Source organism: Phocoena sinus, chromosome 17, assembly GCF_008692025.1.
Source record: "Phocoena sinus isolate mPhoSin1 chromosome 17, mPhoSin1.pri, whole genome shotgun sequence".
NCBI classification, from domain to species: domain Eukaryota; kingdom Metazoa; phylum Chordata; class Mammalia; order Artiodactyla; family Phocoenidae; genus Phocoena; species Phocoena sinus.
Window position 1 is genome coordinate 61879157 of NC_045779.1, and position 72089 is coordinate 61951245.

A 72089-nucleotide genomic window follows, 5' to 3' on the forward strand; every position below is an offset into this window, starting at 1 on the left:
CTGACCCCCAAATATAAGACTAAACATTACAGAAGCAACTGCCTGGTTTTTTTGGGTATTTTTTTCATAATAGTTTAAACAGAATTTGAAGTCAGGTCTGTTTGACTACAGTGTTCAAGTTCAGTACAGTAGACACTGATTCTAAAAGCTGATTCATTTTCTTAAAAAAGTAGAAACAGAAAATTTTCTGCCCCATTTATACTACCAGATGCACAAAAGAAAAAAGACACATTCCTAGCCCTCAAATATACAAACATCCGTATATAAAATAACGACACAACTTGTGTGGTAAATTTTAGAGTAGAGATAAGGTAAAAGATTACATTTTTTAATACAAGTATTAAACCACCCATTCCCATAGTACAGTAAACTCTTTGTACAGTACACTCTAAAGAAATGGGTATTTGGGATAAACAAGAGTTGCAGTACATTAGGTGTGGTCTGATTCATGCCCAGACAGCAGGAGTATCACTCCCCTTGGTCTGGTCACTACAGTCCTGTTAATTCAGGCCCAGATCAAATTATCCTCTTGGCAGCCTCGACACACTGGTGACTCACGTTGGGCTGGCAGCCGACTCAAATCACTAATCCCTCTCACACGTGCAGCTGTTTAGTTACATCTCCCCCCATCCTGGCTTGGTGCTTCTCAGAGGCTGAATGCTGTGTTTTCATATTCCCTAAAATCGTCTCATTTAGAAGTATGGAAATTTCACCCACTGCATGATCAGCATGACATAGGGATGAAGCAAGCTGAAACTGTTATTAATTTGCTTTTTAAGGTGAAAGCACTAATTAGAAAGAGATGCAAAAAAAAATCAGGAATAATGTCAGTTTCCCCCAGCTTCTCATGTCTAATAAAATAACAGTTTTCTTCCGTCCTCCTCCATGAATGAAAGGATTATGTAAATTTTCTGCATCCATATTTTCTCTGTAAAGCTTCCAGCTATGGAACCTTGAGGAATTCACAAACACAAGGCAGAGAGGTACTCTACTTCCTCTAGATTGGTCACCTACTCCACCTCAAATATAATTTTAGATGCTCTCTTCTCCCCAAAAGACTGAGCTACACTAAGGGGGAACTAACACTTTCTGAGTATCTGCTCAATTTATTTAGGTTTAGGCACTTTATTTATATATGATATTTATATCATTGTCATGACAACCTTGTAAGATACACATGATTCTGTTTTATGGTGACACAATTAGAGGCACAAGGAGAATAAGGATATTGTCCTAAGTTACACAGAATATAAATGAAGGAGGCAGGATTTGACCATCAAATTATCTGGATTTAAGGCTTAGTTTATTCAACAAACCGTGGAGATATTCCCAGGCAATGCAAAGAAAGCAGCCAAGTCTAGGAGAAAAGCTCTAGGGTGAAAAAAGTGAAAGGACATTTACTCTGAAGGAAAGATTAATGAGGTAGTGTGCTTACTTTGGTCTTAGTTTCTAAACCAATGCCAAACTCATAATACATCCTCAGTAAATAATAGAAATTATAAATTAGCCGGGAAATGGTCAGGTATTTTTAATTTTGCTTGTCAATCCAGTCACTTTCAATTAATTAGCAGAAATGTATAAAGTTCTTACTTTATATTCAATACCTCCTGGGATATCATGGGGCATGGGGTAAAATAAGACAATATGATTTTAGTGAAACCCAATACGTGTGACCAATATTCTCCAATTTAATCAAGTAGCAAAATGTATAATACTGATTGTTGATGCTATGGATATTTAGAGTTAGAGCACTTGAAGGATTTTGGGGGGGAAGGTATCATGGAACACATAGTGCTCACATGGTGTGAGTTTTTGAAGGTTAGTGCATTTCATAAAAGGAAAACATCATGAGGAAGGAAGGCATAGGTGCAGAATGTCTTGGGAAAAGGAGAAGCAGAGACATAGGAGTGATAGGAAATGATTATAAGTTAGGGTAATGTTAACTGCTATAACAAACAAATGTATAATGCATGGAGGCTCTTACTGGAAGCTTTTTAGAACCAGACACATAAGTAGTGTTTAACATATTTCCCTTCACATTCCATTGACCAGAACTCAAATATGTGATCACACGTAACAGCAACGGATTTTGGGGAATGTTGTCTATCTGTATACACAAAAGTGTTCCGGTTAATAGCTAGCTAATCTCTGCGGCAGAAATGAACTAATGAGCTAAATGAACTAATTTTAAACACACACACACACACACACACACACACACACACACACACACACACATTGAGACCTGATCTCTGCTTCAGTTTTTTTAATTGTACCACGGAGCTAAAACTCTTGATAGCATGCTTATAGGCTTGATTTTAGGAGGAGCAAATGAGAGAATTAATATAAAATTGCTTTGAAAACTCCAATAATTTCTAAAAATTTTTCTGGTTTGGGGGTTGCTGTTTTCTCAGATGCCAGCAAATTGTTATGCTGTAGCCATATTTCTTTGTAGCTACAAGAAGAAGATGGAGGTCATAGCAGTAAATTCAAGAATCAATTGTATCAAGAATTTTGCACTGGGAAAAGTAGGGAATTATCCTTTTAAGACTACTTCCCATAGATCCAGGAATTTGCCAGCCATATGTTGGGTACTAGTTAAATATTTGTTGAATATATGAATACTGCCTTATTCTCTTAGAACCCAGAAAACCTATATCAATGTCATATGTATAGGAGAGAATTCTGTGAAGATGTAAGACAAAAGGAAGGAAGGGTGAGGAGAGGGAATTTTGTAAGACAAAAGACAAAAGAAAGGAAGGGTGAGAGAGAAAAATAGAAAGGAAATGTAAAAGGATTGGAGAATGCTGCCTTGCTTTACCTCTGTAATTTTTGTATATATCATAGTATTTTACCTTGATTATTTTTTTTAAAAAAATGTTGTACTGAGAACAGACTTTCAATGTAGAGATGAATAGAAAAATATTTATGACTCTCCAAAAGCCATCATCTAGATTTAACATCATGATATGAGAAAGAAAAGTAGGGCAATAGGGCAATTGTCTAAACTAAAAATGACTTAAAAGACTGAACAATCAAATGCAATGAATGGAAACTTATTGGATCATAGTGTGAATAAAATATCCATGAAACACATTCTGAGACAACAAGGAAAAGGTAAATATGAACTAGGATGTTGTTAGATGATATTGATAAAACTATAGTAAGTTTTAATGGGTGAGATAATAATCTCATTTAGGAAGAAAATGTCCTTTTTCTAAATAAATACTAGGGTGTTTAATGGTAAAATATCATGGTGTCTAATATTCCTTTTAAAAAATTCAGCAAAAAATAATGAATTAAATATGAAAAAATATTACCAGTTGTTAATTGGCTTGCTGAAGGGGCTGGGGCAGTTGTCCTGAACATCTTGGTCTTCACAGCATGGAAAAAGGGATAAAAACCAGGTAAATTACAAAGCAGAGCTTGGGACAAACTTTACCGGAGAAAGTGAAAATGATAAAGTGAAAAAAGGTAGCAGTGAAAGTTCGACTAGTTCAATGTAATCTAATGGATATTTATTGACCAGTAAAGCATTTATTTTATACAAAGCACTGTTAATCATTCTGGAGAATTCAAGGGTTAGTGAAGAAGTCCCTTCTATCAAGAAGACAAATGATGTCCTGAAAAAGTTACGAAGTGGGAGTTCCCTGGCAGTCCAGTGGTTAGGACTCAGATCCCGCAAGCCTCGCAGTGGGGAAAAAAAAATTTTTGGAGAAAATATTTGCAAGTCGCTTACCAGACAAAGGATTTATATCCAACTCTCAAAACTCAAAATTAAGAAAACACACCCCCCATCCCCAGAAAAAAAAAAGTTACGAAGTGCAGTAGGAAGGATCAGGAAAGGTCTTCTAGGACAGGGGAGTGGAGGGCGAGGAAGGGCATAGAGGTGGAGAGTTCACCTTAAGTAAACGTGTTCACTCATTCATTCATTCATTCACTGAATACTTGTTTAGCCCTGGGAATGCGAGATAAATAAATCAGGCCAATTAAAAAGACTCATAAGGTGTCATATAATCTGTAACCCAGGGCAGATTTTTCTTCTATCTGAAGTTGAGTCAAGTTTTATTCTCAGAATGATCTCTGTATTCATATTACGCTAAGGCTGCTGTAACAAGGTAGCAAAAGCTGAGTGGCTTAAAACAACAGAAATGTATTCTCTCTCAGTTTTGGAGGCTAGAAGTCTGAAATCAAAGTCTTGGTAAGACCATGCTTTCTCTAATGCCTCTGGGGGAGAATGCTTCATCTCTCTTTCTAGCGTCTCAGCTGGCTGTCCATTCTCAGGATTCTCAACTTATAGATTTCAGTCTCTGCCTCTGCTCTCACATGGTCACCTCTCCCTGGGTCCCTCTCCTCTTCTTATGAGGACACCAGTTACATTGGATAAAGGACTCGGCTCCAGAATGAACTCATTTTAATTACATTGGCAACGATCCTATTTCCAAATAAGGTCGCATTCTGAGGGTGAGGACTTCAATATATCTTTTGGGGAACAAAATTCGACCCATAAACACCTGTAATCCTAAAATCAATTACTTCTATAGAAGGTGTGCATTGGGTTTCACTCACTTAGAAGTACAACAATTACTCCTCAGAAACAATTTTCTCAACCTATGATGAACTACAAGTCTCTGGAGGGACTTGTCAGGCCATGACCCTGAGATGAGGTACACAGGAGCTGTATGTAGTCCCTGACTTTTTGTGGTCAGTGTGTTCTTCTCTTAATTTATATTATTTAAATGTAAGAATACATTTTAGGATGTGATGATGGGCCCAACTTATATAGTACCATACCTGAGTTGATGCTTTAAAGAACCATCCTTTAGAGCTTCATTTAACAACAAATTTGTGCATCTGTTTCATGAGAACTTATCACCACTCCAAGGTTTCTTGGCAACTGAGCTATTTTTACCTGCAGAGAACTAAAGAGGAGCTGAAGGGTATTTAAAAAAAAAATTCCCAACTGTTTGGAAATTTGAGTCTGTGTCCTTGTGTAATATCTTCCTGGACAGCTGCCTCTGTTCTAACAGCTCTGGAACCCTGCCTTCAACTGACCAGACCCTTTCTGAAGCCTGCTGTGCAGGGTCTGTGGAAGTCATCAGGCAACTCAGGCCTCGTATCTACAAGATGCTCATTATATGTTTGTCAGTGAGTGATGCTGCGAAGAGACAGGGATGCTTCTTACCTTGGGGACTCTCTGCAGTTTATTTCAATTATTTTTCACACACAGTTACTGATTACTGCCACAGTTGCATTGCACTATGGGCCTGGATTAAACTCTAGCTCAGGGATTCTCTGCTTGCAGTACTCAAAAGGTTTCTTAGTGTCTTTAATGCTCAAATGTCTTCATTGGTAAAATTGTAAAATGATACCCATCCAGCAAATTTGCTGGGGGAATCACCTGGTATAGGGCCTGAGTATAAGTCAAATCTGGGGAAGGGGAATAGAAAAGTTCTTGCTTTGACTCTTCTCCTTTTTCTCTCCTTCCCTTTCTTGTCACTGTCACTCAGTGACTGTAGTGCCACAAGTAGGGTTTTATTTTTAAAGAGGTGGGAGCTTTCTTCCATTTCCATCAGTTCAAGACGATGATAAGCTCCACTGTCGTGCACACCTGTGCTCAAGAAGCTGACCTAGGCTTGGGAAGGATAGATGTATATTTTCTCAAACTGCATCATTATTGCCATCATCACATTCCCATAACCCCCATATTGTCATCACCCTCATCAATAATTACAGCTAGCACTTATCAAGTGTTTTTACTATGGTCCAGGCCCTGTCCTAAAGCCTGCATCGTTTATGTAGAGCTCACTTAAAGATCACCATACCCTTTTGAGTTAAGCACTATTCATTTCTACCAAAGTTGGAAAAGGAGTACAGCATAGTAATTGGGCCATTAGTCACTCGAGTTTTAAAGTACAGGCTGTATGCTGATAACTTCCAAATTTATGTTCCCAGCTTTGACTTGTTTTCCAAATGCCAGGTGCCTGGAAGTACCTCTACTTGGATGCCTAATAGAAACCTCAAAATCAACATGCTTGATCTTCTCTCCAAAGTCAAACCTACCCTCAGTCTTCCCCATCTCCACTGATAACATTGCCAGCCTTCTAGTTACTCATAATCTCAGATGATCCTCGATTCCTCTCTTTCTCTCACAATCCTCATCCAGGATGCCTCATCCAGGATGTTGATTCTAACTTCAAAGTGTATTCAAAATCTTGTTTCCATGACTCCTATACAAACATCCCAGTCTGACATACATCACTTGTTAGGTGGATTCCTGCAACACTCTCCAAACTTGTTATCCTGCTTCCCTACTTGCACTTCTGTGGTCTCTTCTCTAGAAAACAACCAGAGTGGTTCCCAGGGCTTAGGGAATTGGTGTGTGTGTGTATGAGATAGAAGAGTGTGGTTACAAAAGGTCAACACAAGGATTCTCGTCACAATGGAACCGTTCTGTATCTTGACTGGGCTGGTGGACACATGAACTCACACATGTGGTAGAATTCCATAGAACTAGATACACACAACACACACACACATAAGTACAAGAAAAACTGGGGACATGTGAATAAGATAAATGGGTTGTACCAATGTCAGTTTCCTTATTGTGTTGTACTATAGTTTTGCAAGTTGTTACCATTAGGAGATGAGGAAAACTGCATAAAGTGTATAGGATTTCTCTGTATTGTTTATTTTTTCTTTTTTAATTGAGAGAACATGACTAGGCAAGTTGTTTTTTCTTCCAGTTTTATTGAGATATAATTGGCGTACAGCACTGTATATGTTTGAGGTGTACAGCATAATGATTTGACTTACATACATCATTAAATGATTACCAAAGTAAGTTTAGTGAGCATCCATCATCTCATGTAGATACAAAAGAAGAGAAAAAAATTCCTTCTGATGAGAACACTTAAGACTCACTTTCTTAACGACTTTCAAGTATAACATGCAGCAATGTTAGTTATACTAATCATGTTCTACATTACAACACTAGTACTTATTAATCTTATAACTGGGAGTTTGTATCTTTTGACCACCTTCATCTAATTCCCTCTCCTCACTATGACAACCACAAATCTGATCTCTTCTTCCATGAATTTGTTTGTTTGTGAAGTATAATTGACTTACAACATTATGTTAGTTCCTGATACACAACATAGTGATTTGATATTTTTAAACGTTACAAAATGATCACCGTGAATAGTCTAGTTACCATCTGTCATACACAAAGATATTACACTGTTATTGACTATATTCCCCATGCTGTACATTTCATCCGCATGACTCATACTTGTGACTTTGTAACTGGAAGTGTGTACCTCTTCATTTCTCTCAACTATTTCACTCATCCCCTTCTCCTCTCTGGCTACCACTTAATTGTTCTCTGTACCTATGACTGTTTCTATCTTGTTACGTTTGTTCATGTGTTTTGTAGATTACACAAATAAATGAGACTGTATGGTATTTTACTTTCTCTGTCTGACTTATTTCACTTAGCATAATACCCTCCAGGCCCTTTCATGTTATTGCAAATGGCAAGATTTAATTCTTTTTTATGTCTGAACAATATTCCATTGTATATAAATACTACATCTTTATCTGTTCACCTGTCAATGGACATTTAGATTGCCTCCATATTTATTGTAAATAATGCTACAATGACCATAGGGGTGCATGTATCTTTTCAAATTAGTGTTTTTGTTTTCCTCAGGAAAATATCCAGAAGTAGAGTGGCTGGATGGTATGGTAGTTCTATTTTTAATTTTGTGAGGAACCTCCATACTCCACACTTTCTATAGTGGATGCACCAACTTACATTCCCATCAACAGTGTACAAAATTCCCTTTTCTCTACATCCTCACCAACACTTATTATTGATATTTGTTGTCTTTTTGATGATGGCCGTTCGGACAGGTGTGAGGTGATAACACAGGTTGAGGTTCTTAATTTGCATTTCTCTGATACTTAGTGATATTGAGCATCTTTTCACATGTCTGTTGGCCATCTGTATGTCTGCTTTAGAAAAATGTCTGTTCAGGTCTCCTGCTCATTTTTTAATTGATTGTTTGTCTTTTTGAGGTTGAGTTGTGTATGAGTCTTTGTACATTTTGGATATTAACCTCTTATTAGATATATCATTTGCAAACATCTTTTCCCATTCAGTATTCTGTTGGGCCATTCCATTTCTAGAACCTCTGAAGGATAGGCTGAGGTTTTAGTTGAAACTGCATCTTAGCTCAGTTCTTTTCTCTGCTTCTTTTCTCATTCCTGCTTTCTTCACTGTCTTCCAGGTGGTTTTTCCTAAAAGCATTCCCCTAAAAACCATCTGCAAAAAAAAAAAAAAAAATCATCTCAAGGTCTGTTTGCTAAGGAACTGAATGTAAGTCATACTATAAACACTCAGCACTGTTCTAGGTGCTTACCTCTAGACTGTAGGAAAAATTTACAACAACAAAAGACCTCAGTCTTGGACTATGCTAAAAAGTCCAAGAATCTTTTTTAATTTTCATGAGTTGCCACTTACACTTTTGGAGCAGCAGAGGATCAAGTGGCACGGGCCACTGTAAAGAGCTTGCTCATTGTGCAAGGGACAGTAGAAATGGTGCCCACAAGAAACGTCAGCAAAAGCAAAGCAATGGAAGTGACATTAACATGACAGCTGCAACAGAGCACGAGAACAGTTTCAGAGGTAGCCTGGGGGGTGTCTCCAGCTTACAGAGCAGCATCATACGTCCTCATGGAAGAAAGGGACTTGGACAGGCACTGCAGAGACTAGGTGTGCAGTAAGAAGAGGAGTTAGTGAAAAATAGAGGGAGTTGGTATTCTAGCAGTCATGTTCATGAGGGGTCACCAAGATACTCATTATTATTGACTTGTGGATTTACTGTTAGAGTCTGGGACAATGTTTGTGACTGACATTTGTGAAATAGTCTGCTCTACCTCTCTCACCTTATGTATTCTGCCCACCATGGTTACCATGCGGAGGAAGGTGACCCTGCTTCATAAGGTATATCTACTCAGATGAGGGGGATAATAAGCTGAGGTGAGCCAGCCACAATTTCTTCCTCAGTGTCTTTAAAATAAACTTCTTTTTAAGTTAAATTAGCTCTACGTTGTTTTCTCTAACTTGAATCCAAAGGAGTTCTGATAATGTGTTGGGTTAGGGATACAGAAGGAACGTAATATTCGTGGAGCATTACTGCGTGCCAGACATTCAAAAAACTAAATTTATCAGCTGATTATAGTCTAAGATAAAAGCAAGACATTTAACACTAAAAATATTCATATTTGGAAAATACGGTAAATGGACATTAATAAATCATTCCAGTTCAGATCAATTCAATTTGGTTACTAAGGGAAGTGAACTTTCCAGATTGTCCTCTTCACCACTAGGTGCACTTCAAACCTTCAGCAAAGCTCTTTACTGGGTTTTATCTGTGATCCAAATGAGTGATTGTAAATACCCACTCTTCAGACTTTTCAGAATTGAAATATATTTTTAGCTTTTTGTAATGTCAAACCTTAAGTCACAGTTTAGTAGTCACTCAGTACTGGTGAAGAGCTCTGTCCAAATTTGGCCAAAAGATATTCATGTGACCTAAGCTGGACCAGTCAGAATCTCCCTTGGGAGCATTTGAGTTTTGAGTGCAGAGCACCACTGAGACAGAGACAGGGCTGATGCTCACTTCTTGGGGGAGGAGGGCCTGGGAAAGAGTAGGAATCAGGATGAGAATTCTCCTTTTATTATCCAGAGCTACTATGTCTCTACCCTTTCCTTTGCCTGGTTCTCTGGTTTTTCATCATGAGTAACTTCAGTACATTCCTATTCTGCTTTAATTAGCTGGTCTAGTTCTGTGTATTTGAGAAAAGGATTATTTAGAGATGAGGAAATCTTATAATTCATCTTATAATTCACATCTTTAGCCTCAAAGCTATGCTTTTCACTGTTCTAATCCTGGATGCATCAGTCTTTTATATTCTCTAAACTACATAGTTAGATATACAGACATCTTCACAGTCTGATAATCAAAGTAACATGAATGGATTCTATTATTTTAATACCTTGCAAAAATATATGTATAGAGGTATGATTTCACTTAATGTTGTTAATATTTATGCAAGAAAACAATTGTAAAGAGGTTATTAGAGATTGAAAAAGATTTGAAGAGAATCAATTTGTTTTGAACTCTGCCTTCATGTGCAGACTTGAAGGACTTTGATGCAGGACCTTGATGAAATTTCTTGTACTTCTGAGTCCCAATTTCCTCATCTATGAAATAGGGTTATTAATACATCATTTATAGACTTGTTTAGGGTTAAATTAAATCATGTATTCAAACTGCTTGTTATTTGGTAGGGACTCAACCATAGTAACTTGTTACTTACTAACTGTAATAAATAACAAGATCAATTATTTGCTCACTTGATCAACAAATACAAATTCCTCAGGCAATAAGCATTGCATGTTGGTAAGATATGTTTACAAAGATGAGTAAGGTATTGTCCTCTTCCTTGTGCAGATCACAGCCTATTAGAGAGAGGAAAAGATAGACTTTTAAATAATTTAGTATATAAGGGCATTATTACTGAAAATATGTGTACTTTGGAAATAAAGTATTGAGTCACCAACTCACATTTTGTGACTGTAAGAAGGGCTTCTCAGAGGAGGTTGTGATTTCAGCTGGGGCTTGTAGGATGATGAGACAAAGTGAGTAGAGTTTAAAATTAACCAAGTACTTTGTGAGATTGGGATTGACATATATACACTAATATGTATAAAAGAGATAACTAAGAAGAAGCTGCTATATATAAAAAAATAATAAATTAACTTAGAAAAATAATCAAGGACATGGATAGGAACTAGTTGAATTGAAGTGATTATCTAGTAATTTTTATTCCACTGTACCATTCACATCTGTCAACTTAGTTTAAACAAGAAAATAATAGTAATAATTTTATCAGTAGGTTTAGAGCAAAAAAAGAAAAGAGTCCAAACGGTAGAAGAAAAGAGAAGGTGAGGCTAAAACTGTAAGGACTCATATTTATTAGATTCCAAAAGTTCAGCTGCGTTAGAAAAACTCTAAAGAAAAATTTCCCTGTTTACATACAGATTCTCACCCAGTCATACATCTGTAGACTGCCTGTTTTCTGGTCTATGAAGGAAATGACTTAAGCATGGGAAGGAAAGATAGATAATACTTATGGCATCATTGGCTTTGTCTCTTGCCAAATAGTATCATTCCCATGTAGACTCTTTCTTAATTGGACTTTGTCCAGGTTGGGCTTCCATCCATGCAGTGGGATATTAGCTCTGTATGCCAAGAAATAATGCTCTGAACAATTTGGAAGGTTGCCATCTAATGGGGTCACAGCAACATAAGAAGCTTCAGTCATGGTCCTGGAAGATCAATGGAAGCTTTCAGCCCTCTTTACACTCGCTAATATCTAGCTATGTTTCTTCCTCCAAAAATTTCCTGAGGGAAGACTTACTGTCCCCAAATCACCAACCATTGCCTAGATTCTTGGCTATACTGGGTGAGACTACTCCTGGATGGGGCTAAAAATTAGGCAAGTAATAAAATATTAGGTCTCTTGGAGGAGGTGACCTAAATGACAGGAAGAAACCAATCATGCCAAGTTCATAGAGGAGAGTCCCTTAGGCAAAATAAAGAGCAACAGGTAATGATCCTGAAGTGGGAACAAGCTTGTCTTGGCTGAGAAACAGAAAGACTGCCAGTGTGTAGTGTTAAGGAAAAAAGAAGTTCAACAGGAAATCATGGAAACAGACAGAAGGCAGATCGTGTAGGACCTTATGGAGCAGGGCGTCCTGAGATAGAAGACATTTGAAGGCTTCTAAGCACACGAGTGACACGCTCTCACAGTGGCTGTTTCCTGGAGAAATACAGAGGGGCAATTGCGGAAGAAAGATAGACAGATAGGTGTCTCTGGCAATAGACACAGAATGATGGCAGTGTGGCTAGGGTGGAAGCAGTAGGATGAAGACAAGTGTCCACAATGACTCAGGCCCTAATCTGACCTGTGCCATAGGAAAATCTGAATGTCTCCTCCCAATGCTCAGAGCTAATAATGAGAACTCAAATCGGAAGAATTTCTCTGAATTTCTGACATCCTATGAGGTTTGTAAAGGGGAGTCCTTGTAGTTTTACAGGTAGAGAAATTGGGGTGTCCACCCACAGTCAACCAGAACATGGACAGTGGCTCCAGGACTCAAATCCATTGGATGATAATGCCAGGCTCTTCCTACTGGCCCATCGACCACACTTTAGATGTTCCGAAGCATTTGTTTTTTCAGATGCAGAATTGTCTGTACTGAGTTCTTCTGGAGGTTGGAACTGACAGTTATAACAGTTGTCCTGTCTGTGTCTAAAGGAGAAGAAGGCCACCTATTTCTAGAGAAAATCTTAAGGCTGTAGCGAAGCCCCAAGTTGGGTGAATTAAAATGCATTTTTGAGAAGTAAAAGTCCTTGGTATTTAAGTAAATATTCCACGCCTGGTCCAGGAGTGTGCTGAGTAAAGCGATTTGAGGATGGAAGTAAGGAACAAAGGAAGGGAAAAAGAAGGAACGTTAAGGAAGTTAGTTGTTTGAGAAGGAGGGGAGAAGAAAAGAAAACTTTATTAAACCCCTATTATGTGGCAGGTATTTTCCCTAGGTACTTGTCATATACTGTCTTGATTACACAATAACTCTGAGAGGTGAAAGTCATTAGGTCCAAACTTTTTCTGACCTCATGTGCTTTCAAAGTGGGTAATACGGCAACAATTCGTTTGGGGGGCAAGAATTTTAGAATATCCATTTTTGACATGTTATTATACCTTTTATTAGTGCTAAAAATTTCAGATACTGCGATGACTATTCAGGGTGACTTTTTGTTTAAAAGCTAAATATCAAATACTCATAAGCCTGAGAGCTTATAATTTACAACTCCTTTTGGTGGGAATGGATTCAAGTATAGTCTCAATATGTCCAATTTAAGAGTAGAGTAGCTGTCTGGAAATTGCATATTTGAGGTTTTCTGCAGTATAAAGCGAGCCCCAAAACACCTGCGTAAGAGAGAATAAAAGGCTAGATCCAGGGTTTACAGACAACTGTGAAGCCTTGACCAAGGTGCTAAAACCAACTGAATTGCAGTTTACTCCTTTGCGATAAGGATCCTGGACTCTCTCCACTCTCCTTCTTTTTTAATACCTTGCTTCAGTCCAGCAAAGATTTGAGGCAGCTGAGTTGCACTAAATGAACTTGAAGTTTTCTTTCTACAGTAATTCTGCTAATAGCTTCCTAAAACTGGCCAATCAACTTTGATTCCAAAAGATCTTTCTTCCAGGATTTTTAACTCCTTAAAGCTTTCACCAATGTTTAGTTTTGCTTGTTTTGCTTTTTAATTAAAGAGACAGACATATCATGCGTTATCTGGAGAGACAGGGTGTCTAGTTATATGACATACTGTTATTGCCTCTGTTCTTCTGAGAGCGAACATGTATACTATGATTTTATCCTGATTTAGTTAAATTTTATTGCATTTGATTTTATGACTCAACAATCAACTCAATCCAAGACAGAGAAGAAAATGCAATCTTTTCCCTTCGTTTATACAGCAGTTGTGCCTCTTTTGAGTCATTGCTGTCATACATTGCCAAAGTTGTTTCAAAGATCAGACTCACCCACTCACTGTACATTTTCCCAACATATCAGGATTAAACTCTTTGTGGCCCTGAATAGCAGAGCTAAAATAAGCCACTTAGGCTTGTCTTAGCTACAGTGTGGAGAGCTTTCTGACAGCAAATGGGTAAACCAAACTCTTTTGAGAAGACCCTGTTTCTATAGCTCAGGGGGGAGACAAAAGATCCTGCAAGCTCCTCCCTCTTTCCCCGTGGTCTTCACATCTGGAGCTGATTACTCAAGGCATAAGCAGGTTAAGCTCTGAGTGTTGTTTTTTGATCATGAGTGATAACAAATCCAACTTGTGGTGTCAGACATGATATACCAGCATTGTCTAAACTATGTACTGCAGGACGATAGTGTTAATCCAGATATTAACCAACATCCTTGTGGAAAGGATACCATAGTTATCAAAGTGTAGAGATTTCTGTATAAAAAGAGCCTGTCTTGCTGATTCATAAAGCTCATCAGCACGCTGAAGGTTTGTGAGAATTTCTTCAGTAAAGAAACTTGATATCCTCAGTGTTTCCTAATCACGCCTAAGGATAACACCCTTTTATTTCATGGAAGATCTCTCATCATCTCAGAGCACTGGAAAAGCAAGCACTTACTCCATTAAGAGTTTTCCTTCTAAGCACGGAGCCTGGTATATAGTAAACTCCTAATAAATATTTGTAGAAAATCAAATAAGTACATGAATGAGTGAAATCCTATAAAGTGAGGATATTTATTTATATGCTCACACTTGTGCTGTCAATAATTATTTTCTGATAGAAACACATTTAACATCACCTAACCCATGTTTATTGAGTTCCTGCTAAGTGGCTCTATGTTAGGAGTTGAGGGCTGCAGAATTTAGAACAACAATATCACATGTAGACGAGAGACAGTTAAGTATATGGTGCTATGGAATATAGGTGGCAGGGGTGCAGGGAAGATTTCAGGAGAAGGTGGTATCTGAGTTGGGTCATAAACAACAAATGAGAGTTAGCCATGGAAAGAGGTGACTCCACAAATATATCTGATGTACATGTATAGGAAGGTGCTCACGTGTGCTGTATTTAAGTGACTATTAATCATATATTAATACACATATATATTTTGTGTTTTGAAGACAAAACTTATTATCAGAATTTTTTTTAATAGCAGGACTAGCTTTATATTCTAGAAAAACAGGTAACACACGAACAAGTGTCAAAAATACTTATCCAAATTGTATCAAGGAAAACATGAAGCGCAAACCAAAATAGGAAATGCAGCATTTAATTTATTAAGTTAAGAATATGATTTTTGTCTGCGCTTGTGAATCCCTATTATAGGAATTCTAGTGGATTGTCATGTCACCTTTCTCGCGACTAAAAAAGAGCCTCCTACCATAAATATTCCTTTCCTTAAACTGATGAAACTCCACCATCTCTATCTCTCTTTCTGCCGTAAGTTATAACTCTATCCGGGGATAAAGGGATTCTTTATAAATGAAAAGCTTGGAGCTTGATTTTTTTTTAATAGGAATCAGACTGGCTCTTTCTTAAGCTGTACTGGGAGTTTCATTCCCTCACCCATTTATTCAGTCCACAAGTTTTTATTGAGTTCCTACCACATGACAAACTATCCTGACCTCAGAGTATGGGATGTTTATACAACCTCACACAGTTCCTTCTTCCATTGAGTTTATCCTATAATGAGAGAGACAGATATCAAGCAAGGAATCATAGAGGTGAAAATTAAAAGTAAGCACGATGACTTTCAATAGGAGAATATACTAGAGAAACAATCATGGAAAGAGTGCGTGAGAAAATAATGACTAAAGTGAGGCTAAAGGATAGACTGAGTTAATTCGGGAAATTCTCTAGTGGTTCAGCAGTTAGGACTCCGTGCAACCACTGCAGGAGACCTGGATTGGACCCTGGTTGGGGAATTAGGATCCCACATGCCTCATGGCCCAAAACAAACAAACAATAAAAAGAGTTAATTAAACAAAGGTAATAGTGGGAAGGAAGTTTGATTGGGAAGAAGTTTTGGAAATGCCCACAGAAGGGTAGGAGCATGGCTTGATGGAGAAACTCAAAGAATTCCTTGAAGGCAGGCATAATCTCTTATTTTTAAAATCCCAGCAAAGCCTGGCACATAATCACACTCAAAATCTGTTTGCGGAATGAATGTCTTAACTTGGTAGACAATGACAAGGTAACTCTCTTTCTTGTGACAGAGGTATCAGCCCACTGCCCAAATCTAAAAGAAAGTTCAGCCTTCATATCACAGAGCTTTTTCTGTAAGCAAAGTATGAAAAATGCCACGGATTTTCCTTAAAGAAAATTCATTAGTTGAGTCCATCTTCCTTCTTCTTTCATGCATTCATCTGCTTATTCACCAAATTGTATTGAATACCTAACTCTACTGGTCACCATGGAGGATTCAAAAATGATGAAAATGTAGTGTCAGCTTCAAAAAGTTTTAGTGTACCAGGATATTATCATGTGCACTGATATTCGTAACATAATACAGAAGAAAAAACCAGAGCTGCAAGGCAGAGACAGAATGAATTATTATGAGAGTCAAGAGGAGAGAGAGATCACTTTAAGTTGAGGTATTTGGGGAAGAAAATGGTAGTAGAATTATGCCTTGAATGAAGGATATAGAAGAATTTTGACACGTAAATATGGGGAGTGGGAGGGGAAAAGCCATTTCAGGTTGAGCACAAAATGGGTAGAGAAAAAGGGCGAAGTGTGTGCAAGAGGAAGCCAAAAAAAAAAAATCTAGTTTGTGTTTTTAACATAGTTCAGCACAGCACCAGCTACAAGGCAAGATGGGCCATGTCAGAAGTCAAACTGGAAAATTGAGGTTCTGGATTAGCCAGGTTAAGTGCACCTGGTGCAACAATTTTTATGCGCCAGTTCTTGACATTAAACCTTGATATAAATTCTACATTGTAAACATATTTATGTAGGCCAAGAGCAGGAGAGATGAAAAAATTATCTGTACAATTCAGAAAAAAAACTCCTCCCTAGAAAGTAAAAGAGGACAATTAGAGCTGAATCTGCCAATTTTTAATCTACATTCTTTATATTTATTATAATTTAGCCAACTCAACCATGTAAACCTCATACTAACCTGTAGAGTGAACTGGAAAGCTGAAAAAAAAAGACAGGAATAAAACGTTCAATTCATAGACAGGATTAGGTAGATTCAGATCACAGAACAAAATGATGTACTGAATTGTATTTATCCAAATTATACAAATGAATTTTTTTCACTTTCCAGGTTACCTAGCTTGGGAAAACACTGCCAGAATCCCCCCAAATTATTCCGTTTTGATATTAATATGTCATCCAGTGCTGGATGCCTAGTGTTTTCTTTCAAGGACTAGCATTCCTCCTTTTTAATCTTATGAAAAAATTGTACTTTTCTACTCCCTGGTCTTGCTTCTCAATGATTTCTGTTTTGTACACAAAAATATGTATTCTACTCCGGAAGCGTGACAGGCTTTTTGGCCTTTTCTAGAAGAAATGAAAAAAAGTTAAAATATTGAAAATTTAAGCAGTTTTTCAAAGAAATAAACTACAAATTTTTAAAAGGGAGAGAGAGAGAAAACATTTTATTCCTTCTATAGTGAGCAGCAGCCGTTAATCAAGCTCCACATTCTGGGTAGGATTTTTAAGTATGATTTTTTTTTCATAATGTATTTTATTTTTTAAAAAGGAAGCACAGGTGTATTTTGAGAGAGAAGTAAAATAGAGAAAATGCAAAATTGGTTTTAACAATTGGTATACAATATTTTGAAGCAGTGTAATTATTTAAAAATACAGCATAGCCAACAGCCTGTAAAATTTCTTTTGGCATTTCATTTGGTAAAGTTAAGTAGGAAGTCTTTCTTAAATAAAAACTAGCTGTCAACACAGTCCATAAGTTAGATTATATATGTTTCTGTTTTTATAATTTTTATTTTATATTGGAGCATAGTTGATTAACAATGTTGTGTCAGCTTCTGGTGTGCAGCAAAGTGATTCAATTATACATACACATGTGTTTATTCTTTTTCAAATTCTTTTCCCATTTAGGTTATTACAGAATATTGAGCAGCATTTCCTGTGCTCTACAGTAGGTCCTTGTTGGTTATCTATTTTATTTTATTTTATTTTATTTTTGATATTGCTACTTCTTAAAAATTTATTTATTTTATTTTTTGTTGCATTGGGTATTTGTTGCGGAGTGCGGGCTTTAGTTGCAGCAAGCAGGGCTACTCTTCGTTGTGGTGCGTGGGCTTCTCATTGTGGTAGCTTCTCTTGTTGTGAAGCATGGGCTCTAGGCACGCGGGCTTCAGTAGTTGTGGCACGCAGGCTCAGTAGTTGTGGCTCGTGGGCTCTAGAGTGCAGGCTCAGTAGTTGTGGCACACGGGCTTAGTTGCTCCGCGACATGTGAGATCTTCTGGGACCAGGGATCGAACCTGTGTCCCCTGCATTGGCAGGTGGATTCTTAACCTCTGCGCCTCCAGGGAAAGTCCATCTATTTTAAATATAGAGGTTGTATGTGTTGAACGAACTTTTCCTTGAGTTTCCAAAATCCATTTCTTCCACGATAACCCACATAAAGCATGGCTAGTGAGGTATACAGGAGCAAAACACTGTTAGGTGGATGTGCTGTAGGAATAACTGCATAACCAAAATTCTTTTCACTTTTACAGAAATAACAGGGTAAATCTGAGCTTCCTCTTGTTGAGGAGGCATAATTTGGGGGAATCAAAATAAACCCATAGAAATGTCTTTGTAAAAGTCCCAGCAGCAGTGATATGTCTCCTTTGTTGCCATAATCTGATGCCACAGTTCTGTACAATCAGCACAGCTCCTAGAGGAAGAAGGCTTTGTGTATGTCTGCAAACCTCAATGTAAGATTATATATCAAGCATCATGTCGTACTGTTGTTTCTTCTTCTGCCTGCCACATTTTTTGATAAAAATGACATACAGTGTCAAAACCACTACCCAACAGCATATATAGATGGATGATGAAATAGTTAGAACTTTCTTTTTGGATTCTGAGAATAACTTTTTAGATTCCTCATAAATGGTGAAAATCAAGCCACCCAGAAGGATTACAGACCAAACCAATACTGGAATGAGTCCCATGAAGTTAACAACAATGGTTTTCCTTCCAGATGTGCCCCATCAGGTTTGTTTATGGTTAAAATTGCAAACATCTTAACAGGAAGTAAACTTGACATGTATAACACTGAGTAGAAGGACATGAAGAGCATGACAATATTTCCTCTAAGGCAGGTAGCAGAGATGATTTTATGAGAGCTACTAACTTGACGGTTAACAAGAAGAGGAGAATGTTCCAAATTTTACCCCTGTAGAAGAACCGGATTACTGTGGCAATGAGAAAGAAAGGGAAGAACCCAGTGATGACTGCTTCATAGGTCATCTACAAGTGATGTTTATGAAACCACATGGCATTGTACAGCCACTCTCGGAAGTAGGACTTGCTCCAACGGGTCTGCTGGTTTAACCATCTGAGATATTCTATAGGTGTTTCAGTAAGGCACTTGGATCGAGCTGTGTATTTTGTTGCATAGCCCAGACTCAGCACTCGGTTCGTTAGATGCCTGTCATCTCTAAAACTACATTGGCTGCCCATAAATTCTTGATTGTACCAGTCTTCCACAAATTCATGCAATAAGGAGTTTCTGTACATTCCCAGAGGTCCACTAATGCACTGGACACATCCAAAATAAGACTGACAGGCCCTTTCTATGTTAAAAGCCATCCAGTATCTCACACTGCTGAGGAAAGAGATCCAGGAATCATACTTGTTTAAAATCTGCAAGTAAAATAAAAGTAACTAAAAATAATTAAATAAAGGTAAAACTCAGCTAAAAATTCCAAAAAAATCTACACCATCTTGAGGTCATTACCTAGTGTTTTGTTATTTTATTTGCCCATTTTGGCTTTCTTCCTATTTTTGACATGGTCATATTTTATTTTCTCTGATTCTGTAGTACTGGATTGTTTGACAAGTGGAGTGCATATATTGGGACTCATTGATAATAAATATTTTTTTCTACTTCATCATCCTCTGTAATTTTTTGCTATGATTTTTGTTCCTGTTCTTGTTGTTATGATATAATATTGAGGGGTTTTTTAGGCTTAATTCTCAGCTCCTAAGTTCTCTGCCACTCTTTCTTACCATCTAATATTTGAAAATTTTTAAGTCCTATTCTCTCCCACTCTGGTTAATTTCCAACTCATGCAATTCTGCTAATTTTCCTTCTCCTTCCTCCCTACTTTTGCAATGTCAATGATAAAATGGTTTGCTCTGGCTTCTACCCAAAACTTGAATCCTGAAATAAGGCTCTATACAAAGGCTGTTGAAAATTATCAGTTTTTTCTTGGCAATATTTCATAATTATCTCCTCTGTCTCAACTTTGTTCAGTTTTCATCTGAATTTTGCATGCTTCTTTTTTATCACCAGGCTATTTCTGTGTCCATCTAGTGCGTTTTCTTTCCCTTCAGTATTACCATGCATATAAATATGGGTTATACAGCAATGCAATGCAATTTAAAACTTTAAATTTAAAGTTATATTTCCATATGCTTCTCATCTTTTGCTAAAAGCTAATTGCACTTTTGCAAAGGAGTCATTTTAAACCTCACATATTTTCACATATTTGTTTTCCCATCCCATACATTTCAATATTAATATTGATAACGATTAATAACAATATTAATATTTGTTTCACTAATTGTTTCCGCATTGATAGCAAATAATAGGAAGTAAATAATTGGAAAACCATGGGTTTTAAATACATAGGTATGAGATGTAGAATCCATTCCCTGCCATACTTCCATTTTTTAACCCTTGTATTAAATGAGTTCCAATATCATTTTATCAGAACATTAAGTTATGGCTTAAGAAGAGACGGTGGAAACCATACACACTTACATTATACTTCAGATGACTTGTCAGCCACCACATATGTGGGTTATAACCCAGAATTAAGCAAAGAAATCATAAATTATTTTAATTTAAACAAGAGAAGACACAGTAAAGTGTGTTCGAGGCACATTCTAATGTGTCTCCAGCACCAACAACAACATGTGGCACAAAGTTTGGTGTGTAGTAAATATATGTTCAAAGACTCAATGAGCGAGGGCGCTACTAAAAGTGACTCATGCAAAAAGTGAAGCCATATGTACCTGGACATCTCCCCGGACACCTCCAACGTTGGGGTCTTCTTCTAAAACTTTTACCATCTCCACAGTTGAGGCAGAGTCAAGCATAGTGTCTGAATCACAAACCTGCAAAGAAGAAAGTAAGAAGTCAATTAAAGAAGAGAAGATGATGAGTGTACTCCGTGTAGTCAAAAGTGGGCATATATATGATATCTTTCAATACTCTGGCATTAGCTTGGAAGGATAACTCAGTCACCCATCTCCCAAGACATTGCTAAGGGGGATAACCTTAACATTCTGGGGAAATTGAAACTCAGTTACACAACATCAGTGAGCAAAACACTTGGCTTAAAAAGATGACTCCTTTGATGAGGTCTTTTCTTGGACTTATTTGATTTTGATTGGTTTGGGTCTTGAGGACCATGGCTCTAAAGTGCTCTTCAGACATTGGGAATTGTCCTGCTTATAATAGTCACCGTACTCTCCCTGCTGTGTTGTATTCTCTCAAAAGCTTTAAATACATGTTCACAGTCACTAAGTGCCAAGCAAATGTTCCTAAAAAATATCTCCTCATTTTTTTAAAGAACAATTCCTTAAATTTTGATCACATTTCTGTTAAGGTGAGAGTCTGATCTAAATGTGGAAATTGTTAAAAAGAAACAACAGGCCCAAAATGGAGTCAGCTGTGCTTGGCCCCATGTCAGCAAACCAAGACTTAATATTGAACCTAATTATAATTTAAGCCTCTGCAAGGAATGTGACTTTCAAGCAGTCAATATGGAATTACCTGGTCAGCACTAGTGAGGAAATCTGCCTGATAGAAGCCCCAGCTTCTCCCAGAAGAAGGTAACCTTGCCTGAAACAATCCACTTTTTGCTAGAAACTTCCTTTTTCCAGCCCTTTCTTCCAGAAAACAAAATAGAACAAAGCAAACGAACAAAAAACCCGAAAACCCTTCCATTATGTACAGCTTCTCAGCGCTCCTATCTGCTAAGATGGGATGCTGCCTGAATCATGAATCATTAAATAAAGCCAAGTATTGGACCTTCAAATTTACTCAGTTGAATTGTGTTTTGTTTTTTAATATTATTCTTTTCTGGGAATGTAGCAAGGCCATGGTAGATATAAATTGATCAGAGCTAACATGTAATGAACCAGTTTCACATCCCCATCCAAACAATAAATGACGTGGTTGGCAGCTATGGGGATATTATCTGTAATTCCCATTATTTTGCCAACAAGTCTGGCAGTCCTAGATGGAATTTAATCAAGACTTAGCCTAATTATTTATATCACAAGCAATTATTTTTACAGTTTTTTCACTACTTTATAAAAATAGTAGGGATTTGATATACGAGTTTTGAAAAAAAAAAACTAAGAAAATAATTTGTAGAAGCATAAACTCTCACAGTTAAAGGAGAATTTATACATATGTAGCATGACCTGCTCACATAATAAGTTAAGGAATCCCAGCATTTTAAAAACTGCATCTGTGTCAGTTTTACTAATTGGTGTTTTTTTCTGAAAAGATTATATACTAATAAAAATGTTGGTGAAAACAGCAATTTAACTGCATTATCGGAACATATGACTTAAGGAGTATATAGGGTATCCAGTTATAAAAACTGAACTCATCACCTCTCTAGATTTAACTCATTACAGCAATTTTGGGTTAACTTCTGAATTTTTAATTTTATACTGCTTATTTAGAAGCATAATAAATACATTTTCTAAATAAAACCCGTTTATTGTTTTCTTCGCCTTCTATATTGGCCCAGCATGGTCTCACTTTTCTAGGGGAAAAAATTTAGACAAAAACTAGGCATAAGTTTTTCATTGTAGAAAACAGGATTTTTCTAATACTTCAGTTTATACTCAAGGGTCCCAAGCCTCAGAAACCTAAGCAAATTCCTCCAATAGCGATATTTTGCCTCTCTCATGCCTTGTCTGTCACTGTTTTGTATACGGCCAGTAACTAGGGTAGTAGAAAGTGAAGGCATAATTTCAAACCCACCTTTCAACCTCTCAGCATCCAGAGTTTATGGCCACACCCACCTCTATTGACTCAAGCTGGGAAAGGTAAAACCAGAAAGCTAAAATAAGACTAAAAACAACAGGAAGGGGGCAACCTAGAATTAATGTTCAAGTAACTCCGCCTGCTTGTAAGATAAGCAAGCCAAGGGAACCGCCTCTGTGAAATGACTAAACTTGAACCAAACTTCTGAGGTTCTGCATATTTAAATTGGCCCTGCCCCTCCCAGTTTCCAACAGCAAAGTGCCAGAAGTTCTCTGAGAGAGATTGTTCACATGGTGAGTTTAACTGTCAGAAGGGAAAGCTCTCAGAAATCTCCTGGGAGGGGTTTGTTCTAGTGAGATCAAAGAGTTTTCTAAAGAAGTTCAATTTCTGGATGTTCTTTGGTGATAGAATGCCAACTAGAAAACCACCATCGATGACAGTCTGTGAAAGCATGTATATTCATGGATATAACAGTATTAATTTGTTTGTATGTAAAGGGTATAACTCTAGCCCTTCTTAAAATCAGTCTAGTAGGAACAGGATTTCTAGCTGTCTTCTCACCAATTAATGAGAAATGTGTGATTTCACGAAGGTTGGCTGTTTAGCTCTGGGCTAGAAACTGTGGGAGAAATACACCAGTTCACAAGGAGCTTAACCTCACACTGGGAAAAACCACAGGACTGATTTGCACACAGCAAACAACTGGAGAACAAATCAAAATGTCTTTCTGTCCACGCTGAATGTATCACTGTAATTTGTTTAAACTACATGATCGCCAGTCATAAGATTTCTCACTAGGAGATATGGAAATGAGGCAAAGTCACCAAATTTTGACTAAAATGAGTGGAAAATGTCAAGACAAGAAGACGTTATTGGGAGGAACCAGCCACCTCAGTCTTAACCACAGAATCATCAGCTAAATTGCTTAAGACCATGGCTCCCCCTCCTTCACTGTTCTAGCCAAGAGACAGTGCCGCCGTTTTCTCCGTATCTAAAACAGGAGTTGGCGAACTAAGGTCTACGGACGAGTCTGCCTTCCCACCAATTTCTATATGGCCTGGGGGTTAAAAATAGCTTTTACCTTTTTAAATAGCTGAAAAAAAATTGAAAAAATTTTTTGTGACACATGGAAATTATGTGAAATTCAAATTTCAGTGGCCATAAATAAAGTTTTATTGGAACCCAGTCATGCACATTCAGTTTCATATTATCTATGGCTGCTTTCACACTAAAACAGCAAAGTTGAATAGCTGCAACACAGACCATATAGCCCGCAAAGCTTAATGGTTTCTATCAGGCCTTTTACAAGCAAGTTTGCCAACCCTGAGCCTAAAAGAATTGGTTGGGGAGCCGGGGGTGGGTCTCTTTCATAAAAAAACAAAGAACAAACTAAAAGAACAAGTTGAGATAAAGTATGTTCTAAGTCCCCACTTAACTCTACTAGAGGTTTTTACGATTGCCTCTCTCTCCTATTCTTATAATAGGCCAAGATTTGACTATTATAACAAATCAAGAGGCTGCAATGAAATCTTGAGTTCTGTACCTTACTACTTTTATGACCTTGAACAAACTGTTCATGATACCAGAGTGACACACTGTATATAAAAGTACTTGGTAAATTACAAAGGTTCACAGAAAAGTCATATATGCCATTAGTATAGGGTAATAATCTTTAATTGTTTAATTGTTTAATTGTTTATACTTGCTAAGTAAACCCACTTATTACCAAGAACAGATGACTCAGTAAAGAGAATCACTAAAAGGAACATGAGAATGGATTACATATCAAGAATATCTTATCACAATGAACAAGTTCCAATGTATCCAAAACACCTGTAGCAGTTAGATATATAAATTGCTATAAATGTGTTAAATAAGCTGTTAGACTGTAAGTCCATTCCAGTTTATCTCACTGATCTTAAAGTTAATCTACCTCACAACAATTTAAATATCCTGTAGAAATATTGTTATTTATTCTACCATATGTTTTTCAACTTCTAAAACCCAAGTCTAAAATGCTGAGTATCCATGTTTCACCTTTTTTAAACATATTTCCTTTCAGATTGACTGGTGGATTCTCCACCTCTGCCTGCCCCGCACCACTTCAAAGGGCTCTGAGAGCTACACAGCAAGAGGAAGGCTTAACTATTCTGGCTGCCTTCGATGAGGAAACAGGCTGAAGATAAATCAAGACTCATTCTGTTGCTACTGCTTTCACCTTTGCCTGCTTGTAAACCTCAATCCTTTCTTAATCTTGACCTTTCATCCTAACCTGAACCCAGCAAGACTATTTCTTTCTACCACATTTGAAACGACTCTTGATTGTGACCCAACTACCTAGTTTCCCTGCCACCACTTAACCACAAAATAAATGGAAAGTCCTCCTTACTCTTCCTTCCCCTGGGACATTTCTCTAGTGAAAAGGGGTCAGCCAGAACAACAACAACAAAAATTCATGAACAGTTATTTACCAGCAAACACAATATGGTTTCAGCCCCCTTAAGTCCTAAGAGTACCAGACCAAAGTAAGCACATTACTGAAAGGAAAAGAAAGCACTATGCAAAACCTTGGAATCAGACAGATCTGAGTCACAATCCACCATTGACCAGTTATATTCATTTGGACCAACTTCTTAACCTTAGACTCCTCACCTCATCTTTCTAAGTCTCCATCTCTTGGGTGAAAAATATGGATAATTATATCCACATCATAGGTTTATTGTGATGGAGAATTAGGTAATGTATTTATAACGCTTAAAAGGACTAGCTCATAGTAAATGCTCAATAAAAGGAAGGCATATATACTAAGAAGTGATAAATCAAAACCAGAGGCACAAACTAAGGACACTAATCCAATGAGGAAAGGAGTTCTTATCATCACTGTAAATAAAATATGACACAGAGAGCAAAATCTAATGCCTGATCCAATGTCCAACAAACATAAACAAGTCAGTGTACCTGAGAAGGCAATGTAAGAATCCTTAAATTGGGCCATCTACTAAGGAAAGAATTATATTAAAGAAGAGTTTACAGCTGATTATGATTCATTTATAGAATGAATTATATCCTTGGAGTACAATGTATGAAAGTTCCTGTAGTAAAGGCTGGACCCATGGATATTTCCAAAAGTATTTGTTGCATCTTGAGTCAGCATCTCTTCATTGACTTTGACCCTGCTGCATGTGATACTACTTAAAATAGAAACATAATCTTTGGTTTTGGAAGTACATAAATATATATGACACAGTTTTATCTGTTTAATATAGGCCCTAAGAACTACATTGTTTGATGAAAAAGAGTACATATGACTGGTAATTTGTGTGGGACCATATGCATGCAGAAGATGGGGGAAACCAAAGAACTGGGACAAAAAATAACCTTCATGGGGCTTCCCTGGTGGCACAGTGGTTAGGAGTCCGCCTGCTGATGCAGGGGATGCGGGTTCGTGCCCCGGTCCGGGAAGATCCCACATGCCGCGGAGCGGCTGGGCCCGTGAGCCATGGCCGCTGACCCTGCGTGTCCGGAGCCTGAGCCCCGCAACGGGAGAAGCCACAACAGTGAAAGGCCCGCGTACCACCAAAAAAAAGAAAAAAACAAACAAAAAAAAAACCTTCACGAAAATAGAATATTGCACACAGTTGACCAAAAGCTCAATCAAAATTCACAGCGCATGGTCATTAATTATATTAAACAGACTTCTAGGACTTTATCAATATTACATGATATTTTCATTTTAAAAAATCTTTTTCTATTTATTTGCATTCTGGATAAATGGAATTTACATGTAAGTATGCAGCTAAACTTACCAGCTTCAGATTAAGCAGCAAATACATAATGGCGAATGATGGGAGTGGCAAATACAGAATCATAAAATCTAAGAATTTTAGAGCTCAAAAGCCCATTTGAAATTAATGAGTAAAATAATTTCAGGAAAAAAAAATGTCCTCACAGGGAAAAAAAAGATAATCTTTCTTTTGGGAGAGAGATGGGGAATGGGGAGGACAATCCTCTCTTATAGTATTTGGTTATGGTATAAGATCTCAAATCTAGCCAATGGAAAGCCTCTACTTCTGGACACCTAAACAATTTGGCATTTCTTTATTACTCTTCTTGAAATAGATTAGGAAGATATATTCCTTCTTTGGTAGAATGAATTACCCAAATTTTTATAAAATAATTCTTGTCTTTGCTCAACCTAGAATATCTTCAAAACATTGAATTTTTTAAAAAAGGAATCATTTGGTTATTCTCCTTTCCTTTTTAGGAAAGCTTAAGTATAAGTGAAGTTTATAGAAGGTGTAAATAAAGCAAAGGTGACAAGCCAGCTGGAAAAGTGAGAAACCAAATGTTGTCACCTCTGTCTTAAGCAATGAAACACCCTTATTTCAAATGTTTGGAATTCTTATTCTAAAAAAGGGAATCAGGAAATCCTATAATGGTGGCCCTTAAACACCAATCTAAACAACTAAGTTGAATCTAGATTCAGATTTTCCCTTTCCTAGTTCAATGTGCTGTTAATCTTATCCTATAAAATGAAGAATACAAAGAAACGTATTATATAACATTCTCAACATCAGCCCTCAGAATATTTAAGTTACTCTTAGACTTCCTATATAGAACAGGAACCAATCAAATATTATATACATTCAATTCTCATTATTCACAGTAGCTATGTTCTACCAAGTTTCTATGAACAATGAATTAGCAAATATCAAAATTTGCTTCCAGCAGAAATATAGGGTTAGAGTCCTCCAAGCCTCTGATCACAATATTTTTGTCTAGTGATTAATGTCTAAACTTTTTTTATTTGTGCTTCTGTTTTAAAACACACACACACACACACACACGATTCATTAACAGTGAACTCATGTCCAACTATAACTACATTATAACTCATGCCTGAGTAAAGCTCATCTAACAAACCTATTTTCTCCATAAGGCAATTATAGTCTTTGTGTGTTACGAACCCTGGATAGCACTTTGACACTGCAGCTGGGGACCATTTTAAGCAAAAACATGGTATTTGTTACCATAACAAAAAACTAAAGATGTTATTTGTTTACTGTCTAAAAGCTGAGACAAGAAGGCAAGCATAATCTTGTTTGACTTTAGCAGGGAATGTGCACATTGGGCAAATCAAATCTTTTGCCACTCTGCACGTGTCTGCAAATGGCTACAAAAGCACTACAACTGTTGATTTTGGGGTAGCGAATACAATTTAGTGAGTAGGTTAATTTACAAATACAGAATTCATAAATAATGAGGGTCAGCTCTACTATTATGAATGATTCAGTCTTACTTTTCTCCTGCTCAATGAATCTTGGATACCTAGGATGCTACCCGATTAAGTTAATAATAAAGTTGTCTCCTATATACTTTCCTTTTAGAAAATATTCGTATTTACAATAAGTCCCCTACCTATGAATGAGTTCTGTTCCAAGAGCATGTTCGATAAGTCCAATTTGTCCATTAAGTCCAACAAAGTTAGCCTAGGTACCCAACTAACACAATTGGCTATATAGTACTTTACTGTAGTAGGTTTATAATACTTTTCACACAAATAATACATAAAAATCAATCACAAAAAATAAAGAAAACATTTTTAATCTTACAATACATTACCTTGAAAAGTACAGCAGTACCAGCTACATCACTGCTGCTTTTACGCTTGCTTCTGGACATCCTGGGCTTGAAATAAAGATACGGTTCTACTGTACTCTATACAGTACTGTACAGTAAAGTACACAAAAACACAACCACTTGTAGAGGATGCACGCACACGCATAACAATGTATGCCAAACACGTGAACTAACTTATGTGATTGGACATGCGAACACATGTTCACATCTTTGAAAGTTTGCAACTTGAATGTTCATATTTAGGGGACTTACTGTATTAATACCGTTGTCTCCTATATACTTTCCTTTTAGAAAATGTTCATATTTACAGTATTGTATATTTTCCACCTGGGATATCTCTAATGCACACTTCATGAGATAATTTTTCTCTTTCATCACACAGACTGATAGCCATTTACATTGTAAAATCCACGTTCAGTGACAGGAGATATGTTAAAGCAATTAAATAATCTAGATGTCACAGGATACTTAAAGTCTTCTGATATTGTAGATTAAAAAATGATGCAAAAAGGCAAGTATAACATAATTTAAAATTTCTTCTTTTAAACAATTTTTTTGGTGTGGACCATTTTTAAAGTCTTTATTGAATTTGTTACAATATTGCTTCTGTTTTACTTTTTGGTTCTTTGGCCACAAGGTGTGTGGGATCTTAGGGATCACTGACCAGGGATTGAACCAACATCCCCTGCATTGGAAGGTGAAGTCTTAACCACTGGACTTCCAGGGAAGTCCCTCAAATTTTTTTTTTTAAAAAGAAGGGGACTGTTTTACCTTCCAATTGTTGTTTCATCTATATTTTTATTTTTTCTAATATATATGTTAGTTTTCTAATCTTATTTTATTTTTTACTCTTTGTTATTGTTCCACTCCTTTTTTTCTTCTTCTTTTTTTTTTTTTTTGCCACCTTGTGCTTGTGGGATCTTGGTTCATGAGCCAGGGGTCGGGCCTGAGCTTCTGCAGTGGGAGCTCTGAGTCCAAACCACTGGACTAACAGAGAACCTCAGACCCCAGGGAATATTCATCGGAGTGAGGTCTCCCAGAGGTCCTCATCTCAGCACCAAGACCCAGCTCTACCCAACAGCCTACAAACTCCAGTGCTGGAAGCTTCAGGCCAAACAACCAGTAAGACAGGAATGCAGTCCCACCCATAAAGAAAAAAAAAAAAAAAAAAAAAAATGAAGCAACAAAAAAAGTCACAGATGAAGGAGCAAGGTAAAAACCTATAAGACCAAATAAATGAAGAGGAAATAGTACCATGTGTAAAATAGGTAGTTAGTGGGAATCTGCTGTATAGCACAGGGAGTTCAGCTTGGTGCTCTGTGACGACCTAGATGGGTGGGAGGGGGGTGGTAGAGGGAGGCCCAAGAGGGAGGGGATACAGGTATACATATAGCTGATTCACTTCATTGTACAGCAGAAACTACCACAGCATTGTAAAGCAATTATATATCAATTTAAAAATAAATTTAAAAATTAAAATTTTTTTAAAAAGAAGGGGAAGGAAGAGAGATATATGCTAGAAAGTATTATATTTGACAATCTATGTTTGAGTCAAGTATTTGCTGCAGATGATTTTAATTTTGCTCATTGTGATTTTTTACATTTTTAAAAAACACACTGCCCTAATCATGTGTTATTCTGGCAAATAAAAAAGCTAAAATAAATACTAATTTGAAAAGATAAGAAAGACTTTTGCCCTACCTTGAGCCATATCTAGACAGAACAGAATCTGTCCTTCTTTGAAAAAAAAAAAGTTTCTCCAGAAAATACTTTGATTCAAAATTAAGAAAATCTTCCTCCTCTTTATTTCTCATTCTCCACATCTTTGTTTTGTCATTTTGTTATTTTTCTTCTTCTGTTTTTCTATCTTCTCTGTCTCTGAAAGGAGCCACTAGCATCACAGATGAATTCTCTACCACATTCCATTTATCCTAGACTAAATCTTCCCTCAATATTCCAGGTCAGTATTAATTATTTGAGGGGCTATAAAACTGAGACAGTAGTCAGTAAAGAAGACTAGAAATGACAGCTGAGAGAGATAGAGGAAGAGGTGATAATTGATAAAGATTGGTCTGGAATAGACCAGAGGATGCCTACCCAGAGAGCCCAGGAGAGTAGATGGAAGGTTACCCTTGAGATAGGAAGGGTACCTTTGAAACTGTAAGCAGGAGAGAGTAAAGAAGATCTTGACAACCTTCAGAACACATATTTTTGATATTCTCTTTCATAGGAGGCAAGATCACAGGTAGTTAAGCAGGGAGGAGTTTGGGTAAGGCCTTGGCAAAGTGGTGAAAATATGAAATAAGAGACATGAGAACAATAAGCAAAACATTTACTCAAGGTCAAATCAAATGAAAAGAGTTCTGACCAGTGCTGAGGATCCAGCTGCAACTGGAAACCAATCATTTTGGCCATCTCTCTGCACAAACAGTGGTCTCTAACCAGGTTAGCAAGTATGAGCAGATGGTCCATTTCTTCCCCTACCCCCATTCTCTCTTGTGTATTAGCACCTGAACTTTGCTTCCCTCCATCCCGAACCAACTTGAAATCCACATTCAATCACTTGTAATGCTCAGGAGTCAATAACCTCAACTCCTCCCTTTTTGTCTTTCTGTGGCTCCTGCTCTGCAACTCTTGGACCTTGGGTCAGTCAGAAGGGAAGATGAGAGTGTATTTTTTATTCAATATTTATTGAAGTATAGTTGATTTACAATGTGTTAATTTCAGATGTACAGCAAAGTAAATCTGTTGTATTTAAATTTTAGAAATTTCCACTGCTATAGGGCAAGGATGGTTAAGTATCTGGGGATTTCATGAGGGATGACTGAATGTAATTTACTGGTCTCAGAATGCCAAGAGATTTTTTACCCTGTTTAGATGGTTGGAATGGGCTGAGAGTCTACAAAGGATTCAGGGCCCAGTTAACAGCTGCTGCTAGGGTCAGTCTATCTGGAGGCTTCACCCTGAAGGAAGGAAATTTCTCAAGCCTGGTTAGGTCTGTAGCAGGAAGGCTATTCTAACATTTCATACTTTATATTATTTTTTTCCTGGACAGGTACAATGTCAAATTGTCAAGAATACAAGCAAAATTCAAAACAAAAAAGATGGGAGATGTAGATTTGGGAAGAGCAGGTTTAAAAAAAAAAAAAAAAGGAAACCCCACACGATGACTTCTTGATTAGAAATAACAAATGTAATGACGGTTTTAACCAGAATTAAAGGGAAAATATCAAAATAGATGTTCTCTCCTTTTAGGTTTCATTCTTCAAATCCTCTGCAAGTTTCCAAGTCATCCCTTCCTTTAAATATTTCATTTTATTTTCTCATCTGGGCCTGAAGTTGCAAAAGGCAAATATGTGAAAATGTCCTGAGTTAATTACAACTACCTAAATTGTGATAGTTCTAGAAATTAGAAGAACTTGGGAGTGAAACTCTATCAACTCCCTAGAAGAGAGACTAATATGCAGATGACATCAACTTAAGAAATGTTTCAAAACTCTTCAGAGATTAACTGAATTCACTGTGTGGTGGGCATTGACATGTACTATAGTTTTGAAGTAAGGACTAGATGATCATATAAGAAAATAACAATAGTATTGTCAGCAAACCTTTTAATAATATTAACAATACCATTATTAACAACTTTTGTTAAGCCCCTTTGGATACATGATTTGAAATAATTATCTCAAACCCTTTATGAGATTAGTTTCTTGTATCCAGATAACCGAGGTTTGGGAGGTGGTCTTGCTCAAGGTCAACCACCTACTAACAACTGTGATTAGAATCTCAGTCAATTGACATTAAAGCCAGAGTCCATTTTTATCCCATTACACAAAGAGGTCCACTGGGCATCACTTCATGCCTGTAAAGACCCCTAAAAAATATGATGCGTCCTCTGAAAACTAGAATTTTACTTTCAACAGAAGGCTAAGAGTGTCCAGTGGATTTTGTAAGCCAGAGACATTTCTCCCTTCTTGATATTATTATGATCAAAATCTAGTAAAGTATCTGCAGAAAATTACAACTAGAAAACTCACAGGAGAGATTGGTTGAAGATGGTGGAGTAGAAGGATGTGTGCTCACTCCCTCTTGCAAGAGCACCAGAATCACAACTAACTGCTGAACAATCATCGAAAGGAAGACACTGGAACTCACCAAAAAAGATACCCCACATCCAAAGACAAAGGAGAAGCTGCAGTGAGATGGTAGGAGGGGTGCAATCACAATAAAGTCAAATCCCATAACTGCTGGGTGGGTGACCCACAAACTGGAGAACACTTATACCACAGAAGTCCACCCACTGGAGTGAAGGTTCTGAGGCTGACATCAGGCTTCCCAACCTGGGAGTCTGGTAACAGGAGGAGGAATTCCCAGAGAATAAGACTTTGAGGGCTAGCGGGATTTGACTTCAGGACTTTGACAGGACTAGGGGAAACAGAGACTCCACTCTTGGAGGGCACACACAAAGTAGTGTGTGCATCAGGACCCCGGGGGAAGGAGCAGTGACCACATAGGAGACTGAACCAGACCTATCTGCTAGTGTTGGATGGTCTCCTGCAGATGCAGGGGGTGGCTGTGGCTCACTGAGGGGAAGGACACTGGCAGCAGAAGTTCTGGGAAGTACTCCTTGGCATGAGCCCTCCCAGAGTCTGCCATTAGCCCCACCAGAGGGCCTTTAGACTCCAGTGCTGGTTTGCTCCAGGCCACAAAAAATAAGGAGGGAACTCAGCTCCACCCATCAGCAGAAAAGCAGATTAAAGTTTTACTGAGCTCTGCCCACCAGAGCAACACCCAGCTCTAACCTCCATGAGTCCCTCCCATCAGGAAATGTGCACAAGCCTCTTAGATAGTCTCATCTCCCAGAGGGCAGACAGCAGAAGCAAGAACTACAATTCTGCAGCCTGTGAAACGAAAACCACATTCACAGAAAGATAGACAAATTGAAAAGGCAGAAGACTATGTACCAGATGAAGGAACAAATAAAACCCCAGAAAACCAACTAAATGAAGTGGAGATAGGCAACCTTCCAGAAAAAGAATTCAGAATAATGATAGTGAAGATGATCCAGAACCTCGGAAAAAGAATGGAGGCAAAGATCAAGAAGATGCAAGAAATGTTTAACAAAGACCTAGAAGAATTAAAGAACAAACACCTACAAGAATTAAAGAACAAAAAAAGAGATGAACAATACAATAAGTGAAATGAAAAATGCACTAGAAGGAATCAATAGCAGAATATCTGAGGCAGAGGAATGGATAAGTGACCTGGAAGCCAGAATGGTGGCATTCACTGCTCTGGAACAGAATAAAGAAAAAAGAATGAAAGGAAATGAAGACACCTAAGAGACCTCTGGGACAACATTAAATGCACCAACATTTGTATTATGGGGGTCCCAGAAGGAGAAGAGAGAGAGAAAGGACCTGAGAAAATATTTGAAGATATTATAGTTGAAAACTTCCCTAACATGGGAAAGGAAATAGCTGCCACCCAAGTCCAGAAAGTGCAGAGAGTCCCAAGCAGGATAAACCCAAGGCGAAACATGCCAAGACACATAGTAATCAAATTGACAAAAATTAAAGACAGAAAAATTATTAAAAGCAACAAGGGGAAAACTACAAATAACATACAAGGAAATTCCCATAAGGTTAACTGCTAATTTCTCAGCAGAAACTCTACAAGCCAGAGGGAGTGGCATGATATATTTAAAGTGATGAAAGGGAAGAACCTACAACAAAGATTACTCTACCCGGCAACCTCTCATTCAGATTCGATGGAGAAATCAAAAGCTTTACAGACAAGCAAAGGCTAAGAGAATTCAGCACCACCAAACCAGCTCTACAACAAATGCTAAAGGAGCTTCTCTAAGTGGGAAACACAAGAGAAGAAAAGGACCTACAAAAACAAACCCAAAACAATTAAGAAAATGGTCATAGGAACATACATATTGATAATTACCTTAAACGTGAATGGATTAAATGCTCCAACCAAAAGACACAGGCTTGCTGAATGGATACAAAACAAGACCCATATATATGCTGCGTACAGGAGACCCACTTCAGACCTAGGGACACATACAGACTGAAAGTGAGGGGATGGAAAAAGACATTCCATGCAAAAAGAAATCAAAAGAAAGCTGCCATAGCAATAATCATACCAGATAAAATAGACTTTAAAATGAAGAATGTTACAAGAGACAAGAAAGGACACTACATAATGATCAAGGGATCAATCCAAGAAGAAGATATAACAATTATAAATATATATGCACCCAACATAGGAGCACCTCAATACATAAGGCAACTGTTAACAACTATAAAAGAGGAAATAGACAGTAACACAATAAGACTGGGGGACTTTAACACCTCACTTACACCAATGGACGGATCATCTACACAAATGGACAGATCATCCAGAGAGAAAATTAATAAGGAAATACAAGCTTTAAATGACACAGTAGACCTGATAGATTTAATTGATATTTATAGGACATTCCATCTGAAAACAGCAGACTACACTTTCTTCTCAAGTGCGCATGGAACAGTCTTCAGGATACATCACATCTTGGGTCACAAATCAAGTCTCGGTAAATTTAAGAAAATTGAAATCATATCAAGCATCTTTTCTGACCACAACGCTATGAGGTTAGAAATCAGTTACAGGGAAAAAAACGTAAAAAACACAAACACATGGAGGCTAAAGAATATGTTACTAAATAACCAAGAGATTTGATCACAAGAAATCAAAGAAGAAATTAAAAAAATACCTAGAGACAAATGATGATGAAAACATGATGATCCAAAACCTATGGGATGCAGCAAAAGAAGGTACAAGAGGGAAGTTTATAGCAATACAAGCCTACCTACCTTAAGAGAAAAGAAAAACCTCAAATAAACAATCTAACCTTACACCTAAAGGAACTAGAGAAAGAAGAAAAAACAAAACCCAAAGTTAGTAGAAGGAAAGAAATCATAAAGATCAGAGTAGAAATAAATGAAATAAAAACAAAACAATAGCAAAGATCAATAAAACTAAAAGCTAGTTCTTTGAGAAAATAAACAAAATTGATAAACCTTTAGCCAGACTAATCAAGAAAAAGGGGAAGAGGACTCAAATCAATAAAATTAGAAATGAAAAAGAAGTTACAATGGACACCGCAGATATACAAAGCTTCATAACAGACTACTACAAGCAACTCTATGCCAATAAAATGGACAACCTGGAAGAAATGGACAAATTCTTAGAAAGATATAACCTTCCAACACTGAACCAGGAAGAAACAGAAAATAAGAATAGACCAATCACAAGCACTGAAATTGAAGCTGTGATTAAAAACCTTCCAACAAACAAAAGTCCAGGACCAGATGGCTTCACAGGTGAATTCTATCAAACATTTAGAGAAGAGCTAACACTCATCCTTCTCAAACTCTTCCAAAAAATTGCAGAGGAAAGAACACTCCCAAACTCATTCTCTGAGGCCACCATCATCCTGATACCAAAACCAGATAAAGACACTTCAAAAAAAGAAAATTACAGACCAATATCACTGATGAATATAGATGAAAAATCCTCAACAAAATACTAGCAAACAGAATACAACAGCACATTAAAAGGATCATACATCATGATCAAGTGGGATTTATCCCAGGGATGCAAGGATTCGTCAATATATGCAAATCAATCTATGTGATACACCATATTAACAAACGGAAGGATAAAAAACATATGATAACCTCAATAGATGTAGAAAAAGCTTTTGACAAAATTCAACACCCATTTATGATTAAAACTCTCTATAAAGTGGGCACAGAGGGATCTTACCTCAACATAATAAAGGCCATATATGACAAGCCTACCACAAGCATCGGTCTCAATGGTGAAAAACTGAAAGCACTTCCTCTAAGATCATGAGGAAGACAAGGATGTCCACTCTCGCCACTATTATTCAACCAAGTTTTGGAAACCCTAGCCTCGGCAATCAGAGAAGAAAAAGAAATAAAAGTAATACAGATTGGAAAAGGAGAAGTAAAATTGTCACTGTTTGCAGGTGAAGTGATACTATACATAGAAAATCCTAAAGATGCCACCAGAAAACTACTAGAGCTAATCAAAGAATTTGGTAAAATTTCAGGATACAAAATTAATGCACAGAAATCTCTTGCATTCCTATACACTAACAACAAAAGATCAGAAAGAGAAATTAAGGACACACTCCCATTTACCACTGCAACTAAAAGAATAAAATACCTAGGAATAAACTACCTAAGAAGACAAAAGACCTGTAAGCAGAAAACTATAAGACACTGATGAAAGAAATCAAAGATGATACAAACAGATGGGGAGATATACCATGTTCTTGGATTGAAAGAGTAAATATTGTGAAAATGACTATACTACCCAAAGCAATCTACAGATTCAGTGCAATCCCTATCAAATTACCAATGGCATTTTTTACAGAACTAGAACAAAAAATCTTAAAATTTGTATGGAGACAAAAAAGACCCTGAATAGCCAAAGCAACTTTGAGGGAAAAAAATGGAGCTGGAGGAATCAGGCTCCCAGACTTCAGACTATACTACAAAGCTACAGTAATGAAGACAATATGGTAGTGGCACAAAAACAGAAATATAGATCAATGGAACAGGATAGAAAGCCCAGAGATAAACCCACGCACCTATGGTCAACTAATCCATGACAAAGGAGGCAAGGATATACAATGGGGAAAAGACAGTCTCTTCAGTAAGTGGTGCTGGGAAAACTGGACAGCTACATGTACAAGAATGAAATTAGAGCACTCCAAAACACCATGCACAAAAATAAACTCAAAATGGATTAAAGACCAAAATGTAAGGCCAGACTCTATAAAACTCTTAGAGGAAAACATAGGAAGAACACTCTATGACATAAATCACAGCAAGATCCTTTTGGACCCACTTCCTAGAGAAATGGAAATAAGAACAAAAATAAACAAATGGGACTTAATGAAACTTAAAAGCTCTTGCACAGTAAAGGAAACCATAAACAAGACAAAAAGACAACCCCCAGAATGGGAGAAAATATTTGCAACCAATGAATGGACAAAGGATTAATCTCCAAAATATATAAACAGCTCATGCAGCTCAATATTAAAAAATCAAACAACCCAATCAAAAATTGGGCAGAAGGCCTAAATGGATATTTCTCCAAAGAAGACATACAGATGGCCTCTTGGCACATGAAAATATGCTCTACATCACTAATTATTAGAGAAATGCAAATCAAAACTACAATGAGGTATTACCTCACACTGGTTAGAATGGGCATCATCAGAAAATCTACAAACAGCAAATGCTGGAGAGGGTGTGTAGAAAAAGGAACCCTCTTGCACTGTTGGTGGGAATGTAAATTGATACAGCCACTATGGAGAAGAGTATGGAGGTTCTGTAAAAAACTAAAAATAGAATTACCATATGACCCAGCAATCCCACTACTGGGCATATACCCGGAGAAAACCATAATTCAAAAAGACACATGCACCCCAATGTTCATTGCAGCACTATATACAATAGCCAGGTCATGGAAGCAACCTAAATGCCCATCGACAGATAAATGGATAAAGAAGATATGGCACATATATACAATGGAATATTACTAGGCTATAAAAAGGAGCAAAATTGGGTCATTTGTAGAGATGTGAGTGGACCTAGAGACTGTCATACCTAGTAAAGTAAGTCAGAAAGGGAAAAACAAATGTCATATATTAACGCATATATGTGGAATCTAGAAAAATCGTACAAGAAGGAAGAGATATGGGAACATATGTATATGTATAACTGATTCACTTTTTTATAAAGCAGAAGCTAACACACCATTGTAAAGCAATTATACTCCAATAAAGATGTTAAAAAAAAAGAAAAGAAAAATGGTACAGATGAACTGGTTTGCAAGGCAGAAATAGAGACACAGATGTAGAGAACAAATGTATGGAAACCAAGGGGGGAAAGCAGGGAGGGGGTGGTGGAATGAATTGGGAGATTGGGATTGACATATATACAGTAATATGTATAAAATAGAAAACTAGTAAGAACCTGCTATGTAAAACATTTAAATTAAATTAAATTTAAAAAAAAAAGGAAGAAAACTCACAGGAACCCTACTAACATTCTAAAAAAGAAAACTTCAATGACAGCTAGGAGAGGAGAAACCCAAGAGTGTGCAGGCAGGGAATTAATGAGAGACACAGCCTGTCTGATTTTCATGCAAGCAAACAACATCACAAATATTTTCAAAGTTCAAGTTGCAGTGAATGAGGTAATGCTGTTTGGAAAGTGAAATAAACATGACTTAGGTTTTGCTCTGGAAAGTTGATCTCCCCCACCCTTTTTCATTTTCCTATTCTTTTTCTCTGTGTCTAAATTTTGAATTCCTTATCCTGTTAAATCAAAATTGTTTTCTCAGGCTTCCCTGGTGGCGCAGCGGTTGAGAGTCCACCTGCCAATGCAGGGGATACGGGTTCGTGCCCCGGTCCGGGAAGATCCAACATGCCGCAGAGTGACTAGGCCCGTGAGCCATGGCCGCTGAGCCTGCGTGTCCGGAGCCTGTGCTCCGCAACGGGAGAGGCCACAACAGTGAGAGGCCCGCGTACCGCAAAAAAAAAAAAAAAAATTTGTTTTCTCCATTCTCATTTTGCCTAGTCTCCGTGAAACACTTCCTTGGGCCTGCAGATTTTCTCAAGACACTTCTGCTGGGACAGACACTATTTTTTGGCAACGCTGGTGATTTTAAGATTGTGGAAAATAATGTTGGACTTGACTTGGCACATCCAAGGTGGAAGAAAAGGTAAGATAGAGGAAGAGAAGGAAGGACGAGTCTCCTGTTCAAAATAATCTTGATTTCCAGCCAATAACTCTGTACAAGTTAAGCATTTTCATTGTCTTAACCATTTCATAAGATTTTTTTTCTCTCTTTTGGAATGTGTTTTCAACAGTCATGCTGTTTTCAGATGAACTGAAAGGAATACTGTGTCATAGGACAAGTCATAGCATATGACTGGAGAGATACAAAAGATGCTTTATTTAAACGTATGTTTGTCCTGGAAGGTGTGGAAACCTATGTGTACATAATCCACACTTCGTCCCAGTGCTCTGAAAGCCATGTACATGACTTCTCTTTTTCCACCCCATTTTTGCATGATGCAAAAATGTCTGTTGGACAAGACCAACTGTGTGACAAGTTGTGAGCTTTCTTTATGTGACCCATCTGTCTCACCAGGACCTTTCACGTGAAAGTTGTTTTTCCAGGTATAAGTGGCTGATTTGTCCCTGCCCATGACTTCGCTGAAGATGTCCATCATGTAAAGGTCATCTTCCGAGTTTCCATCTGTGACCATGACAACTTTAATTCCAGGGTAGGTTAGCCTTTTCACAGATTGCAAACATTTCCGTAAGTAGTCTGGATCTTCTTGATACGCAGCAATGCAAAGAGCAACAGTTTTGTTCAAGTTAACGGGGATATTTCAGTATTTTTTCATTTTTCAGTGCTCCAGAAAGGCAAACAGGTTTTGAATAAGGAAGTGTAAAGCTAAAAAGTCACCATATGGTCCAAAAGATAAATAGTAATCATCTGTATGGATAAATTGGTAGCCAACAATATAAGAAACTATCATTCCAGTGAGAAGAGAGGCTCCAAAGAGCGTGGTTCCAGATATTCTCAGGAAACTTAGAAACTTCTCACAATGCATCTGTAAAATAATCGCATGATGCACTTGGTTAGCCACTCTTGTCCCATGCTTGTTATATACATAGTATCACAGGGAGAGCATTGGACTAGAAGCATTCCAGGTGTTCTAACCCTGAGTTTCTTTCCTTTTTTTAAAAAAAAAAATTTTGTTTTATATTGGAGTATAGCCAATGTTGTGATAGTTTCAGGCGCACAGCAAAGTGACTCAGCCATATATATACATGTATCCATTCTCCCCCAAACTCTCCTCCCATCCAGGCTGCCACATAACATTAAGCAGAGTTCCCTGTGCTCTACAGTAGGTCCTTGTTGGTTATCAATTTTAAATACGGCAGTGTGTACATGTCGATCCCAAACTCCTTAATTATCCCTTCCACCCACCCTTCCCCCCTCATAACCATAAGTTTGTTCTCTAAGCCTGTGAGTCTGTTTCTGTTTTGTAAATAAGTTCATTTCTTTTTAGATTCTGCGTGTAAGGAATATCATACGATATTTCTCTTTGTCTGACTTACTTCACTCAGTATGACAATCTCTAGATGCATCTATGCTGCTGTAAATGGCATTATTTCTTTCTTTTAAAAGACTGAGTAAATTCCATTTTATATATGTACCTCATCTTCTTTATCCATTCCTCTGTCGATGGACATTTATAACCCTGAGTTTCTCACCTTAGTAGCTGTGGGACTTTCTGCACCTCAATTTGCTTATCTGCAAAACAGGTATAAGGATGCCCTTTCAGCACGCCTCAGAGGACTCTTTCAAACATCAGATGAGATGATGTTGCAACATACCACTGAAAATCATAATGTGTTAAACAAATATATGGATGCAGTATTTTTAGTGTATTAGATTATCTTTCTAAGGATGCACTCTATGTATGGGGTCATAGATAAGTGTATAACCTGAACTTCCTAACAAGCAAGACACTTTCTTCCTGTACCATGGTGTTCCCTCCCCCCCAATACTGACCAGTGAAAAATCCACAGGTTTTGCTGAATTTCCCATGTGTAATTCCATCTCACCTCTTATTCAAATCCCTCAGCTCACACTTTTTCCATGCACCCAGCTGAGGTTAAAGATCAGAATAACTGGATTCTAGGACTAGCTCTTCCATCAACTACCTGTATAACCTTAAGCCAGTCACTTTATCTCTCTGGGCCTCAGTTTTTGTTTTTTTTTTTTTTTTTTTAATTTGTTAAATGAGGGAGTTTAGCCTTGATTATTCCCAAAGGCTCTGTTGACATTAAAAATACTTTATGCCTAGATATCCTGCACAGACTTCTATCAAACCCCTGTGGTTCTGAATTGCATTTCTTTGTTTGTTGGCTGTATCCCCCATCCACCATCACTGACACCGGCTGGTTAGATTCTGGGGATCAAGAAACTTACTGGAACAGTAAGCACACAATGAATGTTAATAGAAATAAATCATAAATGAAAGAAGAAATAGCACCATGCTTAATTCCAACAGGTGAGTTTCCCATCTTCTTAAAAGATTTAACACATTAGACCTGAAGCAATTTCAGTTCTTAATAATAGCCAGTTTTGTGCTCCTCCCTTCAGATTGTATGAATAAGGTTTTGAACAACTACTGTATAGAAGGATCATATTTTCTTTTTTAATTTATTTTTTATTAAAGTATAGTTGAATTACAATGTGTTAATTACTGCTATACAGCAAAGTGACTCAGTTATACATATATATACATTCTTTTTCATATTATTTTCCATTATGGTTTATCACAGTATATTGAATATAGTTCCCTGTGCTATACAGTAGGACCCTGTTGTTTATCCATTCTATATATACCAGTTTGCATCTGCTGATCCCAAACTCCCGCCCTACCTTCTCCCACCACCACCCCCTTGGCAACCACCAGTCTATTCTCTATGTCCCTGATTTTGTTTCTGTTTCCTAGATAAGTTCATTTGTGTCATATTTTCGATTCCAGGTATAAGTGATATCATATGGTGTCTTTCTCTTTCTGACTTACTTCACTTAGTATGATAATCTCTAGTTGCATACATGTTGCTGCAAATGACATTATTTCGTTCTTTTTTATGGCTGAGTAGCATTCCATTGTGTATATGTACCACATAGAAGGATCATATTTTCTGTATTTCCCAAAGCATCTCCAATGCTGAGTATAGAAGAGGTACCTGGTAGGTCTTTTTGATTTTGTCTTTCTTTTTGGTTTCCTGGGCCCAATTCTAATGAGTATAGCAGAGGGGGTTTTTCCACACATCTAACAAACAGTTCTCAGGACACCACCCTGGTGTCCTACAATTTAACTCAATTCTGACACTGTCTTCCCAGAGATAGTATCTGATTCCATAGGTTAAGTATTCAGTCCTACAAGACTTCCCTCCTAGCACTTCAGATGCCCATCCAAATCTCAGGTGGTTACCTGTACTTTTGAGCAACAGGCTATAAATCTGAAGTCTCCAAGACCTTCTTTTGTGTATGTGATGAATTTGCTAGATTGGCTTACATAATCAAAAAAAACCAAAAACAAACCAAACAAACCCTTTTACTCACTACATTACTGGTTTATTATAAAATAACTCAGTAACAACCACATGGAATAAATGCATAGCGCAAGGTGTGGGGAAAGTGCACAGACCTTCTGTGTCCTCTCCGAGCACACCACTCTCCCCAAATCTCCACATGTTCACCAACCCAGAAGCTCTCTGAACCTTCTTGTTTGAGTTTTTAATGGAGGCTTCATTACATAGGCAAGATGGATTACTTCATTGGCCATTGGCGATTATATTCAATCTCCAGCCCCTCTTCCCTCCCTAGAGGTCTGGGCATGAGGGTGTATATTCCAATCTGTAATCACATGGTTGGCTCTACTGGCAACCAGCCCCCATCCTTAGGTGCTTTCCAAAAGTCTCCTTATGAACATAACAAAGACACCTCCAATGTTCTTATCACTTAGGAAATTCCAAGGGTTTTATGAAGGCTGTACCAGAAATGTGACAAAAGCCAAATATATATTACCTATTATAAATCACAGTATTCCCATTTTTTTCTCCCACTGAAGGTTATTTTCTTCCTCTTCAAAGAATGAACTTTTATGAGGAACATAATTTGTATAAATGCAGTGTCCCCATCTTCAATCATTCACACCAACTTCAGGGTTTTGTCATTTTTACATAGAATTAATATTTTCCTTTAGTTCAACTAGTTTTTGAAAGCTAAGTACATTTATTTTCAATGGTACCTTAGGCTAAACAATTGTTTCTGCAAAATCTCTTGCTGGATATGCTTCATATTTATATTTTCCTAGTCCACATTAAGACTTCAAATTGAATGTGGACATAACACTTAGTAACATCTTTGTTGTTACTAGTTGTGTGGCCACATCACATCTATTAAAAAGGAACAATATGCCCCAAATGGAGTCATCTGTGCTAAGCCCTTTGTCAGCGAACTGAGACTGAATAACTAACCTAATTGCAGTTTCAACCTCTCCCAGAAATGTGACTAGTCAGTCTGGAGTTACCTGGTCAGCACTAATGATGTAATCTGTGATAGATATCCTCCTTACCCCAAAGGAAAGTGACCTTGCTTTAAACAATCCATTCTTTGCTACAGACACTCTCTTCCCACCTCCTTCTGCCCATAAATGCCTTAGATTTTGTATAGCTCCTGGAATCTCTTTTCTACTTGTTAGGTAGGATGCTGCCTGATTAATGAATCGTTGAATAAAGCCAATTAAATCTTCAAATTTGCTCAGTTTTTTTTTTTAATAACACATCACTCAGCTCCAAGAGGCATTATTTCACATTGTATTCCTTATAGTAACTATAGTGTGGAAAAAACTCTTCCTTTCTTCCTATCTAGGTTTTTGGTTGGTTAAACAATTAAAATGACATGAGACAGATTAACAAGAGAAAAGCAAAATTAATTATGTACTTACAGGAGTCTGCAAAAGATCTGAAGACTCAAGAGGTATCCAGGTAATTGAGGCTTATATAAGATCCTGAGCTAACGAAGAGGTAGGACTCTGAGTCAATAAAGGGGAGGAAGGCCATTTACAAGAAAGCATAGAAGATGCTTGGATCGTAGGTCCTAGAGAAGATGGGGTAGAAAATCTACATCACGAAAGCACAGAGAAAGTATCTAAGTTTTATCCAAGGAGCTTTGGGGTATATTTGGTATTGTCAGAAGTCTAGAGTAATTATTTTTTGAAATTTTCCTTCTTTTTCTTAAGTGTAGGACAATCATACTTCCAAGGTCCTGATTTTTACAACATCTGCAAATCTCTGCAGGAAATAGGAAACAACTGAAGTGTACTTTCACGCTGCTCTCAGAGTTAGGCTTTTGTTTCTCTAAAGATTCAAGTTTCAAATAAATCTTTCTAACTCCTATCTAAAGTTGGTAGAATTTTCTGAAAGTGAAGGTAAAAGGGCTTTGTAATTTAGATCTGCTGCTGTCCAGGGGACATGAATTATCTGCAGTGGGGGGTCCAGGATACATCTGCAAAGGACATTGCATAGGAAAGCCTGGAGCAAACAGAGCCTGATTAAAGAGACCTGGAAAGTAGGAGTAGTTGTATGGGGCAGCAAAATGAATCCTATAACCCATTTTGGGTGATTCTGATAAATTTACTTTCTGGATGTTTTTGTATTTACATGAGTAACCTGTACATGGAGATCAGGCTGGAGGGCTCTCTGAAAATATTTTTAAAGAAAAGGAAATCAAAACAGGCTGCTGGGTACTTAAGAGATTTTTCTGGGGAGGTTGGAGAAGTTTTGGATCCTAAGGGAATTTGCTGAGGTAATGGGGCTGGATTTTAAGTAAGGGGGTTGTTTAGATCAGGGACCCAGAGATCCAAAAGATCTTCTGGAGGGTCAGGAACAGGCAGTGGGAGAGAAGGAGAATTTACATTACATGTGGACTTTAAGTTTTGTTCTTAGTATAATTCTTGTTTTTTTAATCTTGTTAAGGAAGTCCGTAGCCATTATACTCCTTTGCATACAGTTTTCAACATGGTCTTTCCATAAGTACCAATAAAACAATTGTTTAGGGTGAGAGGTCTCTCTATTTTTTTTCTTTTAAATATAGTCAATTCAAAGGATTGAATTGACCAGTTGGATCTACTAATCTCAATAGCTACTCAAGCCAATAAGCCTTTTTATGGCTTAACCATGGGTGCAACAGGCATCCCAGAGGAGAATACAAAAGATACAGTCCTCACAAGATCCAAAAAGTTTACTCCCAGAGTTAACTTAAGAAAACAAAGACCTTCGTTGTCATAGGCAGTAAGAAGAGTGTAGTGAAAACAGTCTCTTCTGTTTCCCATGAGAATGTGAGACACCTCCAGTCACAGATCTGCTAACCTGTCACACGAGGCAGGCACTGCTAGAATGGGATTTTCTAGCACTAACAAAGACAATGAAGGTTGACATGACAAAGGCCGCTTGTGGACTGGGACCCCTGATGAAAAATTCCCCTGAGAGCTGCCATGATCAGACAAGATGCTGCTGCTTGTGAATTTATGTCCCAGAATCCCAGTCTACTCCACTGGCTACCAAATGCACATCAGTATGTGCACCTTCTGGCTGATAGAGATCAGAGGAAATTTTCTCATTGAGAACAAGAAACTCTCAGCATTCTCATTTCACCAAACCCTGCAGGCAGAGATCTAGAGACTGACATGGTAAGAATCTGTACCTTCTGTTGGCTCGTGTCAGAGGTCCCGCTATCTCAACTGTAGCAGCCCCAGAGTGAGCAATGGACAAGTTGAGCAACAAATTACAAGAAAGTAAAACGTTTTCTTTCTTCCCTTACAGGTTCTTTCGTTGGTTAAACAATTAAAATGATCTAAGATAAACTAACAATAAGTTAGTCACTTCCTTACAGCAGCCCCATAAAGTTATGACGACTCAAAGGGCAGCCAGGTATTGGAGGCTTTATAACATTCTGAGCTAAGGAAACGAAACACATAGGGGTCTGGGGATACAGGAAGGGAGGAGATGTTTGGAAAACAAAAGTTGCCCTGTTAAGGCAGATAAGTTTCTTACACACAAAGGTATCTCTGGTAATAGCTCTCTTCCTGGTATAAGATCACTTTCCAGAGCAAATTTAGGCAATGGAAGGGGAAGTAATGAGCTTTTTCTGAATCTGCTGGGTTTTAATTGCCTTTAGCTCAATATAATCCTTATGCCAAAGAGACATATTTTGGGATGGCAAATTCTACTCCTCATCATACATTGAGGTGATGCTGAGTGGATACCCATTACACTTTGGGGAATCTTAGTGTGACTACTCACAAATTGTGTTTTCTTTTTTTCTTATCACAGACCACTTGATGTGGCTATAACATTCCAGCCTTATGGAAATATGAGAAAGGTCGCTTCCAATAGGGACTTTTAAAAGACAGAAGGTGGGTCTCGTGCAATCCCTCTTTTCCTTCCACAGAACAGAGCATCTAGGGCATTCAACAAGCTTCTAGGGCATTTCAGAGTCCAAAGACAGAGGGAGCTTGGTCCTTAAATTTCCACACAGAAAGGGACAGCACAAATCGGGAATACTCACGGAACCCAGAAACCTGTTTACTCACTAGATTACTGGTTTATTATAAAAGAATATAACTCAGGAACAGCCAGATAGAAGAGATGCATAGGGCAAGGTATGGGAAAAGGGTGCAGAGCTTCTGTGTTCCCTCTGACTGTACCCAAATCTCCACATGTTCACCAAACCAGAAGCTCTCTGAACCTTCTCCTTTTGGGTTTTTATGGAGGCCTCATTACAGAGGCATGATTGATCACATTGACCATTGACAATCCAACTCAGTCTTGAGCCCCTCTCCTCCCCAGAGGTCTGAGTGTAGGACAGGAAGTTCTAACCATCTAACCACATGGTTGGCTCCACTGGCAACCAGCCCCATCATTAAGTGCACTCCAAAAGTCACCTCATGAACAAAACAAAAGGCACCTCTAACATTATAGGAAATTCCAAGGGTTTTAGGAACCTGAGCCAGAAATAGGACAAAGAGCAAATACATATTTTTTATTATAATTAATCACAATATCATAGTTTTCCCCCTATGAAGTGTTTGTTTTCCTCTTCCAAGAATGAACTCTAATGTGGGACATAATTGGTAGAATGGCAGTGTCCCCATCTTCGTTCACACCAACTTCAGTGTTTTTGTCATATTTACATGTAATTAATATTTAATCTTTTCCTTTAATTCAACTAGTTTTTGAAAGTTAGATAAATTTATTTTCAATCGTACTTTGGGCTAAGCAATTACCTCTGCAAAATCTCTTACTGGAAATGCTATTTATATTTTCCTATTCCACATTAAGACTTAAAATTGAATGTGGACATAAAACCTATTAACATCTTGGTTTACTAGCTGTGTGGCCATCACATCCCTCAGCTCCAAGTGCCACCATTCACATTCTAGCCCCTGTGGTCATCACTGAGGTGGTCCTGAGTGGGTATGCATTACACTTTAGGGTAGCTTACTGTGACTGCTCACCGTGTTTCCACTCCTTCTGAGCAGACTGCTTGATGTGGCCATGGCATCCCAGCCTTTGTTAATCTGAGATGTGCCACTTCCAATAGGGCTTTTAAGGAGGAGAATGGGCCTCCTGCAATATCTCTTTTCCCTCCAGAGTCTTGATGTACATATCAACAGGTCCTAAGGGATTGCAGAGCCCAAAGATAGAGGGAGCTTGGTCCTTATCCCCCATATGGAGGTAGCCAGTCATCGATCTGGAATACATGCTTTGGACTCTTAATGTTAACAAGAAATTATTTCTGAGTTTGTTTCTGTGCTCCTTATGCATTTTGGGTTTAGTTCACCTTAACTAATTACAACGTAAGTAATGCAAAGCAGGCTGGAGACCAGGATTCGAGCTCGTGGACACCATTTCTCTTTATTAAATGGAGATGATAATACTTGTCAATGAGCTTTCACAGGGCTACAGTGAGGAGCAAAATCAAAGTGCCTGTGAAAGTGTTTTTTAAAAAATCAGGAACTCAATTCAGTTTAAAGTATCAGCTGACACGGAAGCCGAAAGATCAACAACAAAAATCAAATGTGCATTCCACTTCTAGCACTTATATAGGATTTTCGAAGAATGCAACAAGTACCCTGAAAAAGGTAATCATGACACAAATGGAAAGTTCAAGCTGCTGGGCAATGGTGAAATGCTGAGTTTTCAGTGAAAGGCAAGAGAGCACAGCATCCCTTGTTAATTAAAACTTCTGATCGGATGCTGAAAACTCCCAAAGTGTACATTAACTAATGCCTAAAGGTGCTGGGAGCACCAGACTAGGAACTTGTCTTTTCCAAGACATGAGTCATTCTCCAAAGAGTGAAAATTTTCAAGGCAACTAAAACTCTGCCTGGGAGAAGCAGAAAAGTGCGTTCTGCTTGTGTTTCAAATCACCATAGCCAGCAAAAGAACCACTTGCCATTCTTTGCCATTATTCACATTTTCCTTGCTTTTATCAGCACGTGTGGACACAGAGAGTGTTCGCATAGTTCGCTGGCCACTGCTGAAGTGGGAACATCCTCTTCTATCATAGGAGTCTACAGAATGTCCTTTTTCAGCCTGGGAAATTTGCTAGTAAACTGCAGCAAATTGACGAGAATCGAACCTTTCTATTTCTGCGAGATATTGTGTTGTTGCCTAGCATGACGTGTGCAGCATCTCAGTACAGGGTCAGGTACATTTAGAGTCACTTTACTGAGGGAATAGCTTGATCTCAGGGATTGACACACGGGATGTATTTCTTTATAATTTCCCCTGAGTGATTTCAGAGATATGGGTACCATATATGCGAGAATTTCTGAGACAATCACCAATTCAAATACTCTGTTTCATAAGCAAACTATCCTTGTCAGACATATGGCTTTGTGGTTAAATTGAAAAATATGGTTAGTCCCATCCTAGATCATAAGAGCTTACTACTAGGTAGAATGATCACTTAGAAATCTACCTTCCATAAATATTTAAAATATAAAACTTAGATTTTTTTACAGCCAGTATTAGACTTTAGACTTTTAATTGACACGATTTAAGTTGCTATTGGACATGATACCAATGATTCACTAAGGACTAGTCTTCACAGAAATCTAGACCAAACCAAGTGTTAAAGAGTAGGTTAGTGCACCATAATGTAAAAAGTCTCTCTCTCTCTATATATATATATATATATGTGTGTGTGTGTGTGTGTGTGTGTGTGTGTGTATGTATGTGTTTATTTTAACTGATGTGTCCCAAAGGCATAAAACATTGCCGGGCGATGGTTGGTATTCAGGAAATGAATGATGAATGTGTCTTCATTCCTAAATACCATCATTGGCATCATTATTATGTCAACTAACTTTTACTCATCATTTACTAGGCTCCAGGCACTGAAGCAAGTTTTATTTACTTGAACAGCAAAATCCTATTTAATTTTAATAACTTTAGTGGTAAATATACTGTTAATCTCATGTTCCAAATCACATATACATATGACAAGGCAACCAAGACTGAGTATTTAGGTAACTTACCCCAAATCACACAACCAGGAGTAGGGTTCACATGGTGGCATAATGCCAGGTGACTAGACTGTCCTCAGTAAATAAATGTTGGCTGAACAGATTTGAACCTTCATGACAAAATAGGCAACATCCTTTTGCTTCTGATTAATAAACATGTTGTGTAAGGAAAGATTAGAAAAGAACGTTGAAAACTGTTTTCCTGCTGTAATGGAAAAATGGATATCATGTACGCAGGTACAGATACAACACCAGCCTGTACTCAGAGAAGATTGCTGGGGTCCTATACCTTCCTGTGTGTGTACAGTCAAAAGGGACCTGGAGTGATGTTGTCCGAAAGGGAGCTGGCTGGTGGTTCCACCTACGTGGCATCAGTGTTGCTTTTAATGCCAACAGCCAAGATCCTGTTTAACCATAAGAGAGGCACTTTGGTTTCCATTGGTTCCACCTGTAGAGCAGATATAAGTCTTGCTGTTTGCTCATATAACCCAAGTGGGACTCTATAGGTCATTGGGCATCAGAGCCTTTTCCTCCCCCTTCACCTTCCTTGTATTAATCAGACAGCAAATGGCGGATGAGAGAGAATACCAGCTGCTCTCACTGCCCTAGTGCAGTGGTGAGAACTGAGTTCTCTCAGCTTTTATTAAGGGGGCTTTCTGTTTTGGATCAGAGAGAAGCTAAATTCAAATGAATTCAAATGAGTCAAATCGGGGCCTCCCTGGTGGCGCAGTAGTTGAGAATCTGCCTGCTAATGCAGGGGACACGGGTTCGAGCCCTGGTCTGGGAGGATCCCACATGCCGTGGAGCCAAAACTACTGAGCCTGCGTGTCTGGAGCCTGTGCTCTGCAACAGGAGAGGCCGCGATAGTGAGAGGCCCGTGCACGGCGATGAAGAGTGGCCCCCCACTTGCCACAACTAGAGAAAGCTCTCGCTCAGAAATGAAGACCCAACACAGCCAAAAATAAATTAATTAGTTAATAAACTCCTACCCCCCAACATCTAAAAAAAAAAAGAGTCAAGTCAGTATCTAGGAAAGGCTGCAGACATTAGGCCAAGTGATACCTCTTCTGAGAGGCCTTCCCTAGCTTACCACTCCTTCCAAAGTGTCTCCTCCAGCCTCCTTCACTTCCTGTCACTCTCTCCCCTGACCCTGCTTGATTTTCTAAGTAGCACTAAATACACTCTATGGTTCTAGGAACTTGTGTGTCTCAATCAACTGTGTATTCCTGTACCAAAAAACAGTGTCTCTCACATAGTAGGTACTCAAATACATTTTAATTAAGTGAATAAATTCATGTGGACTCAAACAGTCAGCGCAGACTGACAGAGCACAGGGCCCTCCTCTGTCTTTGCCGCAGGGGCAGGGAATACACTGAGCCCTTAAGGGTATCCTTCATCCAGCAGTTGTTTTCTTTCTTTTCAAACCAGTTCTGCAATTTCTTCCCTAGCTATTTAAAGGTCATGGTTGTGGTGGTGATCAGACCAGCTCTAGAAGATTTTTGTAACAAAGTTAGAAAAGGAAAACTGAAGAAAACAAAAACACTAACTTGAAAACATACATTCACCCCCATGTTCATTGCAACATTACATACAATAGCCAGTATAGGAAACAACCTAAGTGTTCAGTGACAAACGAATGAATAAATACACTGTAATGTACGTGTGTGATGGAATTTTACTCAGACAGAGAAGGACAGATGCCATTGATCTCTCTTACATGTGGATTATAAATAACTAAATAAATAACTAAATAAAACAGCTCAGGGATACAGAGAATGGATTGGTGGTTGCTGGAGGAAGGGGGTGGGGACTGGCAGAAATGGGTAAACTGCTTTGTTTTATAGAATTTTTAAAAAGCATAACATCATAGTATAGAACTAGGAAATTATGTTTCTTTTCCATCTCTATTCTGAAGTAATAATAATCAATATTTATTGAACACTGTCTACCAGAGGCCTTGCTAAGCACTTCAATGCGTTTCCTTTAATCTTCACAGCAATCCTAGGAGGTCCTGTTGACCCCATTTCATAGATTAGGATTCTAAGGCTCAGAGAAAAATATACAACTGCTTAATGGCGGGGCTGGAATTCATACCAAGGCTTATTTGACTCTGGAGACTATGACCTTGACCATCCCACCTTATTATAGCTTTTAATTAAGATATTCTTATAAATGTGGGAGATGATGCCAGTTTACTGTTTTGAACAAAAGTAATTGCCTCCAAGTTTCTGGGAAATGGGAAAACTGCTTGTTTCAGCCACCAGTAACACAGATACCTAAATTATCTTTTAGAATTCTTTTTCCTATTGTAAGTTCCACGTAATAAAAACACAATGAGAATTAAATCTTAACTTGTTGGATTATTTATTAGGCAATAAAAATGAGATTAAACTTAATGACTCTTCCTTGAGACAGAGCAAATATCTACCTGACTTCAGCATTTTGTTTTAGAATTCAAAGGCCGCTTGATACTGCTAGAAAGCTACTACAACAATGTCTTCAGCTCACAGGGTGGCAAAAGTGTATCCTTGGGGCAGTTATCAAGCTTCTGCAGTGCTAAGGTGAGCAATTATAATTAAAGACCTAGATGGGTGGGATGGAGGGGTGGGGGAGGGAGGTCCACGAGCGAGGAGATATAGGTATACATTAGCTGATTCACTTCGCTGTACAGCAGAAACTAGCACAACATTTACTCCAATTAAAAAAAAAAAAAAAGACTATACCCTCAGATGTAAATTTCCCAAAATATTTTCCAAAACAGACATTTCTCAACCCTCCTTCACTATCTTATCAGAACATTGAGATTTTTTATCTTTTGCATGTTATTATTTTTGGTAAATTTTTATCTGAGATAATTCAGCATGATCCTTCAGGACAGCCTTTTATTAAGAATCTGCTTTACATATATGCAGTATAAATAACGGCACTAAATCAATTTAAATAACCAGTGAGAATTTTTTTCCTAAAGGAAAAACAAAGTATTAAGTAAAACCATGTCTTTTTGATTTATTCATGTCCAATTTTAAGTTCTAGGTATAAATAACTTAGAAAAAAATGTTTACACTGTTTAGAAATCTCTACCTTTTAGTTGAATGCTAAGTAGTTCAGAAGAATAAAGGTTGAATTCAGGTTGGAGAAGGAGGAATGCTTAGTGCAGTATGAGTCAGAGAGTAAAGGCTAAGATGCATTGGATTACTTACCTAAGAAAAATCAAAGCAAATTGATGTTATGCAGAACTCCTTCTTTCAAAGTAAACCCCACCTAAATCAGAGTCAGTACAGAATTGAAAAGTCTAGGAATCAGAATGCCCCGGTGACATGATAGAATAGAGCAGCTCAGCAATGACTTATGGAAGTAGTACACTCTGGTTTTCATGCTATGCATGCCAGCCCTCCCTATGGGCATAATTCAGGCAACTTCCTGGGATGCAACAGCTCTACGACATCCTTGTCCAGAGCAAATGTATCTCGTTTACTGCAGAGTGGTAAAGAAAATTGTGCTGCTGGTTGCAGTGAGTGTTGACAATTCTACAACAAAGAACCATAACCCTACACAAAGTCATAGTTTATCCACAACCAGAATTCTCACGGCAGTTCTGGTTGCTAGAACACCCAAGCTTAACAAACTCAGCGTCAGAGAAAAGCATTCTTAGTAAAGATCCCTGAAATCCATGGGGGAGAGCTGAAGCTACGCCTCTCCTGTATGCTATCATATCACTTATTGGTATTATAATCACTCTTTTTCTCCCTGTCACACACGTGGACACATGTGGTATATACTAGGGACTGTGCTTTAATCACCACTGAAAAAAAAATAAAAGAAAGAAAGAAAAGAAAAGGTAAATGTCCCCCAAGAGCATTTCCAGAAATTGTAAGCTGCAATCCGAGCAACTTTATGAGTTCAGGAGTCAAATTTGGGCCATGAGTGATAATGAGATCATTTTTATCAGTTTGATATCTAGTGGTCTTACAATATTTATTGTCCATTAATCTGCACACTGCTGTATTTTGGTCCTAATGACTTGTGTGTGTGCGCACATGAACATATATTGAACTTCGGAACCAGACTGAGTTGGGATAGAATCCTGGCTCCTCCTTTAAAGGTTGAGTGACCTTGAACAAGCTACTTAATACTTGCCATTTTAAGTTTCTTCATCTATAAAATGCAGCTAATTATACTGACTTCACTTAATTATAAGAATAAAATATGGAACTCATTTAAATACCTAAAAGGAAATTATCAACAGTTAGAGCTCAGTGATGTCACCTCTCTGCGGTTTACTATCCTGCCAGTACCTACCTAATCAGCCTGACTCTCCTCCCCTTTAAGCTGTTGTTTGTAAGTTAACAAGGGGTAACTCTGGCATAATGGAAAGAATAACAGGGCAGGGGAGAAATGGATTCAAGCCCAAGTTCTGCCTCATATTAACCATCCAACTTTAAACAAAGCACTTGAGGGGTCTGTGAATGAGAGCCATGTGTCCTTGGACAATTAATATCCCTGACATCAAATATTTTGGGGTATAATTCAATTTGTTCATTTTAATGATTTTAACCAGGGCTGAGTGTCTAGAAGAAGGATGGATGCAGGCTGCACTGTGGGCAGTCTCATCACAGTCACCTGAACAAGGGTGAATGCAAACAGCGAACTGATGTTGGGATCTACTCTCTGAGCCTCATTTCCTCATCTGCAAAATGGGAATGATACCTTTTGCAGGCTTACTGTAACCAGGTACTTGTGTTTGTGTGTGTGTGTGTGTGTGTGTGTGTGTGTATAGTATATATATATACTATAGATTATAAAATACACACACACACACACACACACACACAAGTGATAGCCCATTGAAAGTGATACATGTAAGTTTCAATGGGATATTAATGGATTCAATGTCTTAACATAAAGGAAAAGTAACTTAAGTTATAAAGTGTACTTGTCTCTCTTCCTCATTATGTTCTAAAATCCAATGAAGACTGGACCAGTGTCTGTTTTACTTGTAGACAATATTTAAACACACAAAAGAACAAAGAACAATAAAGGATGTTGAAAGAATGTTTGTTTAGTGAATGCATTGCTCAAGATCACGTCTAATAAAGAGCAGAACTGGCTCCGGAACACAGGTTTTCTTTATAATAACCTAAACTCATGTTGGATGGAAGGAGGGGGGACAAGGCCTCAGATCATATGTAGAATGGAATGATTAGAATTAAGAATAGTAACTTAGGCAGGTGACACTAGCAAGGCATATGGAAATGTACTTTTTTGTAACAAGACATACTGCTTGTGACCATTTGCCTGCTAATGGTGGATTAAAAAGTATGGTAAACAAAAGGTTAAAAAGCAGTGATTCCCAAATGTTGATGTACATCCAAATCACCAGGTAATCTGTAAATATTACTGATGTGTGGCTCCTGAAACATTCCCAGTTAATTGGCATGGGGTGCTACAAGGGCATCAGGAGTTTTTAAATCTCTTTAAGTAATTCTAATTGTGACAAAGTTTGGCAGTCACTGGGTTAAAGTCTATGAAAACTTTCATGATCTCATTTGCATTGTTATACATCCCTCAGGTGTATTGCCTCTGCTACCGTCCTCAACTAGAAATCCTAAGAGAAGTACCCAGATGAAATCTCCCAGCACTCTACACGTTAGAGCACATGACCCTCCCCTTCTCCCTGTCTGACCTCCTCTCCCTCTCTGGCTTTGAAGCTGGCCTTTGTCTTTCCAGTCCCACTGCACTTACTCTAGCAGAGACCTGGACCAGAGCTTGCAGGGGTAGGCAATGCACCTTTCAAAGACCTTGTCACCTGAGCTGTCTCTGGATCCAGAACTTTAGGTTCAGGTTTCTCTTCATTTGCACCAGCTGTATTGATCAAAGACTTCCTAAAATGTGCATTCTCCCAAGTGCCCTATTGGCTCCTGAATTTTGCCATCCTAAACTTCATCCTAAAGTTCACTGTGGCAAAGGGGGCACTACAGGAAGACTTGGCATAGAATCCTAGCTCTACATGGATCCTCCATCAGCTCTTGGACACACCATTTCCTATGTAGCCATATGTACCACAGTGCCAAATCTCTACATGGAACCTTCCCTGATCTCTCTCAATCAGATGTGTTTTCTCTTCAGTGTGAACCCCCATAAAACTTGACTAACCCAGCTGCAGTATAGTCCAGCTCAAGGGTGTTATATTCAAGAATTCCTGTATTAAATTTCATCCACTCTCCTTATTAACACTGTGACTTTGAGTGGGTTACTTAAGCTTTCTGAGGCAAGATTTTTTTTTTTAATTTAATAAAGTTTTCTTTGTGTGTGGGGTGCAGTTAGATATAATGTATGTCAAGTATCTAACTCAATGCCTGATACATATTAGATGTGTAATAAATAATAGCTATTATTTTACATTTTATGGGCCAGATCATATTTTTTCCTTATACTATGATTATTTAAGAACTTCTTTGAGAATGCTTTTTGTATTATGGATTCCACCAATATGTAAGTTGCATCTTATTCCTTTTTAAATAATCTGTGGTATAGACATATGCATTTAAGAAACATTCTTTTTGGGCTTCCCTGGTGGCACAGTGATTGAGAGTCCGCCTGCCGATGCAGGGGACACGGGTTCGTGCCCCGGTCCGGGAATAATCCCACATGCCGCGGAGCGACTGGGCCCGTGAGCCATGGCCGCTGAGTCTGCGCGTCCAGAGCCCGTGCTCCGCAATGGGAGAGGCCACAACAGTGGGAGGCCCGCGTACCACAAAAAAAAAAAAAAAAGGAAACATTCTTTTCTAAATATTTTCTTATTTAAATTGAAGAAATATTTAAGAATGTGACTTTGTTGTACTTATTTTGACTCATATATCAGTGACATTTTTCTAGATTGTGGGTAAGGCAGTATATATATGAGCTCCACATAGATGACACTCAAAATATTATTGAATAATTTAAGGTATATGCAGTGGGATGTTACTTAGTCTATACAGATTGCTGCTACAGAGGAAAGGATTAAAACCAAGCTAGGGTGATGGAAATGATTTTTCTGCAGAGAGCTGTCCCTCCCATTCAGCTGTCATACCACCTGCCACTGGTTCTGTCCTTATAGCCTCTCAGTGAAACAGCCTGGATGTGCATGGATCAAAAAAAGAACCCAGAAAGGGACAGTGGGGGTTATATTCTACTCTCCAATTATATTAACTGATAGCTCCCACATTATATAAAAGTCAAGAAGTTCATAATGTAACATGTTGCTTGTTCTTAAGATTAAAAATGTAACTGTGATATAGCTTTGCCAAAGGGGATCTCCACATTGATTCAGAGGTAAGGCTTTCCCAAAGTGCTAATAATAGAAAATAAATAAATCAGTGGAAAGTATGTGTTTAAAAATTCAAGAAATATTGCTTTAAAAGAAAATTTACCTGGTAAGGAAACCAAGTATGAAAAAGTATTTATGAAACTTAATTCTGTGGGGCTATTCTATAGACTGTAAAAAATGATGTTTCAAAATGACTTACTTTCTAGTAAGTTTCTCATTCATTTGTTGCACAATTCCTGTTTTCCAAAGATAAATACCATCTTTGCTTTAGGAAGAGTGACATTCAAATTTGATGCTAGTCACCGATTTAAGACCTTGAATTTTTATAAGCACCACTATTTTCTCTGATAGTATAAGGATTCAGATCTAGGTACAATACAAGCAACTCTGGTAATAAACGCTTGTCAATACATCTACAATACACTTTTCTAATCACCCAACTCAGATATTATATAAATAAGAAAAAGAGAATAGGAGAAGTGATACCAGAATTACAATGCTATGGTCCAGAAATATCTACCTAGAATTCTGAATTTGTCCCAAATTCTCATGCATACACTACATAATATACATATTAAATAGGTAAAGAGTTAAACTTTTATTAAAAGTATAAAAGAATAGGCAAATACTAGGAAAACTCTTGATTTAGTGTGATAGTTATTTTAAAAAGAAAATAAAACACTATCTCAACTGTTTGAGTAATCTTATGTAGCCTCTAGAAAAATGTAGTAAAAACTAATGTAAAGAATGAGTGAATTTGCACACTGGAACAAAAGGGAAAATTTTATAAATTAAGAGTTCTTTTCAACGCTATTCTGTAAAATTTTAAATTGTATCTACAAATGGTTTGATGGATATAACTATGTGTTCTAGCTAGTTCTATATAAATACACATTTTAATTTTAATTCTTTCATCATTGGCATGTTTGAATGTGTGCTGACCCTTAAAAATTTTGTTAAAATGACCTTTAAAAAATATCATCATCCTGTTTAAAATCTCCAAAGGTACATTATCATATGCCTTCGCTGCAATGAGAAATCTACAGGGAAAACGAACAAAAAAAGCCGAATAACAACAACAACAAAAACAGCCTTGAAATCTACAAAGGGCAGTGAAGTTGTTCTGCCTCTTTTCAGTCACCTCCCTTCTTCGACTACCAACCCCTTTGCTTTACTCTAAAGCTGAGCTGAAAGTCAACACAAAGTCAGGCGTCCAGTTGGGGGGCAGCCCTCGGTGGCCCATCAGAATTTCCAGATCTATTGCATCACACTTCCTCCCTGGGTGTGACATCAAAGGCAATCCTGGTCCAGCCAAGTGGACTGAAGGAGTGTAGCCTTTCTGAGCAGCTGTGCCGGAGACACCGGCAGCAAAGGTCTTCAAGGGTGGGCAATTAATTGGGCAAAGAGAGGCCCAAAGGGCTCCTACATGCACCTTCTGGGAGCAGGGCTGTAGCAGCTCTCGATCGGTGAGTCCAAGTACACTTAAGTCTTGTGCAATAGGACCCGGGTCTTGTAAACCCTCCTAGCCGGACACCACGTCTCCGCTCCCAGCCCCTCTTTCCAGCTCTAATTATCCTTTCAAAGCCATTTTCCCTTCGTTGTCCTTCTACAGCCAGAGGAAAAGCTTCTCTCGCCTCTCCATCCTCGCCCTCACACAGACCCTCCTTTTGAACACGCCCCCATCCCCCGCCCCGTGCACACAGACCCACTCTGGAGCCCTCGCTCGCGCTGAGCGGGAAGCAGCAGACAAATTCCCCCCAAGGTGTTGATTCAGTTCGTTCCAACCCAGACTCTGGCTCACCTACAATGGTGGGGGAAGGGAGGCCATGACTCTGAGATGAGGTGGAGAGGAACCGTTACCTACACCCTAACTTTACGTGGTCAGTGTGGTCTTCACTTAATTTATATTATTTAAATATAAAAACACATTTTAGGGTGATGTGATGGACCCATCTTATATTGGGCAACATGAGTTGAAACTTTAAAGAACCATCCTCTAGAGCTTCATTTAACAACAAATTTGTGCATCTGTTTCACAAGAACTTATCACCACTCCCAGGTTTCTTGGCAACTGAGCTATTTTTACCTGCAGAGAACTAAAGAGGAGCTGGAGGGTATTTAAAACAACACATTCCCAACAGTTTGGAAATATGAGTCTGTGTCCTTGTGTAATATCTTCTTGGACAGCTGCCTCTGTTCTAACAGCTCTGGAACCCTGCTTTTGACTGACCAGACCCTTTCTGAAGCCTGCTGTGCAGGGTCTGTGGAAGTCATCAGGCAACTCAGGCCTCGTATCTACAAGATGCTCATTATATGTTTATCAGTGAGTGATGCTGCGAAGAGACAGGGATGCTTCTTACCTTGGGGACTCTCTGCAGTTTATTTCAATTATTTTTCACACACAGTTACTGATTACCACCACAGTTGCATTGCACTATGGGCCTGGATTAAACTCTAGCTCAGGGATTCTCTGCTTGCAGTACTCAAAAGGTTTCTTAGTGTCTTTAATGCTCAAATGTCTTCATTGGTAAAATTGTAAAATGATACCCAGCCAGCAGATTTGCTGGGGGAATCAGCTAGTACAGGGACTAGCTATATTAAGTCAAATTTGGGGAAGCAGTTCTTGCTTTGACTCTTTACTTTTTCTCTATCCCTTCTCTGTCACCATCACCCGATGACTGTGGAGCCCTAAGTAGGGTTATATTTTTAAAGAGTTGAGAGCTTCATTCCATTTCCATCAATTCAAGGTAATGAGAAGCTCCACTGCCGTGCACACCTGTGCTCAAGAAGCTGACCTAGGCTTGGGAAGGATAGATGTATATTTTCTCAAACTGCATCATTATCGCCATCATCACATTCCCATAACCCCCATATTGTCATCACCCTCATCAATAATAATTATAACTAGAACTTAATCAAGTGTTTACTATGGTCCAGGCCCTATCCTAACCTGTTTATGTAGAACTCATTTAAGCATCACCATACCCCTTTCCGTTAGGCACTACTCATTTCTATCAAAGTTGGAGAAGCAGTGCAGCATAGTAACTGGGCCATTAGTCACTAGAGTTAAACTTGCTGGGTTTAATCCTTGTACACTGAGTGCTAGGCTGTGACCTGGGGCATGTTATTAATCACTCTGTGCTCTATTATTCTTATTAAAATGGGAGGATGAATATGATGTGTACCCACTTCATAAGAATATTATAAAGATTGCAAGAGTCAAAATCATATACAATGCTTTGAACATATTTCAGAGAATAAGAATTACACAAATGTTTACTATTTTTTACCTCTGTATTTTAGATGCAGAAACAGACTCGGGGTTTAACTGACTAGACTAGGTTTATGCAATTTTTAAACACTGGTGCCAAGATTTGGCCATAGGCAATCTGATTCTGCAGCTTCCATTCAAAACTTCTATACTCCACGTCTAAATAGAGTTTAATCACTAAACCCGTCAACCACTGGAGAACTGGCAAAATGTCATCTAAACCTAAGGGCCTGGGACTGGCACATCCCCACAGGCTGGAGTGGAAGTGAAATACAACTTGGTTTGGAGATTTCCATGATACTCTCTAAACAGGATAGAGACACATTGATTTAAAACTCTTCAAATCCTGGAGATTGAATTGCAGAAAAGGTCAAGAGCAGGGATATGGGAATCTGTCATTTGCCTTTTGAAGTCTCAGCTCAGATGGAGATTGAAAGGACACACAAAAACCCCTCCTTGCCTTCCCTCTCCTCTTGGGTTCAGTAGACAAAGACTCAGAACAGCCTGTTCTGAGTGTGTGTAGAGAGCAGAGGTTGGACACCCAGGGAGGCTTAAGTTACTAAACTGAATGTGGAATCTAGTCTGTATGTTGGAGATAGCCAATGGTCTGGCTGCCCTGCCTGGGTAATTAGCCTGGGTGATGAAATTAACAGTTTGTCAAGCAGAGTTTCTCGTAATCCCAAACTAAGCGCTCACCTGGCAGCTCTTTTAGGATGCATTTAGCAACAGCTGTGATAGAGAAGTTTGGCTACAAAGTCCTAACCCCATATTTTATAAGAACAAACACACACTTTTTTCCTCTTTGTTGTTTTTTTTTTTTTTTTTTTTTTTTTTTTTTTTTTTTTTTTTTTTGCGGTATGCGGGCCTCTCACTGTTGTGGCCTCTCCCCTCGCGGAGCACAGGCTCCGGACGCGCAGGCTCAGTGGCCATGGCTCACGGGCCCAGCCGCTCCGTGGCATGTGGGATCTTCCCGGACCGGGGCACGAACCCGTGTCCCCTGCATCGGCAGGCGGACTCTCAACCACTGCGCCACCAGGGAAGCCCGTGTTGTTTTTTTTATTATGTCCTTTGAGCCAAGCTTTTCTGGACTTCAAGAGTATTTCTTGTGGTTGGTTTTTTTTCCCTTTTTTTTTTTAATCTCAAATCTGGCACCCCAAGTGTTGCATGGCAGAGTTGATTCAGAAGCAATCTCCAAGCCTTCTACTTGGGGGTCCAACCAGCCCTAAATGAAAACCCTCAGGGCCAACACTGGGGGAGCCTGAAGTTGGAACACAAGATTTGTAATGGGGGCAGGTTGCCAGAGACCCTCTTCTTTGTTGTAAAGAGCTCAGGATACTCAATTAGGTATTCCAGAATGCCATGTTCTCTTCTGAGCCTCTAAAAAGCGTAGTACAAGGAGTATAGCTCCTTGATTTATTTTTTAATTTGGGACTTTGATTTTTTTCCAAAAAGGAAGACAGAGAGTTAGGCATCATTAAGAAACCTTTTCACCTAAGCAGTAATCTGGGAACACATAAAAGTCCTGTCTGTAGGCGTTAAGTCAGGTAGTGTCAGTCCCTTCCTCAGAGCACGTCTCATTGTTTCACTGGCTCCCTTTCCACAGCTCGGAGGCTGAGACCAGACTGGCTGTGGCTCTTTATTTAGAGCATGGGCTTGCGCTGAGTTTTGTTCACTGCTTCTTGAGTTCTGATCTTTGATATACAACTCATCTTCAGGGTGTGCAAGCCGTGACCTGGGTTCAAAAAACATCCCGGCACACTTTTCACTTTCCGAATTTCATGTACGAATAAAGGATTTCATACTTTACTCCATTTATTTGATTTTTTATTCCCAAGATCTTCATAAAATTGATAAAGACCTATGATAGTAAAATCTTCTTTGCAATCACCTTTTCTCATCTAATAACTAAATACACATAAAACACATACACATGAGTATAAAAAAAAAAACCTGTGGAAGTCTGAATAAATGAGTTGTAACAATGTCAATTTCCTTTTTTTTCCCCCAAGTCTTTTATTGAATTTGTTACAATATTGCTTCCGTTTTATGTTTTGGTTTTTTGGCATATGGGATCTTAGCTCCCCAACCAAAGGATCGAACCCACACCCCCTGTATTGTAAGGGGGAGTCTTAACCACTGGACCACCAGGGAAGTCCCCTGTACTATAGTTTTGCAAGTTGTTACCACTGAGGCATGAGGAATATTGGGTAAAAAGAATAAGATCTCTCTCTACTCTTTTTTCTTTTTTAATTGGGTAAAAAAAAACTAGCCAATCGAGTTTTGTTCTCTTACGGTTTTATTGAGATTATTTGACATACAGCACTATATAAGGTTAAGGTGTACAGTATAACAATTAGAATTGCTTATGTAATGAAATAATTAACACCTTAAGTTTAGTGAACATCCATCATTTCCTGCAGATGCAAAATAGAAGAAAATGAAAAAAAAATTTTTCCTCGTGAAGGGAACTCTTAAGATTCACTCTCTTAACAATTTTCATATATAACATACAGCAGTGTTCATTAGATTAACCATGTTCTACATAACATTCTCTTATACTTATTTATCTCATAACTGGAAGTCTGTACCTTTTGACCACCTTCATTCAATTCTTCCTCTACCCACTCCCTGACTCTGGAACCACAAATACAATCTCCTTTTCTATGAGTTCTTGTTTGTTTGTTTGTTGAAGTATAATTGACCTACAACACTATGTTAATTCTTGGTTCACAACATAGTGATCTGATATTTCTATATGTTAAAAAATGATCACCATGATTAGTCTAGTTAGACTCTGTCACCATACAAAGATATTACTTTATTATCTACTCTACTCCACATGCTGTACAATTCATCCCCATGACTCATTCATTTTGTAACTAGATGTCTGTACCTCTTAATCTCCCTTGTCTATTTGACTCATCCCCCAACCCCTCCCCTCTGGCAACTACCTGTTTGTTATTTGTAACTATGACTCTGTTTCTGTTTTGTTATGTTTGTTTATTTGTTTTGTTTTTTAGATTCCACGTATAAGTGAAATCATGGTATGTGTCCTGCTCTGTCTGACTTATTTCATTTAGCATAATACCCTCCATTTTACTCCACATTGTCATAAATAGAATGATTTCACTCTTTATTATGGTTGAGTAATATTCCATTGTATATAAATACCACATATTCTTTATCCATTCATCTACCAATGAGCACTTAGGTAGCTTCCATTTTTTGACTGCTGTAAATAATGCTATGTTGAACATAGGAGTGAATCTATCTTTATGAATTATTGTTTTTGTTTTCCTTGGGAAAATGCCCAGGAGTGGAATTGCTGGATTATATGGTAGTTCTTTTGTTAATTTTTTGAGGAACCCCCATATGGTTTTCCATAGTGGCTCCACCAATTTATACTCCCATCAAGAGAGGACAAGGCTTCCCTTTTCTTCACATCCTCATAAACACTAGTTATTTGCTGTCTTTTTGATAATAGCCATTCTGACAGGTGTGAGGTGATATCTCATTGTGATTTTGATTTCCATTTCCCTGAGGATTAGTGATGCTGAGCATCTTTTCATGTGTCTATTGACCATCTGTGTGTCTTCTTTGGAAAAATGTCTATTCAGGTCTTCTACCCATTTTTAATTGTTTTTTTTTTTTTGGCATTGAGTTCTATGTGTTCTTTATATATTTTGGATATTAACCTCTTATCAGATATATCATTTGCAAATATCTTCTTCCATTGAGTAGGCAGCTTTTTAATTCTGTCAATAGTTTACTTCACTGTGCAAGGCTTTTTAGTTTGATGTAGTTCCATTTATTTATTTTTGTTTTTGATTCCCTAGCCTGAGTAGCCAAAAAAAAAAAAAAAACTCACTAAGACGGATGTCAAAGATAACATTGCATGTGTTTTTTTTCTTGTAGTTTTATTGTTTCAAGTCTTACATTTAACTCTTTAATTCTTTTTGAGTTTTTGTATGTAGTGTGAGAAAGTAGCCTCCTCTGATTCTTTTGCATGTAGATATGTAGTTTTTCCACAACCATTTATTGAAGAGACCGTCTTTCCCCCATTGTATATTCTTGTCTCCTTTGTCATAGATTAATTGACCATATAAGTGTGGGTTCATTTCTGGGCTCTCTATTCTGTCCTATTGAAATGTGTCTTTTTTGTGCCAGTGTCATACTGTTTTGATTACCTAGCTTTGTAGTATAGTTTGAAATCAGGGAGTGTGATACCTACAGCTTTGTTCTTTCTCAAGATTGTTTCAGCTGTTTGAGGTCTTTTGTGTTTCCCTACAAATTTTAGAATTATTTATTCTAGTTCTGTGAAAAGCACCATTGATATTTTGATAGAGATTGCATTGAATCTGTAGATTTCCTACAGATTGAATCTGTAGATTTCCTTGTAAAATTGTCATTTTAACAATATTAATTCCTCCAATCCATTGGCATGGTATATCTTTCCATTTGTTTGTCATCTTTAGTCTTTCATCAGTGTCTTACAGTTTTCTGAGTAAAGTCTTTTACCTCTCTAGTTGGATTTATTCATAGGTATTTTATTCTTTTTGATGCAGTTGTAAATGGGATTGTGTTCTTAATTTCTATTTTTTATAGTTCATTGTTAGTGTATAGAAGTGCAGTTGATTTCTGTATATTAATTTTGTATCCTACAACATCCCTGAATTCATTTATTATTGATAGTTCTAATAGTTTTCTGGTGGCATCTTTAGGATTTTCTCTGTAAAGAATCATGTCATCTGCAAACAGTGACAGCTTTACTTCTTCCTTTCCAATGTGGATTCCTTTTATTTCTTTTAATTTTGTGATTGCTGTGGCTAGGACTTCCAATGCTATGTCAAATAAAAGTGGTGAGAGTGGACATCTTTGTCTTGTTTCTGATCTTAGAGGAAATGCTTTCAGCTTTTCATCGTGAGGATATTGATGGTAGATTTGTCATACGTGGCCTTTATTATGTGAGATATGTTCCCTCTATACCCACTTTGTTGAGAGTTTTTTATTTTATCATAAGTGGATGTTGAATTTAGTCAAAATCTTTTTCTGCATCCAATGAGCTTACCATATGATTTCTGTTCTCTAATTATTTAATGTAATATATCACACTGACTGATTTGGGGATATCCCTTGTATCCCTGGGATAAATCCCATTTGATCATGGTATATGATCCTTTTACTGTATTATTGAACTTAGCTTGCTGATATTTTGTTGAGGATTTTTGCATCTATGTTCATCAGTGATAATCGTCCTACAATTTTCTTTTTTGTGGTGTCCTTGTCTGGTTTTGGTATCAGGGTGATGCTGGCCTCATGAAATGAGTTCTGAAGCTTCCTTTCCTCCTCAAGTTTTAAAAATATTTTTAGAAAGATTGTCTTTAATTCTTCTTGAAGTATTCTGTAGGATTAATATGTGAAGCTGTCTGGCCATGGACTTTTGTTGGTTGGGTTTCTTTTTTTAATTGCTGATTCAATTTCATTACTGGTGACTGGTCTGTTAATATATTTTTGCAGTACACGGGCCTCTCACTGTTGTGGCCTCTCCCGTTACGGAGCACAGGCTCCGGACACGCAGGCTCAGCAGCCATGGCTCACGGGCCCAGCCGCTCTGCGACACGTGGGATCCTCCTGGACCGGGGCACGAACCCGCGTCCCCTGCATCGGCAGGCGGACTCTCAACCACTGCGCCACCAGGGAAGCCCTGGTCTGTTAATATTTTGTTTTTCTTCCTGATTCAGTCTTGGAAGATTGTACATTTCAAGAATTTATCCATTTCTCCTAAGTTTTCCCTTTTATTGACATATAATTGTTTGTAGTAATCTTTTATGATCCTTTGTATTTCTGTGGTGTTGATTATAACTTCTCCTATTTTATCTCTGATTTTTTAGTTTGGGCCCTCTCTATTTTTGTCTTGATGTGTCTGGCTAAAATTTTATCCATTTCATTTAGCTTTTCAAAGAAGCAGCTCTTAGTTTCATTGATCATTTCTACTTTTTTAGCCTCTATTTCATTTATTTCCACTTGATATTTATTATTTCTTTCCTTCTACTAGCTTTGGGTTTTGTTTGTTCTTCTTTTTCTAGTTTTGTTAAGTGTAAAGTTAGGTTGTTTATTTGAGATTTTTCTTGTTTCCTGAGGTAAACGTATAGGCTTCCATCTTAGAAGTGCTTTTGCCATGTCCTAAAGACTTTGGATCATTGTGTTTTGTTTTCTTTTGCCTCCAGGAATTTTTTTGATTTCCTCTTGTTTTTCTTCAGTGACCCATTGGTTGTTTAGTCACATATGTTTAGCTTCTGTGTGTTTTACTGTTTTTTCTTATAGTTGATTTATAGGTCATAGCCTTGTGCTCAGAAAAGATGGTTGATATGATTTCAATCTTCTTAAATCTAGTGAGACTTGTTTTGTGGCCTAGCATGTTACCTATCCTGGATAATATTCCATGTACAATTGAGAAGAATGAGCATTTTTTTTGTTTTGGAATGGCATGTTTCATATATATCTATTAAGTTCATCTGATCTAATATGTCATTTAAAGCCAGTGTTTCCTTGTTGATTTTCTGTCTGAATGATTTGTCTATTGATGTAAGTGGGACATTACATTTTCCTACTATATTGTTGTGATACTGTTAATATCTCCCTTTATGTTTGTTAATATTTGCTTTATGTATTTGGTGCTCTTATGTTGGGTCCATATATATTTATAATTGTTATATCTTCCTGTTGGATCAATCTCTTTATATAATATCCTTCATCTCTTGTTACAGTCTTTGTTTTATAGTTTATTTTATCTGATACAAATACATCCACTCCAACTTTCTTTTAGTTTTCATTTTCATGGAGTGCCTTTTTCCCACCCCTCATTTTCAGTCTGTATATGTCTTTACATCTGAAGTAGATCTCTAGTAGGCAGCATATATATGGCTCTTGTTTTTGTATTCATTCAGCCACTCTGTGTCTTTTGATTGCAGCATTTAGTCCATTTACATGTAAAGTAATTGGTAGGAATGTACTTATTGCCATTGTGTTAATCATTTGGGGGTTGTTTTTGTTGTTCTTTTTTGTTCCTTTCTTCTTGCTTTGCACTCCTCCCTTATGATTTGATGATTATCTTTAGTGTTATAGTTGGATTCTTTTTTCTTTTGTGTGTGTGTATTATTCTAGACTTTTGTTTTGTGTTTACCATGGGATTTATATGCGTGGCCTGCTGGTATAGTATTTGGAGCTCACCAGCCATTTGTGGGTTACCTACCCAGGGGTGTGGGTATATTAACTATCTTCTTACCTGTATCTTCATGGTTCCTTCTGTATATCTTTAGTTGTGGAATATCTTTTCTTCTAGTCTTCAGACTAGTAGACTAGAACTATCATTGTTCTCAATGATAGTTGCTCTGTAAATAGTTGTAACTTTGGTGTGTTTGGGGAGGAGGTGAGCTCAGGGTCTTCCTACTCTGCCATCTTGGCCACTCCTCTCTGTATTATTTCTAACAATGGTATTAAAATTACAATTATTATGAACATTTAAAAAAATATATCAGCTCCAAAAAGAAATGTTTTGTGGTTAACAGGTACAGGTCATTCTAGTCAAGCTCTTACTGACTGTAGTATCAACAACTCTAAGAAAAAGGATTTATCTTATATGAGAAAGTATTATCTTGACTTATTTCTTAAGTAAGAGGGATTGGAATTGATTAAGCTGTCTTTCTCCACAAAGGATTCTCCTGCTGTATAATAAAAGAACATGCACAGATTTTCTTTGTTGCATTTGTGAATTATCCTTGCCTATGCCTGCCTAGCTTGGTAGAAAGGATTCTTGAATTTGTATTTTCAGAAAACCTGAATTTAGGTCTAGGCTATGGCACCAAAATTTGCTTTGCTTCTCTTTTCAGATTCAGGGTTCTCAGCATTCTTAGTTTACTCTTCTGAAATACAAGAGGATGTCAAGGTAAAGAATGACAATGACTAGCCAATCTCTCTAGTTTCAGCTACATCTAAAAGGTTGTGACTCTGGACTTCCAGTCCTAGCACAAATGTTATTTATAGGCACAAATAACCCTCCACATTTGGGCTTTGAAGAAAACAGCTGGAGGCACCATTCTTACTTTTGTGTAATAAAGCACATTTTTACAGAGCAGATTTGGGGATAACCTCTCACTCGATTTTCATTAAAGAATAGCCAAGAGTGTTAATGACATCCCTCCAGGAGGCCCTGAAATTTTGTCCCAAGTTTTGGTAATAAAATGTAATATTTTATCACAAGTTGGTTAGAGCTGGGCTTGCTGCCTTTTGAGAGATTGGCATCAATCTACAACCTCTTCAGGAAAAAAAAAAGTGAGAAGAAATTGAGGGAAAAATGAAATGGGCCTTGTACTTATAAAGATCTATCCTGGGTAATCTGGCAAGGAGAAGGTCTTCTGATAAACAGGAAAATTCTGACTGAGAATGGGGAGAGAGGAAGAATATTAAGAGAATATTAAGAGAAGAATATTAAGAGAATATTAAGAATGTTAAGAGAAGTGCTCTTTCAGTTGAGACATGGACTTCAACATTTATTGAAGTAATTTTTACTAAAACATAGTCAGAAGTACAAATTATATGAGAATTTTCTGGGCTGTTGTTGAGACGTACAGACTCCTAAGGTCCACCAAGGGCCTATTAACCAAAAAAGCTCTAATCGCCTCGAATCTGCATTCTTAATGAGCACACCATAGTAGAGGCAATTCCTATTTCCATGCTTTAGGACAGAGGTACTTATGCCCCCAGCTACTAATAGTACTATCTGTTGTTAAATGACAGTTGAGTTACTCCCTGGGAGTTTCCCAACTCTGAATTCTTTTCCCCTGTCTCTGCCCCAGAATATCCTTCACCCAATTACTGATTGATATGGAGGGAGAGGGGTATTAACAAAAACATGGGCCCCTTGCCTAAATTTAGGAAAACTCTGGAGGCCCATTCCATTTCTAGAAGCTCTGAGGGGTAGACTGGGACCTTAGTTTCAAATGCACCTTAAACAACTTTTCCTCTGTCCATTCCTATTTCCCACACTATCTTTCAGTTTTTTTTTTTTTTTTTTTTTTCAAAAAGCAGACCTAATAACCCACCTGGAAAATAAAAACTTTAATTTCAAAGTATTATTACTGAGGAATTGGATGGAAGACACACTGTAAATAAGTATTTTTCTAGGTGCTTATCTCTAGACTTCAGAAAAATCAACAACAAAAGACCTCAGTCCTGGACTATGGTGTTAAAGCCCAGGAATCTGTTTTAATCTTCATGGGTTGCCACCTACACTCTTAAGTCATTCAAAAGTTGCTGCAGAGGACCAACTGGAAAGGCCGGCTGTAATGAACGTGTTCATTGTGCAAGTAACAGTAGAAATGGTGACCACAAGAAACATCAGCAAGAGAAAAGCAATGGAAGCAATGTTAAATGGAAGCTGCAACAAAGCAAGAAGACAGCTTCAGAGGTAGTCCAGTGGGGTGCCAAGCATATAGAGCAGCATCACAACCCCTCGTGGAAGGAAAGGACTTGGACAGTCACTTCGGAGACTAGGTGTCCTGTAAGAAGTAAAGTCAGTGGAAGACAGGGGCAGTTGGCATTCCAGCAGTCATGTTCACGAGGGTTCACCAAGAGACTCATTATCGACTTGTGGGTTTACTGTTAGAGTCTGGGACAACAAGTGTAGTTGATACATACAAAATAGTCTGCTCATCCTTCCTCATCTTCTGAATTCTGCTCTCCATGGTCACCATGCAGGAGGGTGACTCTGCTTCACAACACACCTACACAGGTGAGGGGTATACTGAGCTGAGCTTAGCGAATCACAATTTCTTCCTCAAGCCCCCTTGGAGGAGATGACCTAAATGACAGGAAGAAGCCAACCGTGCCAAGTTCATAGAGAAGAGTGCTTTAGGAGCTACAGGTAATGATTCCAAAGTGGGAAAAAACTTGTCTTGGCTGAGAAACAAAAACTGCCAATATATAGTGTAGTAAGGAAGAAAGATAGAAGCTCAACAGGAAATCATGGAAACAGACAGAAGGCAGATCGTGTAGGACCTTATGGAACAGGGCGTCCTGAGACAGAAGACATCTGAAAGCTTCTAAGCACACGAGTGACATGATCTCACACTGGCTGTTCCCTGGAGAAATACAGATGAGCAAGTGCAGAAGAAAGATAGATAGATAGGTGTCTCTGGCAATAGACACAGACAGGATGATGGCAGCGTGGCCAGGGTGGAAGCAATGAGGATGAAGACAAGTGTCCACAATGACTCAGGTCCTAATCTGACCTGTGCCATGGGAAAATCTGAATGTCTCCTTCCAATGCTCAGAACTAATAACAAGAACTCAAATTGGAAGAGTTTTCTGAATTTCTGACATCCTATGAGGTTTGTAAAGGGGAGTCCTTGTAGTTTTACAGGTAGAGAAATTAGGGTGTCCACCCACAGTCAACCAGAACACGGACAGTGGCTCCAGGACTCAAATCCATTGGATGATAATGCCAGGTTCTTCCTACTGGCCCACCGACCACACTTTAGATGTTCCGAAGCATTTGCTTTTTCAGATGCAGCATTGTCTGTACTGAGTTCTTCTGGAGGTCAGAACAGACAGTTATAGCAGTTGTCCTGTCTGTGTCTAAAGGAGAAGAAGGCCACCTATTTCTAGAGAAAATCTTAAGGCTGTAGCAAAGCCCCAAATTGGGTGAATTAAAATGCACTTTTGAGGGCTTCCCTGGTGGCGCAGTGGTTGAGAGTCCACCTGCCGATGCAGGGGACACAGGTTCGTGCCCTGGTCCGGGAAGATCCCACATGCCGCGGAGCGGCTGGGCCCGTGAGTCATGGCTGCTGAGCCTGCGCGTCCGGAGCCTGTGCTCCGCAATGGGAGAGGCCACAACAATGAGTGACCCGCGTACCACAAAAAAAAAAAAAAAATGCATGTTTGTGAAGTAGAAGTCCTTTATATTTGAGTTAAATGTCCCAGTCCTTGGTCTAGTGGTTTGCTGAATAAAGAAAGTTTAGAAAACAGTAAGGAATGAATGAAGAAAAAAACGAGGAAAGGAACATTAATGCAGTTAGTTGTTTAGGAAAGAGGGGAGAGAAAAGAAAACTGTATTAAACCTCTATTATGTGGAAAGTATTACTTCTAGGTACTTTTCATATGCTATCTTAATTACAAATAACTCTGAGAGGTGTCATTCCCATTATCATTTAGATAAGGAAATGACGCTCCAAAAAAGTGAAGTAAGTTTCTATAGCTGATGGGTAGCAGTGTAATCGTTTGAATACGAGTAAATCTGTAACCAAAGCCAGAATACGCCATGAATCAAAGTTCTAAACTTGTTCTGGCCTTGTGTACTTCCAAAGTGAGTAACAAGGTAAAACTTCATTTTGGGGTGAGAACTTTAGAATCTCCATTTTTGACATGTTATGATATTTCTTAATGGTGCTGAAAATTTCAGGTACTGTGGTAGACTACCCAGGGTGGCTTTTTATTTAAAATCTAAATATCAAAGACTCATAAGCCTTAGAGCTTATAATTTACAATTCCTTTTGGTGGAAATGGATTCAAGCATAGTCTCGATGTCAAATTTAAGAGTAGAGTAACTGCCCAGAAATTGCAGATTTGAGGTTTTCTGCATTACAAATCAGGTCCAAAATATCTGGGTAAAAGAGACCCAGATGCTAGCCTCAGGGTTTATAGCCAGCTGTGAAGCCTTGAGAACAAGGTGCTAAAGTTAACTGAATTGTAGTTTATCTTTTGAGATAAAGATCCTGGA

The 72089-nt window shown here is 38.0% G+C and overlaps 1 pseudogene; it reads right to left on the reverse strand.

Annotated features, from left to right (window-relative positions):
- Positions 1 to 18569: 18569 nt before the first annotated feature.
- On the reverse strand, positions 18570 to 40223 carry LOC116742482 (annotated as a pseudogene).
- Positions 40224 to 72089: the final 31866 nt, after the last annotated feature.